At 40.6% G+C, this 72,089-nt stretch overlaps 4 protein-coding genes across 4 annotated transcripts; 3 read left to right on the forward strand and 1 right to left on the reverse strand.

The window, feature by feature from the left end:
- The first annotated feature begins 248 nt into the window (after positions 1-248).
- NLRP10 (NLR family pyrin domain containing 10) lies at positions 249-3,644 on the forward strand. Its single transcript, XM_028116836.2, has 2 exons — positions 249-764; positions 1,943-3,644. Exons 1-2 carry the CDS (start codon positions 482-484, stop codon positions 3,583-3,585), a joined length of 1,926 nt encoding a protein of 641 aa, XP_027972637.2. The 5' UTR covers positions 249-481; the 3' UTR covers positions 3,586-3,644.
- Positions 3,645-15,183: 11,539 nt separating this feature from the next.
- Positions 15,184-16,190, forward strand: LOC114219238 (olfactory receptor 10A6-like). Its single transcript, XM_028116734.2, is given in 1 exon segment — positions 15,184-16,190. A coding segment is annotated over 1 exon segment (945 nt). The 5' UTR covers positions 15,184-15,245.
- Positions 16,191-31,177: 14,987 nt separating this feature from the next.
- LOC114219239 (olfactory receptor 10A6) lies at positions 31,178-32,122 on the forward strand. The gene has a single exon (XM_028116735.2). It carries the CDS (start codon positions 31,178-31,180, stop codon positions 32,120-32,122), a length of 945 nt encoding a protein of 314 aa, XP_027972536.2.
- A 34,113-nt stretch (positions 32,123-66,235) lies between these two features.
- LOC114219257 (olfactory receptor 5M5-like) lies at positions 66,236-67,177 on the reverse strand. The gene has a single exon (XM_028116754.2). It carries the CDS (start codon positions 67,169-67,171, stop codon positions 66,236-66,238), a length of 936 nt encoding a protein of 311 aa, XP_027972555.1. The 5' UTR covers positions 67,172-67,177.
- Between the last annotated feature and the right edge of the window lie 4,912 nt (positions 67,178-72,089).

A 72,089-nucleotide genomic window follows, 5' to 3' on the forward strand; every position in this document is an offset into this window, starting at 1 on the left:
CCTCAGCAGTCCCAGCAAATACGCTCCAACTCTGTATAGGTTCACAAAGTCAGGGAGGGGGTCACTTGTAAAACTTAAAAAAAGCATATATTTTTAACCCAAACTGACTTATGCAGGCATTTAGTAAACAGTGTGCTTGAGAGGGAGGAGGCAGGAGGAGAGAGATGGAGAGATAGAGAGAACTTACACACCCACATGCCTTCCTTCCTATTTGCTGGCACAGATACACGTCAGCTCACAAAGAGGCACAGTGCAGAATGAGGAAGAAAATTCCCTGCTGTCCCACCTGCTCGCCTGTCTTGGAACTTGGCACACATCTCTCTCATCTCTCCTTGGCCTGCACTCAGCAGCTTGCTAAGCACCCAGAAAGCTAAGTGGCTGAGGTGCCTGCAGGCTGCTCTTCCCTCAGCGCCCGCCTCTCTTCCCCTCTCTCCTGCTTCTCCTGGTCACTGGTCTGAACTCAACCATTCACCCCAACACCATGGCCCAGACCCACAACCCCCAGGAGGCATTGCTCTGGGCCTTGAGTGACCTTGATGAGAAAAGCTTCAAGCTCTTCAAGTTCCACTTACGGGACAGGAACCTGCTTGAGGGGAAGCTGCCGCTAGCACGAGGGGAGCTGGAAGGACTGAGCCCTGTGGACCTGGCTTCTCGGCTGATTTCCCTGTATGGAGCATGGGAGGCCGTGAAGGTGGTGCTCAGCGTCCTGAGGGTCATGAATCTGTTGGAACCCGCGGACTGGCTCAGCCCCATTTGTCTGAACGGTGAGTGCAGCAGGAAACAAGGGGAGCTCAGGGTGCCACCAGGACTCCCCCACCCCCATGACATTTCCAGAGACTCCCCCAGCCTGTAGTTTATGTTGTCTCTCACTCTTGCCCTCGGTCTGTGCCGAGGAGCTCCAGTGCCCAGGGTCCTGGTGGTCTCCAGCTGAAGGCTCTGATGTTGTTGGGGTAGGGCCTGAGCTGAGGGTGGGGTCTTAGAGAAAGACTAGTTATCTTGTGGCCATAATGCCCCATATCCTACCTCTAGTTGTAGTGCCAGAGAAGAGGAGGGTAGAGGAGATGGGCTTAGAGATTGAGCGTGGTGTTGGTGAAGGGGTTTCCACTAACCAGCAGAAATGGCATCGGGGTGCGGGGGGGGGTCAGATCTTTCCTTAGCTGCTGTCCCAGCAGGCAGCTCAGGCCGCTTCCCACAGAGGACAGCCTGCTCCTGCGTCCTGCTCTCTCAAGGATCTCGTAGATCGATGCTGCCCTAGAGAACAAGGTGGGCATGGAACCCAGAAGGTCTCCTATCCCTTCTTGTGGGTGCTGGGGGGGGCCTGTGCTCCCTCCATAAGCCCCTGTCACCCCGAGAACTCTTCTGACATACTGTCAGGGCTTCTGCTCAGGAGCTGGTTTATCTTGAGCACCAGGCTTGATCATTGCCAAGAACAGGCTTCTATCACTTACTTCACCGTCCTCCAGCTTCCCTTTCCTTTCTCCACCCTGTCCTCACCATTTCAAATGGGGATGTTTCATAGAAACACTCCGACGTTCACACACACAGAGACTTTTGCGCACATACATATTCTTACAAATGCCCACTTGGCTGATGCACACCGACACGCCTTCCTCACACAAAAATACACAAGCTTGCATAAATGTGCTCTCATGAGCCTGTGTGGATACAAACACTCACTCATCCCCCACCGATATGCACACACACAAAACACACACTTGCATACTCATACGAATGTGCAAATGCACACCATGCATGTGTTTGTGTGCAGGTACACACACATCCAGGGGTCCCTCCCCTTGAAGCTTGAAGTATAAACTTCAGGAAGATACAAGTTAGAGAGCATGCAAGATGAAACTAGAGAGCAGAGTCCAGAGTTTGAAGGGCCCTCTTTATCTTTCTTTATTCCCGTCTGACCTGCTGACACCCCATGTGTCTGGCTCAGATTACAGAGAAAAATACCGAGAGCATGTGCGCTGCCTAGAGGAGAGGCAAGAGGGAGGAATCTGCGGCAGCTACAATCAACTGCTCCTTGTGGCCAAGTCTAGCCCAGGGAGCCCAGAATCGTCTGCCTGCCCCCTCCCGGAGCAGGAGTTGGACTCTGTCTCAGTAGAGACTCTGTTTGATCCAGGAGAAAAGCCCTACCAAGCCCCACCCACAGTGGTGTTACAGGGGTCCGCCGGCACTGGAAAGACAACACTGGCCAGAAAAATGGTGCTGGACTGGGCCACTGGCACCCTGTACCCAGGCCGGTTTGATTATGTCTTTTATGTCAGCTGCAGAGAAGTGGTCCTGTTGCAGGAGGGCAAACCGGACCAGCTCCTCTTCTGGTGTTGTGGGGACGACCAGGCGCCCGTCAAAGAGATGCTGAGGGAGGAGGAGCGGCTGCTGTTCATCCTGGATGGCTTTGATGAACTGCAGAGGCCCTTTGCAAAGGGCTTGAAGAGGCTGAGTCCGAACCCCATGGAGAACGTGCTGCACCGTCTAATTAGGAGAGAGGTGTTTCCCAGGTGTTCACTCCTTATCACCACCCGGCCCGTGGCTTTGGGGAATCTGGAGCCCTTGCTGAAGCAATCGCATCATATTCACATCCTAGGCTTCTCTGAGGATGAGAGGAGGAGGTATTTCAGCTCGTATTTCACTGATGAGGAGCAAGCCAGAAATGCCTTTGACATTGTACAAGGAAATGACGTTCTATACAAATCATGTCAAATTCCAGGCATTTGCTGGGTGATCTGCTCCTGGCTCAAAGAACAGATGGAGAGGGGCAGAGAGATCTCCGAGACTCCCAGTAATGGCACGGACATCTTCATGGCCTATGTCTCCACCTTCCTGCCGCCCAGTGACAATGCAGGCTGCTTCGAGCTTACCGGGCACAGGGTCCTGAGCGGTCTGTGCTCCTTAGCAGCTGAGGGGATCCAGCACCAGAGGTTCATGTTTGAAGAAGCTGACCTCAGGAAGCATAATTTAGATGTGACCAGGCTTGATGCTTTCCTGAGCAGCATGTGTTACCAAGAGGGACGTGACATCAAGACATTCTATACCTTCCGCCACATTAGCTTCCAGGAGTTTTTTCATGCCATGTCTTACCTGGTGTTAGAGGACCAGAGTCAGCTGGGGAAAGAGTCCCGCAGAGAACTGAATAGGCTTCTGGATGAAGAGGGGAAGGCAGAGAATGAGGAGATGACCCTCAGTATGCAGTTTTTATTGGACATATTAAAAAAAGAAACCTCCTCAAACTTTGAGCTAAAGTTCTCCCTCAAAATTTCTCCCTTGGTAAAGCAGGAGTGGATGCATCTTAAAGAACAAATGAAATCTATAAAGCATAAAGGGGCCTGGGATTTGGAATTCTCCCTGAATCCATCTAAAATAAGGAATCTAGTAAAGGGTGTTCAGATAAGCGATGTATCGTTTAAGATGGGACAGTCGAATAAAAAGAAATCCCAAGATAGGAACTCATTTTCTGTCAAAACCATCTTGAGTAATGGACAGAAAGAGAAGCAGAAATGTCCCGTTGTGGGCAAAGATAATATAGCAAAGACACAGAAGGAGGCTTCTAATGGAAAAGGCAGAGATACGGAGAAATGAGAGATGCAGAGGGTAGGAGCAGTAGGATGGGAAGCAGATAAATGAGACGGTAGAGCTGAAGGGTCAGGAGGGTGGTGGGGGGAGGGGCAAGAGTGGGGGGAGAAGACAGTGTAAAAAGGAATAGAGATGAGAGATTGAATTAAGAGGTACTGGAAGGAGTGGAAGGGCAGGGGAGCAAATAGAAAAGAAAATTAGATAATACAGGATCAGAAAACTTGGAACACAGGCCATGGGGAAAGGCCATGTGGACTGAGTCCCTAGGAACAACCACATTTACCATCAATGGCTCAAATTCAGTTATTTAGCATCCCCTCTTCCTAGAGAAGCTGTTTACAACCTCCTCTCCTGTGGAATTTAATGTTAATTTCAGTGAGCAAACATGTGATAGGGCTCTTTTCTATAGAATAAACCTTCAAATACAATAAACTGTGGACTGTGCTCATTCTATAAGATTGGATGATATGAAGCATATCAATATCAACATTTAAAGGAAATATGTACTGTGTCATAATGGAATATCCCGTTGACTCTGCATTTGTGATCAATTGCTGCTTAAGTAAATAGTAGCTTCGCATCTTTCTAGAAACTTCTAGAATTTGTGTTGGAAATGAACCATATCTTGTCACAGACCTCTTGTCTTAGAAACTCTACTGTGACTTGACCTAGCTCTGTACTAATACCATGTTACTTGTCCCCAGTGATGCCATTACCGCCCCTTTCTTTTTGGAGAGACCAGTCAGTTCCCACAGATAACTCATAATCTCTTTTACTGCTCCAGCTCCCTCTGTATAGAAAAAAAGAAGAATTCAAAGGAATTCTAGATGTAGGTGGGGTCAATTCCTGACTCTTATATCATAACCTGAAGTTCATTTAGGAGTCCCATCCATTTCTGGGGTTCCTCAGAGAAATATCTTAGTTCCTGCCCCTCAGCCAACAGGTTAGAGGCCCTTGAGGACCTGGTGCAGGCACCGAAAACCTACCCCCGCCCCAGCTGTTGCTGCTGCCTTGGACCCTCAGCGCCCCATAGGAAGGTTACAGACACTCCTCATTTTGCTTTTCATACATTTTTATTCCTGTCATGGCTCCTCACAAGTTGATTCCATGTGTCCCAATTCCAGCAATCTGCTGGACATAGCCAGATGTCTGAATCCAAGGGAACTTATCTTTGGGTAGTCAACTTGGGGTATCATAACATGATTATTAACTCTTTTTTCACACATGAAGTTTGGTGCCTCCACATTTGATAATTATATGCATAGCATATTGAACACACAGATGGTGTTTGTATCCAGAATATGTGTAACAAACAGTATGTGTGTGCATGTACTTATTTAAAGAGTAATTTGTATTGCATTACTACAGAGGCTGGCTGGCATCCAGTGAGTGAGGTTGTATTGCCGCCCAAGAGCTTAGATGTTCACAGCAGACCAGCTCCTGATTGTCATGGAGAATTTGGGAACAATGGAACAGGTGCCCAGCCACACTGCTGGATTTTTGTGGGGCCAAGGAGGCCTAGTTTTTTTTTTTTTTTTAATTTTATGTTATTATGTTATGTTAGTCACCATACAATACGTCATTAGTTTTTGATGTAGTGATCCATGATTCATTGTTTTCGTATAACACCCAGTGCTCCATGCGATATGTACCCTCCTTAATACCCATTACTGGGCTAACACATCCCCCAAACCCCCTCCCCTCTAAAACCCTGAGTTTGTTTCTCAGAGTCCATAGTCTCTCATGGTTCATCTCCCTCTCTGGTTTCCCCTCCTTCGCTTTTCCCTTTCTTCTCCTAATGTCCTCCATACTATTCCTTATGTTCCACAAATAAGGAAACCATATGATAATTGACTTTCTCTGCTTGACTTATTTCACTTAGCATAATCTCCTCCAGTCCTATCCATGTTGATGTAAAAGTTGGGTAGTCATCCTTTCTGATGGCTGAGTCATATTCCATTGTATATATGGACCACATCTTCTTTATCCATTCGTCTATTGAAGGGCATCTCGGCTCTTTCCACAGTTTGGCTCTTGCGGACATTGCTGCTATGAACACGGGGTGGGGGCACATGGCCTTTCTTTTCACTACATCTGTGTCTTTGGGGTAAATGCCCAGCAGTGCAATTGCTGGGTCATAGGGTAGCTCTATTTTTAATTTTTTGAGGCACCTCCACACTGTTTTCCAAAGTGGCTGTACCAACTTGCATTCCCACCAACAGTGTAAGAGGGTTCCCCTTTCTCCACAACCTCTCCAACATTTGTTGCTTCTTGCCTTGTCAATCTTTGCCATTCTAACTGGTGTAAGGTGGTATCTCAATGTGGTTTAGATTTGAATTTCCCTGTTGGCTAATGATGATGAACATTTTTTCATATGTCTGTTAGCCATTTGTATGTCTTCTTTGGAGCAGTGTCTGTTCATGCCTTCTGCCCATTTTTTGACCTATTTGTTTTTTGGGTGTTGAGTTTGAGAAGTTCTTTATAGATCTTGGAAATCAGCACTTTGTTTGTAGTGTCATTTGCAAATATCTTCTTTCATCCTGTGGGTTGCCTCTTTGTTTTGTTGACTGTTTCCTTTGCTGTGCAGAGGCTTTTTGTCTTGGTGAAGTCCCAAAAGTTCATTTTCGCTTTCGTTTCACTAGCCTTTGGAGATCTATCTTGAAAGAAGTTGCTGTGGCCGATGTCAAAGAGGTTACTGCCTATGTTCTCCTCTAGGATTTTGATGGATTCCTGTCTCACATTGAGGTCTTTCATCCATTTTGAGTTTATCTTTGTGTAGGGTGTTAGAGAATGGTCGAGTTTCATTCTTCTGTATATAGCTGTCCAATTTTCCCAGCACCATTTATTGAAGAGACTGTCTTTTTTCCATTGCATATTTTTTCCTGCTTTGTCAAGGATTATTTGACCATAGAGTTGAGGGTCCATTTCTGGGCTCTGTAATCTGTTCCATTGGTCTATATGTCTGTTTTTGTGCCAGTACCATGCTGTCTTGGTGATCACTGCTTTGTAATATAGCTTGAAATCAGGCAACGTGATGCCCCAGCTTTGTTTTTCTTTTTCAACATTTCCTTGGTGATTCGGGATCTTTTCTCATTCCATACAAATTTTAGGATTGTTTGTTCCAGCACTTTGAAAAATGTCATTGGAATTTTGATCGGGATGGCATTGAAGGTATAGATTGCTCTGGGCAGCATAGACATTTTAACAATGTTTATTCTTCCGACCCATGAGCATGGAATGTTTTTCCATCTTTTTGTGTCTTCTTCAATTTGTTTCTTGAGTGTTCTGTAGTTCCGAGAGTATAGATCCTTTACCTCTTCGATTAGGTTTATTCCGAGGTATCTTATGGTTTTTGGTGCTATTGTAAATGGAATTGATTCTCTAATTTCTCTTTCTACAGTTACATTGTTGGTGTATAAGAAAGCAACAGATTTCTGTGTGTTGATTTTGTATCCTGCCACATTACTGAATTGCTGTATGAGTTCTAGTAATTTGGGGGTGGAGTCTTTTGGGTTTTCCACATAAAGTATCATGTCATTCACCGAGAGAGAGTTTGACTTCTTCTTTGCCAATTTGAATACCTTTTATTTCTTTTTGTTGTCTGATTGTTGTTGCTAGGACTTCTAGTACTATGTTGAACAATAGTGGCGAGAGTAGGCATCCTTGTCATGTTCCTAATCTTAAGGGACAGGCTCTCAGTTTTTCCCCATTGAGGATGATATTTGCTGTGGGTTTTTCATATATGGATTTTATGAAATGGAGGAATGTTCCCTCTATCCCTATACCCTGGAGAGTTTTAATCAGGAAAGGATGCTGTATTTTGTCAAATGCCTTTTCTGCATCAATTGAGAGGACCATATGGTTCTTCTCTCTCCTCTTATTAATGTGTTCTATCACACTGATTGGTTTGTGAATGTTGAACCATGCTAGCAGTCCCGGGGATACTGCAAAGGTGGTCCTAAGGGGGAAATACATAGCCACCAAGCCTCACTCAAAAAAATAGAAATATCCCGAATTCACCAACTAATTTTACACCTTAAAAAACTGGAGAAGAAGCAACAAATGATGCCTAAGCCACGCAATAGAAGAGAAATAATTAAGATTAGAGCAGAGATCAATGAAATAGAAACCAGAAATACAGTAGATCAGATCAACGAAACTAGAAGCTTGTTCTTTGAAAGAATTAATACGATCGATAAACCACTGGCCAGACTTATCCAAAAGAAAAGAGAAAGGACCCAAAATAATAAAATTATGAATGAAAGGGGAGAGATCATGACTAACACCAAGGAAATAGGAACAATTATTAGAAATTACTATCAACAACCATATACCAATAAATTGAGCAACCTGGAAGAAATGGATGCCTTCCTGGAAACCTATAAACTCCCAAGCCTGAAACAGGAAGAAATTGACAACCTGAATAGGCCAATAATCAGTAACGAGATTGAAGCAGTGATGAGAAACCTCCCAAAAAACAAGAGTCCAGGGCCTGATGGATTCCCTGGGGAATTCTACCAAATATTCAAAAAAGAAATAATACCTATTCTCCTGAAGCTGTTTCAAAAAATGGGAACAGAAGGAAAGCTTCCAGACTCATTCTATGAGGCCAGCATTACCTTGATCCCCAAACCAGGCAAAGACCCCATAAAAAAGGAGAATTTCAGGGCGCCTGGGTGGCTCAGTTGGTTAAGGGACTGCCTTCAGCTCAGGTCATGATCCTGGAGTCCTGGGATCAAGTCCTGCATCAGGCTCCCTGCTCAGCGGGGAGTCTGCTTCTCCCTTTGACCTCTCCCCCTCTCGTGCTCTCTCTTATTCTCTCTCTCAAATAAATTGATAAAATCTTTAAAAAAAGGAAAAAAGGAGAATTTTAGACCAATATCCCTGACGAACATGGATTCCAAAATTCTCACCAAAATCCTAGCTAATAGGATCCAACAATACATTAAAAGGATCATCCACCACGACCAAGGAGGCCTGTTTAAAAAAAAAAAAGTGGATCTAACAACCATTTGAGGTTTAGACATGTTATTTTGCTTAGGGTTCACATTCAGTTCAAACTAGCTGAAGCAAAAATTAAATGACCCACTGTATTTATTTTTTAAAGATAACTGATTTCTAGTTTCAGCTATGTCTGGCTCTTTTTAACAGTGACATCAAGGCTTTCACTCTCTCTCCCTTCTGTTGCTCTTTTTATAGTTGCCCTTTCTTCTTATTTCAGAGAGTGACTCTTAATGTATTAAAGAGGATGTCCATAAGGGGTGTCAACTTCAACCACCCTTACAGTCAACAACCTGAAAGGAACAGAATCGTCTTTACCTATAGGTCTAGCAGAGAAGTTGGGAGAAGCTTCTGACCTGACCCTGGGTATGTGTCAAGCTTTGAACAACTACTGTGGTCTGAAAGAAGAACTTCTCTGATTAGACAGGCCTAAGTCTGATGGCCCAGGTCACACCCCCAGGACTAAGTAAGAAAGGATCAACACCTCTTGAAATGCATGGAATGGGAGAGTGGCTCCCCAAAAGGAAAGGATCCTGAGCAGACAGAATAATATGTCACACAGACATTACACAAATACAAGTGTGTCTGATGGTCTGGGGCTCCCTGAGGGGGCTGGGTAAAAGGAAGAGGCCATGAGACCCCTGTGTGTAGACCCATTCTGAAAGAATGGGTCCAGCTGGGCTCCAGGGCTTGGTGGTCAAAGGGAGCAGTGACCCAGGGGCAGAGAGATGCTGGGTTTACCTGGTGCTGACTTAGCCTCCCTCTGGGGAGTGGGGGGTACAAACCATGGGAAAGAGAAGGCTGTGGTCAAGGGGAGGAGCTCTGTCCCTAGGGAACAGCCATGGGGACCCCCTCTGAAAGAGTGGGGTTTGAGAATGGCAGGTGAAGGAAGGCTGTGAGACAAAATACAAGATGTCCAGTTACATTTGAATTTCAGATAAACTATATTTTTTTTTGCATGGGACACACTTATACTAAAAGATTACTTGTTTATCTGAAATTCAAATGTAACTGAACATTCTATATTTTTATTTGCTCAATCTGGCAATCCTAAGTAGAGGAGGGTGGTGGGGGAGCAGGCAGCAGCCAAGAGCCACATGGAGGAACATATCAGCTGCTATAGCTCCAATTAGTCCTGACATTTTTCCCATCTCTCCTCCCCTTCTCTGGACTCTTAAAATGAAAGTGGCCTTTTGTATAACCTGCAAACTGGTGGGGCTCCTAAGCAGGTTAAAAATGTGAGTATTCTTGGAAATATGTGGAGAACATTTGCCAGGAAAAGACTGAATTTATGTTAGTAAATTTGTGGCAATTTTGAGATTGGATTGGTGTGCAGATCCATTTTTGTCATGGTTGTCACTGACTATGATTTCTCTCAGACAAGTTAGAGTTTCCTCTTCCCTTTTCAGAACATTGGCAAAAATGTAACTCCCTTCTCACCCAAACAAAACAAAACAAAACGAAATGAAACAACCAACCCCCAAAAACCCCACAAAAAAACCCCCACAAAAAACCCCCACACAAAACAAAACAAAATATGCTTCTCAGGAAGATGATAATCTCTATGTTTCACAACATTCATATTGTGCTCTTAGCAATGCTCTTTACAGTCAGACTCAGCCTGAGTGGAAGGATGGTCAATTTCAAGAAGGTGCCTTCGTTAGTAGGATGTGTAACTATTCACCCTTTGACTTCTTTTATAATCTTTCCCCCTCACTCCTGGACTTGAGAACCAGACCCAAAAGTGTGTAAAGTCCTTGAAGTGATTCATTTACAGACTTCCCTTGTCCTGTTTCTCTTTATTCTCCGTCCTTCCTTCACCAAGACTTGAAATCCTGTCTTCTTCACCCACTACATCCATGTCTTTCAGGACAATCAATGTACCTTCTGCAATATTTATTGTTTTACTCACCCATTCCATCCTATTTATACTTCCTTCCAGTCTGTCTTGCAAAAACAAAACTAATGAAATTTGTTTGATTTCTTTATATTCATGCAATAATTAAAAGTAGACAATGTGCCTTTTCATATATATATAGGGGCATTCGAGTGTTGACTCATCATTACTCATTAGTCTCCTTCCTTTGCCAACAATACCTTTATTTCCCCCAGGGAATTTTTACATTAAATTTTTTCAGGTATGCACAGTTGGTGTAGATGCTATCCTCAGTTATGGAGTAGATACCATAAAGTGCATATTTGGCAGCATTTTCCATCCTTATCAGTCACATTGTCTGGTTCATGGTTTCTCATGTACTTCTACCACAGAAAATGATATGGGAGGTGTCCTTGAATAGATTTTTGTGAGTAAACACCTTTTCCCCATGGAATAACTGGTATGTTTCCCGCTGGACACAGATTAGAGAGGATGTATCTCTAAGTGTTGGCAGCCTTATTGTCTCTAGGAGGGGAGAGCTTTCTTGAGAATGGAACCTACTCTAGGAAAGCAGAGATGAAAAACAGGAAAGGGAACCCAGATCCTGTTCGCCTCATCTGAGTTTAGGATACAGCCAAGCCTGCAGATTCATTCATCCCTACAATCTGCTGGGACTGAGCCAATGGTCTCATTGATTGTTCAAGTCAATATAAGCTAAACTATGAGTCCCTTGGTTCTTACACATACCTTGTGAGATTAATAATATTATTTTAGCAGAAAAGTAACAGAGCCAGAGAAGTTACGTTTGCTCAGTCATACACTAGTCTAGATGTTTTCTCTTCAAGTTAACAAGCACCAACTATAAAATCACCCGAATGACTAATGCCCCTCCACCACCACCAAATTTTCAGTGTTTCCATATTTCTACTGGAAAATATTTAAAAATTTGGTAATACATCTAGGCTTTCCCAAAGTAACTTCAACCTGCTTGTCTTAACATGTTTCCTATCACTGCAGAAACTGTCTATCCCATGCAATCAATCTAGATAAACCTTCTTTTGCTCATGCCCCCAACCCTTCCTCTTCTTCCTCTGTTTACTAACATTCACTCAGTCTCTGTTTTCATTCCTTAATGGGGGCAGGGGGAGTTGTCATGGTGGAATTGAGTCTCTTGAGTGAAGAGATATTTATCCCTATAGAAACCTGAAAGAGTGTTGTTTCAAGTTTGTGCAGTTGAGTTTTCTTATGTCCATAGGATTTTGAGTGTAATTTCTCCAGAGAAAAATTCTCCAAGGGCAAACATTCAATGCCATATAATGGTATAAAATCAGCACATTGAATCACTGAGTTGTATTTATGGGAGAGGTTTTTTTTTTTTTTTAACTAAAGAGGTGAAACAGCTGATTAAATGGGATGAAAGTCGGAGGTAGGGAACTGACGGTAAGGACCTGAAGATTCTGCTTATGTACCCGTTAGCAGGTTTTCCATTTATAGTTCTTCTCACTGATAACTGAAGATGCTTATCAGTGCTCAGGTGCGAATGTCAAGTACTCTGCCTTTTACAGTCACATAAAACTTTGGACAATAATTAGAGCTTTAAGTAGTTTGCTTGGACTAATCAGCAATTCATAGAGCTTTGTAGCTGGGGTGGGAGGTGGTCAGAAATAAGGCCAATCATGCACAAAGATGAAATGCAGAGGAAGAAAAGATTTGTCCAAGGTCATACAGAAAGTTAACAGTAGAGCTGGAAGGACATGTCATTGAATCAGTCAGGTCAGCATTAGGGTAACTCATTCAAAAGGGAAAAGATGGAGCACTCAGGTTCAGTTTTTCTTTTCTTTTCTTTTTCTTCTTTCTTTCTTTCTTTCTTTCTTTCTTTCTTTCTTTCTTCTTTCTTTCTTTTTTCTTTCTTTCTTCTTTCTTTCTTTCTTTCTTTCTTTCTTTCTTTCTTTCTTTCTTTCTTTCTTTCTTTCTTTCTTTCTTTCATGATTTTATTTATTTATTTGAGAGAGAGAGAGAGTAAGAGAGCGCAAGTGTAGTGAGGGACAGGGGGAGAAGCAGGCTCCCGGCTGAGCAGGGAGCCTGATGCAGGGCTCCATCCCAGGACTCTGGGATCATGACCTGCACTGAAGGCAGATGCTTAACCAACTGAGCCACCCAGGCACCTCCATCTTTCTTTCTTTCTTTTCTTTTCTTTTTTTTTATCATTCATGAAGGCAATGATTTAGATTTGTTCCAAAACTTATCAGCCCCCTGAAGTTCATCTATTTTTGATAAGATGCTCTAAAGTTTCATATTTTTAAAACTTATTGGTTTTGTATATTTGAAACTTAATACATATTTTTATATACTACAAATGGTACTTAATTTTTTTTTTCAGCAGAGCCCACCTTACTCATTTTAGGAGATATTTTTGATATCCAAAATGCAATTATTAAAGTTAATACAGACATTTACTTTATCACCATGGTTAAACTCTGTAAATCAACTTGCCTTTTACTATCTGTCAATGTCCTAATAATCTGAGCTCAAGACAACAATACATATCCTTAGCTTGCTTGTCCTTTTGTCTGTCTGACTTCTTCATGTCCCACAGGAAATTCTGCCCGTTTTCAAAACACCGTCCAAAGGCCAGGAGACACCCATTCTAGTACTAAGATGTCATCAAGCACCTTTGATTTGAACAAGCCAGCTTGCCTCCTTCTGCCTTCCTCCTTCTACTTCCTGGCCCTTCCACCCATGACATCCTGTGATTATGGTTGTTTACTTCCCCTCTCCATTCAGAAGTAATTTTTCCCTTTTAAAATTTCTAAAGCATTTTTTCCCATCTAGTTTCCCTTAAATGCCAACCTGAGAAGTGGGCATTTTATTTTACCAATAAGAGGAGACCCTGAAAGTTCTGGGAGGGAGGATGATATTATTTTGGCAGAGGTATGAAGGATACATTGGAAGAGAAGTTACAAAACACAGAGAAGCCAGTTATGAGACCACTGAATGATGAGGGTGGGGCGGGGAGGAAAAGGAGGAAGAAAAGAGGCCATGACTCCAGATTTTAAAGACCCGTGGGCCTGACAGTGACTAGGATGCTGGGGCCAGAGGAGAGTTGGTCTGGGTGACTGGGGAGGAGAAGGGGGAGAAGTGAGGTGCTCTGCCTAGAGAGGGGCTCAGAAGAGCAGCTAGACTGGGAGGAAGATGGTCAGCTGTGCTTGGAACTGGCAGGCCCCAAGGACTCATACAGCATGTGTGCCTCCTATGTGCCCACCCCCCACTTTTCTACCTTCCCTTCAGCCTCACCCTCATCTGAATGGAGGGGAAGCCTGCAGTTTTCTATGAACAAATCAGAGAAACACCCATGTCAGGTCCAGAAGGAATGCCCTGCTCCCAACCACACAGGGGAACCTGAGTACAGGAGGAGTCAGAAACGCATCTTGGAGGTAGTAGCAGAGTCAGGATTGTGGCCCAACACTCTAATCCAGTGGTATTTCCAACCCTATAGGGGCTGCAAACATCTACAAAGCCATGGATTAATTCTGGGGCTCTCTATTCCCTTGATTTATTTTTCCTTCAGACACTGGATTCCTTAAGGTCAGAGCCCAGGCTTCCAAATTTTAATATTTATTCTTCCATCTATTCAACAAATATTGGTTTAGCATCTGTTATATCAGTTATTTGTTCCAGGCACAAAGAACAGAACCAAGTTCCTGTCCTCCTGGAGCTTACATTCCGGAAGGGGGAATTAGATAATAAGCATAAAACCCAAATAAATATGTGTGATTTCAGTTGGTGACAAGTGTTATGACAAACTATAAACCAGGGAGATGGGAGTCACGGGGTGCTGGAGTAGGGGGTAGGGGTTGCCCTTTTATGCTGTGCTGTCAAACTTATGTCACAAATGTATCTTTGAGGGTACACAGGCTCCACATGGTAGGTGCACAATCAGTGCTTATTGAATTATTACTAGTTAAATGAACTTGCTAATAATGTGTGTGGGCGGGGGGAGAGGGAGAGAGAGAGAGAGTTTAAATCACAGGACCAGAATAGCTATAAATGGAATTTTGTATAGCCCAAAATCCATTTTATGGTCACAAGGATGGGCGATGGAGAACTGACCTCTAAAGTTTTCCATTCAGGAAAATTTCAGTATAATTAGTCAGACCCACTCTAACCAAAAGTCCATATGCTTGGAACAATTTACTTACGTTCATCTGAGATGAATGCATTTACATTTCAACCCCTTTTGAGTGTTTCTCTATTTGTTTGGGTATATTATTCATGTATTTCATTTTAAACAAAGAAATATAAATGCATTTTGAACTTTGGCATTTATAATACATATTCATCAAAATTTGTTTTAATTTTGAATTCATAGTTATAGATTTTTGTCTTTTTTGCTGTTTGTTTATTTCAAAATCTTTATTGGAAAACTCACATATGAAATACAATTAAAAAGAACAGAGATGCATACATCAATGTGATGGACAATGGATTCTATGTTTTAAAAATAGGATTTATTTTCAACCTAGCAAAAAAGTTCCCAGAGAACACCTGCTATTTTCATACCTCAAATGCAGGATTTCTGAGCCCAAATTCCTCATTTCATTTGTATTTGAAAGATTCACTCTTACAATATATTGGCAATTCTCAAGATTTGCTAACTTGAAGATTTGTCAAAATGAACTCACTATGACATCTTCTGCCGAGAATTTCTGACTTGAACTCTCAGCTACTGGTCTGTGACTTCATAATTTGTATACAATGTCCCTAAAAACAAAATACTCTCCACCACGAAATGAAAAGGCAAAATCAAAGCTCTGTGGTTGAATTCATCCTCTTGGGCTTTTCTAACTTTCCGAAACTCCAAGAGCAGCTCTTTGGGGTTTTCTTGGTTGTCTACCTGGTGACTCTGTTGGGAAATGCCATCATTATAGTCAGCATCTCCTTGGAACAGAGCCTCCACGTTCCCATGTACCTCTTCCTCCAGAACTTGTCTGTGGTGGACGTGAGTTTCAGTGCAGTCATTATGCCTGAAATGCTGGTGGTCCTCTCCACTGAGAAAATGTCAATTACTTTTGCAGGCTGTTTTGCACAGATGTATTTCATCCTTTTTTTTGGTGGCACTGAATGTTTTCTCCTGGGGGCGATGGCTTATGACCGCTTTGCTGCAATCTGTCATCCTCTGAGCTACCCAATGATTATGAACAAGAGGGTTTTCATGAAATTACTTATAATGTCATGGACCTTAGGTTTCATGTTAGGTACTGTGCAGACCACATGGGTTTTCAGTTTTCCCTTCTGTGGCCCCAACGAAATCAATCATATCTCCTGTGAAACCCCAGCAGTGCTAGAACTCGCATGTGCAGATAGCTTTCTGTTTGAAATCTACGCATTCACTGGCACCATTTTGATTGTCATGGTTCCTTTTGTGTTGATTCTCTTGTCTTACATTCGGATTCTCTTTGCCATCCTGAAGATGCCATCAGCCACTGGGAGGCAAAAGGTCTTTTCCACCTGTGCCTCCTATCTCACGTCTGTGACCCTCTTCTATGGCACGGCCAGTATGACCTATTTACAACCCAAATCTGGCTACTCTCCAGACACCAAGAAGCTGATGTCATTGTCTTACTCACTTCTTACACCTTTGCTGAATCCACTGATCTACAGCTTGAGAAACAGTGAGATGAAAAAAGCTTTGATGAAATAGTGGCGAAGAATAGTGGATTCACACCCATTCTGATTGTGCTGAGAAGCCATGCGATATTTGGTCACTGTTTGACTGAACTCTAAATAAATTTTATAAGTGTCCAAACATTTTATATTTCTCTGTATGAACATGTTTAATTTGCTATTTTCCCACTTTCAATAGTAGGGATCCCTATTTTCGGTAGCGTACTGTTGTCATTCATTTTTTATAGAACATAGAATTCAAGAGTTGATCCATTCCTGTAGTATGACATCCAGGGCATTAGTGGATTGTATCATTAAAACGAAGTGTCAATAAACATCTTGGGCCCTACATTCATATGTACTGATGTTTTACTTCTGATACATTCTTCAAAGTGATTCTGATGGGACAAAAACTATGTGTCACATTAACATGACAGTAACATTCTTTCTAAACCTGTGACCTGTTATTGGCCAGACACAAGGGCTCCATGTGGAATGTAAAAATGTAGACTCTCAAGTCCCACCCAAGACTTAATGAACTCTAATCTGCATATTAAAAGGATCACAAAGTGACCTGGATATACTTTAAAGTTGGAGAAGCATTCGTGTACAGCACGGCTTATATCTTTATAATAAAGATGAGTTTGTTGTTCCTTTACTACTCCTCTGCCATCAGATCATCGGAGCTTATATTGCCCCATAGTGTCCTCCAGACAGACAGTTTCCCAAAACTGTGGTGTATTTGTGTGATCCTCTGATCATCCACACCTACTTGCTTTTCCCTTGTGTCGGAGCAGGTTCAGGAAGGCCTTTGAAAACCGTAAGTTCTAGAGAACTCTTCTAGCTTTGTCCAAACTACCCCTGTGGAATCCCCTCTGATTCTTCATGCATCATGTATTGACCCTCACTGCTTTTTGGCAACCCTTTCACATATTGCAGTTTAGGTTAAGATATGTACCGGTGTTTTGAATATGAAAATTAGGTTTATGTTCTCATTGGTATTGTCATTTGGGGAAAATTTCTAGGATGCTAATACCATCTCTACCCCAACCTTTATGCTGCTGCATTTCATTTTGTATTTTTAAATAAAAACCTTGCTTTTAATTTTTTACAAAAGTAATGACTTTTTAAAATTCAAAAAGTACACAGTTATATAAAATAATGCAAAAGCCTCTCAAAAACTCCGACTCTCATTCCTGATTCCATTGTTAGAGCTAATCACTCTAAATTGTTTATGTCCAGGCTCTTGATTTTTCCTATGTATGTCCAAGGACTGGGTATGTGTACATATATTTCTTTTTATCAGAATAGGAGGAGAAGAGTTTATAGTCTATTTTCCAACTTTTCCATTTCATGTAATATGTCAAGGATATCATTTTGTGTCTGTATATAGATTGCTTTGTTCTTTTTAATAAGTATATCACATTCTAAATGAGTAAACATAGTATTGTGACCAATTTCCTCAAATGAATATTTTACTTCCAACTTTTCACTATTATGCAACTGTTGTAATGAACATCCTTCTACACATCCTGTTGTGCATTTACTATGTATCCAGTTTTAGGAAATAGAATTGCCAGATCAAAGAATGTCATGCTAGATTACTAATGTGGTAATATCTTAGATTTTTCTGCCGTAGTGTTTAACCAACCACATCCTCCAACAGAGTATGAGTGTCCCTTTGCAAGTTCTTGCCAATTCTAGGTATTCTGTCCCACAATGCTTTGTTCATCTGACTTGCATGTTTAATTACTAGTAAGACACAAACATTATTCAAAAACAAAATCAGATACCAACCACTCTGATAATCACACTTGGAGCTTGTCATCTTTCAGAGCTACTCTATGCAAACTTTAATTCACATATTTCATTACGGACTTTTTCTCAGAATAGACTTTATGAAGCTCTTTTAAGATATATTCACAAGTCCTTGATTCTTAGATGTGTTGTTAAATTTTCATTTTCAAATATATTTGGAAACAAAAGCAAAAGTAAACCATGCGGACTACACCAAAAGAAATAGCTTCTGCACAATGAAGGAAACAATCAACAAAACTAGATGGCAACCTACTGAATGGGAGGATATTTGCAAATGACAAATCCAGTAAAGGGGTTAGTATTGGGGGCGCCTGGGTGGCTCAGTTGGTTAAGCGACTGCCTTCGGCTCAGGTCATGATCCTGGAGTCCCGGGATTGAGTCCCACATCGGACTCCCTGCTCAGCAGGGAGTCTGCTTCTCCCTCTAACCCTCTTCCCTCTCATGCTCTCTATCTCTCATTCTCTCTCTCTCAAATAAATAAATAAAATCTTTTTAAAAAAAAGGGGGGGTTAGTATTCAAGATATTTAAAGAACTTATACAACTCAACCCCCCCAAAAAAAATCCAATGAAAAATGGGCAGAAGACACAAATGGACATTTTTCCAAAGAAGATGTACAGATGGCCAACAGAGACATGAAAAGATGCTCAACATCACTCATCATCAGGGAAATACAACTCAAAACTATAATAAGCTATCACCTCACTCCAGTCATAAAGGCTAAAATTAACAACAAGAAAAAACAGGTGTTGGCGAGGATATGGAGAAAGGGGAACGTTCTTGTATTGTTTGTAGGAATGTCACCTGGTGCAGACACAGTGAGGAGGTTCCTCAAAAAGTTAAAAATAGAGGTGCCTGTCTGGCTCAGTTGTTAAGCGTCTGCCTTTGGCTCAGGTCATGGTCCCAGGGTCCTGGGATCGAGCCCCACATAGGGCTCCCTGCTCCACGGGAAGCCTGCTTCTCCCTCTCCCTCTCCCCCTGCTTGTGTTTCCTCTCTCACTGTGTGTCTCTCTGTCAAATAAATGAATAAATAAAATATTTAAAAAAGAGTTAAAAATAAAACTACCCACTGATCCAGTAACTGCACTACAGGATATTTACCCCCAAGATACAAAACACTAATTCAAAGGGATACATGGACCCTTATGTTTATTTCAGCATTAATTACGATAGCCAAATTATGGAAAGAGCCCAAGTGTCCATCGATACATGAATGGATAAATATGAAGTGGCATATGCATACAATGGAATATTACTCAGCCACAAAAAAGAATGTAAGCTTGCCATTTGCAACACCATGGATGGAGCTAGAGGATATAATGCTAAGTCAGACAAGTCAGAGAAAAATAAATACCATATGGGTTCACTCATATATGTAGAATTTAAGAAACAAAACAAAGGAGCAAAGAGAAAAGGAGACAAACTAAGAAACCAGACTCTTAACTCTAGAGAACAAATGGGTGGTTAGCAGAGGGGAGGTGGGTGGGGGTAGTATGGGTGGAATAAGTGAAGGGGATTAAGAGGACCCTTGTCGTGATGAGCACTGAGGAAATACTAGAATTGTTGAATCACTCTATTGTACTCCTGAAACTAACCTAGCACTTTATGTTAATTATACTGGAATTAAAATGTTAAAAATTCATAAGGGAGAGAAAAAAAGAATCTTTTGGACCTTTAAGTACATCAATTATGCAGGCATTGGATCTTTTTTGTTAGCTTTACAAGTTTATGTTTACTCTGATCATTTTCAATTGTGCTCATTTCGTTTCATTTTGCTTGGTTAATCTTCTCTCAATTAATCTTCTCTCTACCACTACATTTGAGCAGTGTCTATTCTCTTTTTCAATACTTCCACTATGGACATCATACTTGTGATTTAAAAAAAAAAAAAAATCAACATCTTTTCTGAACACTGCCAGCTAAGGTTTCATCAGTTTCTGTTGTTTTGCTGGGTTTTCCCTGAGCATGTGTATTTTTTGCTTTGTGCCCTTCATTACAGAAGTAGTAACTTCCCTAAATGATAAATATTCCTGGCAATATTTTTGCTGAAAAATTTTATCTACTCTATGGCCACACTGTTCTAGTGAGTGTTTTATTCATCATTTGCTTTTCCTGTTCCATTCCTCCTTTTATCCTTTAGTTTCTGTGTATTACTCTGGTTCAAGATCTCTCGGATATCCCACAATTGGAACAAAGTGTACTCTCTCTGGACCAGCCATGTGCAGAATGTTTGTTGGGGCCAGGCCATATTTCACAAGTCCCCAGGAATTAGCCATGGTGAACAGTAGCACTCCTTCTAAACCTGTTCCTCAGTTATAGGCCAGACACAAAGGCTCCGTGTGGGATGTAAAAGTGTAGACTCTCAGCTCACACCCAAGACTTAGTGAATTTCAATCTGCAAATTAAAAGGACCTCCAGGGCCCGTGGGTGGCTCAGTCTGTTAAGCCTCCAACTCTTGGTTTCAGCTCAGGCCCTCACCTCCAGGTTGTGGGATGGAGCCCAGGGCCCTGGGTTGGGCTCTATGCTCAGGGTGGAGTAGGCTTCCGATTCTCTGCCTCTGCCCCTCCCCCCACTTGCCCACATACTTGCTCTCTCTCTTGCTATCTCTCTCACAAATAAATAAAATCTTTAAAATAAATAAAATAAAATAAAATAAAAGGATCCCTGGGTGACTTGGATGCACTTTGAAGTTGGAGAAGCACTGGTGTACAGCACGGCTTATATCTTCAGAATAAAGATGAGTTTGTTGTTCCTTTACCTCTGCCATCAGATCATCAGAGCTCACATTGCCCCATATCATCCTCCTGACAGACAGCTTCCCGAAACTGTGGTGTGTTTGTGTGATCCTCTGATCATCCACGCCTATCTGCTTTTCCCTTGTTTCAGAGCAGGTCCAGGGAGGCCTTTACCACCAGCATATCCACTCAACTCTCCTTGTTGCAAACAGCAGGATGATTGTCCTGCCCTCTGGGTGTGCCCTTTGCGCTGATTCTCAGGTGTGGTTATGGTGCATCAGAGTCACCGGGATGGAGATAAAGACACAGATTGCTGGCCCCACACAGAGTATCTGTTTCAGTAGGTCTGTGGTGGTACCTGCTAATTTGCATGTAGAATAAGTTCCCTGGTGGTTCTGAAACTGTTGGTCCAGGGACTATGCTCTGAGAACCCTAAGTTCTAGAGAACTCTTCTAGCTTTGTCCAAACTACCCCTGTGGAATCCCCCCTGATTTTTCATGCATCATGTTTTGACCCTCACTGTTTTTGACAACGCCTTTCACATATTGCAGTTTAGGTTAAGATATATGCCAGTTTCTTTGAATATGAAATCTAGGTTTATGTTCTTATTAGTATTGTCGTTTTGGGGAAATTTCTAGGATGCTAATGCCATCTCTACCCCGACCTTTATGCTGCTGCATTTCATTTTGTATTTTTAAATAAAAAGCTTGCTTTTAATTTTTTACAAAAGTAATGACTTTTTAAAATTCAAAGAGTACGTAGATATATAAAATAATCCAAAAGTCTCTCAAAAACACCTCGACTCTCATTCCTGATTCCATTGTTAGAGCTAATCACTCTAAATTATTTATGTCCAGGCTCTTGATTTTTCCTATGTATGTCCAAGGACTGGGTATGTGTACATATATTTCTTTTTATCAGGATAGGAGAAGAGTTTACAGTCTGTTTTCCAACTTTTCCATTTCATGTAATATTTCAAGGATATCATTTTGTGTCTGTATGTAGATTGCTTTGTTCTTTTTAATAAGTGTATCACATTCTAAATGAGTAAACATAGTATTGTGACCAATTTCCTCAAATGAATATTTTACTTCCAACTTTTCACTATTATGCAACTGTTGTAATGAACATCCTTCTACACATCCTGTTGTGCATTTACTATGTATCCAGTTTTAGGAAATAGAATTGCCAGATCAAAAAATGTCATGCTAGGGCGCCTGGGTGGCTCAGTTGTTAAGTGGCTGCCTTTGGCTCAGGTCATGTGGGATCGAGCCCCACGTCAGGCTTCCTGCTCAGCTGGGGAGTCTGCTTCTCCCTCTCCCACTCCCCCTGCTTGTGTTCCCTCTCTTGCTGTCTCTCTCTGTCTGTCAAATAAATAAATAAAATCTTTAAAAAAAAGTCATGCTAGATTACTTATGTGGTGATATCTTAGATTTTTCTGCAGTAGTGTTTAACCAACCACATCCTCCAACAGTGTCCCTTTGCAAAGTTCTTACCAATTCTAGATATTCTGTCCCGTAATGCTTTGTTCATCTGATTTGCATGTTTAATTACTAGTAAGACACAAACATTATTCAAAACCAAAATCGGATGCCAACCACTCTGATAATCACACTTGGAGCTTGTCTTCTTTCAGAGCTACTCTATGCAAACTTTATTTATTTATTTTAATATTTTTACTGTTTTTTTTTAAGATTTTATTTATTTATTTGAGAGACAGAGCATGGGGGGGGGAGGGTGAGAGGGAGAAGCAGACTCCCCACTGAGCAGGGAGCCTTGATCCCGGGACTCCAGGATCATGACCTGAGCCGAAGGCAGTTGCTTAACCAACTGAGCCACCCAGGCGCCCTCTATGTAACCTTTAATTCACATATTTCATTATGGACTTTTTCTTAGGATAGACTTTAGACAGCCTCTTTTTTTTAAGATATATTCACAAGTCCTTGATTCTTAGATATATTTTTAAATTTTCATTTTCTAATATTTTTCTTTGTGTATGAACAACATTTTTGTAATAGTGATCTTGTCCTTTTTGGTTAGATTTATTAGTAACTTGATACTTCAGAAAAATTTAAAAAAATTTTTTATTGTTATGTTAATCACCATACATTACATCATTAGTTTTTGATGTAGTGTTCCATGATTCATTGTTTGTGCATAATACCCAGTGCTCCATGCAGAAAGTGCCCTCTTTAATACCCATCACCAGGCTAACCCATCCCCCCACCCCCCTCCCCTCTAGAACCCTCAGTTTGTTTTTCAGAGTCCATCGTCTCTCATGGTTCGTCTCCCCCTCCGACTTACTCCCCTTCATTCTTCCCCTCCTGCTATCTTCTTCTTTTTCTTTTTTCTTAACATATGTTGCATTATTTGTTTCAGAAGTACAGATCTGTGATTCAACAGACTTGCACAATTCACAGCACTCACCGTAGCACATACCCTCCCCACTGTCTATCACCCAGCCACCCCGTCCCTCCCACCCCCCACCACTCCAGTAACACTCCGTTTGTTTCCTGAGATTAAGAACGCCTCAAATCAGTGAGGTCATATGATACATGTCTTTCTCTGATTGACTTATTTCACTCAGCAAAACACCCTCCAGTTCCATCCACGTCCTTGCAAATGGCAAGATCTCATTCCTTTTGATGGCTGCATTATATTCCATTGTGTATATATACCACATCTTCTTTATCCATTCATCTGTCGGTGGACATCTTGGCTCTTTCCACAGTTTGGCTATTGTGGACATTGCTGCTATAAACATTGGGGTGCACGTACCCCTTCGGATCCCTACATTTGTATCCTTGGGGTAAATACCCAGTAGTGCAATTGCTGGATCGTATGGTAGCTCTATTTTCAACTGTTGATACTTCAGAAATTTTTAGATTCAACTTTATACCATTTGCTGCTGGTCTTAGATATAAATTTACTTCTGTTGTTGATTCCTTATCTAGAACACTTGTTAAGCTCTGTTGTTGATGGCAATACATCATTCCAGGATCATTAAGGTGTTCTGTGCACATAATCACATCATATGTGAAAATGAGCAGTTTTATCTCCTCATTTCTAATCCTTTTTTTTTTTAAAGATTTGATTTATTTATTCATGAGAGACAGACAGAGAGAGAGAGAGAGAGAGAGGCAGAGGGAGAAGCAGGCTCCCAAGGAGCAGGGAGCCCGATGCGGGACCCGATCCCAGGACCCTGGGATCATGACCTGAGCCGAAGGCAGACGCTTAACCATCTGAGCCACCCAGGCGCCCTCATTTCTAATCCTTATACTTTTAATTTTTCCCTTTGCCTTATAGGCTACAAGTTCTAGGGCAATACTGAGCAGAGACAGAGAGTGGTTATCTTTTTTGTGTTCAGCATCTCAAAGGGAACAAATTTTTACTTTTTCCTTATTAAATGCCATTTTTGCTATAGTTTGTGGATATCCATCATCAGATTGAGGGACTTTTCTCACATTCCTAGTTTACCAAGAGTTTTCGTCAGGGATGGATGTTCAGATTTTCAAAATCTTTTCTGTACCAATTGTAATGGTTAGGAGATTTTTCTCCTTTTATCCATAATGTGGTGAATTTGCTGATTGGTTTTCTTATATTTAACTAACTTTGCATTCCTGGGATTAAGCAAACTTGGTCACAGTGTATTACCAATTTATATGTATTCCAGGATTTAATTCACTAATGTTTCACTTAGGATTTCTGTACTCACATTTGCAAAGAAGGTTAGCCTGTGATTTTCCAATCATGTAACTGTTCTTGTTCTGTTTTGATTTTACAGTTATACTGGCTTCCAAAAGTAGCTGGGAACTCTATCCTCTTTTTGATTTGCTGACAGATTTATGTGAGGTTGAATTTATTTCTTCCTTAAATGTTTTGCAACATCTACTAACAAATCTATTAAGCATGGAGTTTTCCTTTTTAACCTGTAAGTCTTAATTACCCATTTGTATCTTGAGTACTTTTGGGCCTACAGGTTTTCTATTCTTGTTTCAATTTGGGTAAGTTCTATATTTCTAAGAAGTCACATGATCTAAATTTCATATTTATGGGGAAAGATTTTTCATAATGTCTTCATGTTCTGTGGTGATACCCTGTTTTAAAACGCCTGATAATGGTTATATGTCTTTTCGATCTTTTCTTAAGCCAACCAAGGGTTTATGATTTATTTGACTCTTCAAAGAACCACGTTTGACTTTTTTTTTAAAGATTTTTATTTATTTATTTGAGAAAGAGAAAAAGAGAGAGAGGGAGCATGAGTGGGAGAGGGGCGGACGGAGAGGGAGAAGCAGACTCCCTGCTGAGCAGGGAGCCTGACAAGGGGCTTGATCCCTGGACCCCGGGATCTTTTTTTTTTCTTTAAATTTTTTATTGTTATGTTAATCACCATACATTACATCATTAGTTTTTGATGTAGTGTTCCATGATTCATTGTTTGCGCATAACACCCAGTGCTCCATGCAGAATGTGCCCTCCCTAATACCCATCACCAGGCTAACCCATCCCCCCACCCCCTCCCTGGATCCCGGGATCTTAACCTGAGCCAAAGGCAGACGCTTAACTGACGGAGCCACTCAGGTGCCCCATGTTTGGCTTTTTTGATCCTCCCTCTATGTATGCTTACTTTCTATTCATTAAGAGATGCTTCTTCACTAATAATCTTACAGGCCCATTCCCTACGCTTTGTTGTTTTTATCGAACATCTGCAAGTGCACACTTAGTTGGTTGTTTTTCATGTTGACTTTAGCACAACAGATGCATTCTGTGCTTCATTCTTGTTTTGTGCAGCATACTTTCTAATTTTCTTTCCTTTTCTTCCTTTCTCACATGTTATTTAGACAAGTATTTCTCAGGTTTAAACATGTGGTTATTTCCCAGTTATATTTAATTATAGAGTCCCAGTGGAAGAGTACTGTGATCGCACAACCTCCTGTATAGCATGAATCCATTAACAGTTGTTGATCATTTCTTTGTGGCCCAGGGTCCTGTCAGATTTTTGAATACTGTGTGTGATTGAAAACTACGTGCTTTCTTCCCAGGGCTGGATACAGAGTTCTCTGTATGTGTACTAGACTAAGGTACGATGTATTTTCTTATGGGTTTTTATTTATTTCTTCTAAGAATTATGTAAAGAGGCGTGTTACAGTCTCCTACTATGACTGACAGTCCTTTAAGTTTCCTTGTGATTCTGTCAATATTTGCTTAATATGTTTTGCAGCTATATTATTGCTTACTTGCAGGTTTCGAATTGTTATATCTTCTTGGAGAGAGTTGCACCTTTGCTCATTACCAAGTGACTCTCCTTATCCCTAGTAACGTTTCTTGCTCTGAAGTCAGCCTCTTCTGATAATAATATAGTTACAAAAATTTCCCTTGATTAGCATCTTGGGCTATCTTTCTCCATCTTTTTATTTTTAACCTTCCTATGTCCTGATTTAGATACATCTCCACTGAGGAATGCTGTGGAGAAAAAGAAGTCAGGATAGTAGAGTTGGGGTTGGAGTTGATTTTCACAAGCTTTGACTTGGGAGGAGCTCCTGGAGAAGTTGTCCCTGGGGCCAAGGGACGTAAGGGAGTTGGCATTTTGGAGAATAATAGTCCAGGTTCAGGGAAAAGCTATGGACAGTAGCTCTGAGATGGGACCATAGCCGTTGGAGTCATGAACTAGCAAGGAGGCTAGTGTGGCTGGACGAGAATGGCCAGCAGGATGTAGTGGAGGTGAGCTCAGAGAATAATAGGGGACTAGATCTTTAATATATAAATTTGGCTTCTAACCAGAAGGGGATAGGGTGCTATTGGAGGGTTTTGAGCAGAGGCAAGGGAGGAAGAAGGGAGAAGTTGAGAGGCCATGGCAATTATCCAGTTGAGAGGCAACAGTAGCTTGGACCAGGGTGTTAGCTCAAGGAAAGGTAGAATGTTCAGATTTGATACGCTGTACTTTGAAGACAGAGCCACAGGTAGGTTATCGAGTTGACCTGGGTTGGGAGGAAAAATGACTCCTTGATTTTCAGCCTATGGAACTCAAAGCTTTGAGCTGCTGTTCCCTGAGCTGGGGCATGCTGATGGTGGAGCAGGTTTAGGAGAAGACTGGGAGTACAGTTTTGGACACATTATCACATGAAAATACAACAACTTTATTTGAAACTGTTATCTTAGTAGTCTGAATTTCATTTTCAACTTCCTGTTAGCTAAAGGGATACCTTCAGAGTGTTTTGAAATTTCCAAGGCTCTAGTTTCTTTTATGCATTTGGCTGTTGTTCTGTTGTTTTATTTCACAGTATGTTATGTGTATTAACCCCAAATATTTGGATTTATTGATATATCCTTCTTACAGGTATATAATGACTTTTTGTAAATATTCCATAAATATTTTGGAAGGAAAACATAAAGTTAGCAGCATAAAAAGTGTTGTTTCTCTCTCATATTTACTCTGTTATTATCATCTGTTAAAGAAACATTTTATTACTATAACCTTCTCATTTTTATATTTTCTGGTCTACTTTATCTGTCAATCATTGAGGGAGGTGTGTTAATATTTCTACATTTTGATTCTTCTTTTATCTATTTAGTACTATTGGCTATGAAATTATAGTTTTATACTAATATAACTTCCTTTTTTACCCTCTTTTGCATGTATCTGAATTGTTTCTACACACTTTCATCCCTGTCTAATATACATATATGAAGTGCACAAATCCTGACTCTACATTTTGATGACCTCTCACAAACTGTACATCACCTGCATTACCACCACTGACACAAGAAATATAGCACGGATTAAAAAAAAAAAAAGAAAGATAGCACGGATGACAGAAGACCCCATGGAAACTATGGGGTATGATTCATACAGAATACATATTAGGCAGCATTTCCCAGCCTGGTGCATGGGGCTGGCTCATGCCTGGGGTGTAATTCCACCATGGCAAATGACATGGGAGGGATCCCTGGATTGGAATGTGGGAATGAAAATCCCTTTACCTCAGAAAAACCGCTATATTTCCCACTGGACACAGAGTAGATAGAATGAATCCCTAGGTGTTGTTGGCAGCCTTATTGCTGCCAGGAGAGGTGAGCTTCCTTGAGAATGCAACCTGCTTTAGGAAAGTGCGGCAAGAAGTAGACAAAAGTTACAAGCATTCAGTCACATTGTCCAGTTCATGACAGGAGCCAAATCTGCAGAGTGATTCATCTCTTCACTCTGTGGGGACTGAGCCAAATGGTCTCCTTGATTGTTCACTCAGTGTAGACTGATCCCTGAATCCCTTGATTTTAACGTATATTCAATGAGATTAATCACATTATATTTATTTTATAGAGAAAGTTACAGAATCAGTGAAGATAAATGATTTGCTCAAATCTCTAGTCCAGATCATTTGAGTCATAGTTGAAAAGCTCTTTCAATAAAATCAATTGTTATGATATTTTTCTCAAAAATTTTCAGTGGCTCTATATTTCTTCTACAAATGACCAGAAGTTCTTTGATGGTGGGAGTAAGCATTCAGGTTTCTACAACTAGGCTTCAGTCGACTTGCCTCAACTAGTTTCCCACCATTGCCCAAACTGTGCATTCCACCCAGTCATCCTCTACCTCTAGCTCACCTGCCTTTGCTCACGCTCTCATGCCACCAATCTCTTCTTTCCCAGTTTACAACTGCTAGTCAGCCTCTGTTTTCACCTCCTATTGGAGATGTCATCGTGAACTGAGTCTCTTGCATGAAGAGGCACTTATTCCCCATAGGAATATGAAGGAGTGATGGTCCAAGGGTGTGCTCTTGAGGGTTCGCACCTGGGGGGCCAAGATCAAGCCTCTTTAGTCATCATGCAAAAATATGAGAAGGTGTTTATGACATGATTCCAAGTTCTCCAGGGAGGGATTCTACGGGGCATACGATTCAATGTCATATAATGTTCTGGAATCAGTGCCCTGAAGCACTGAATTGTATGTAGGAGCAGGTGGCTTTGGAGTAGAGGTAAAATTTCTGATAAAGCACTGAGAAATGTAAAAAGACAGAGCCAATAAGTGAGAAAGGGAGGATTCTGCTGTGTGTGTGTGTGTGTGTTGGTGGGTTTTCCATTTTTAGTTCCTCTCCAACTGGTCGTTGGAGATGCTGTTGAAGTGACGTCTCCATGCTCAGGAATCACTGGATGCAACTGGCACATCGGAATCAGTAGACTCCTTGGTTTTGATGCTGGTGAATTTCTTTTTCTCTTTTTTTTCAGAGAAAAGTTGGGGCAATAATTAGAGGTATAAGTAATTTGCACACATCAGTCATCAAATCTTAGAATTTTGCAGCTGGAAGGGAACTTGGTAAATAATAAGTGCAACTCCTACCTCTTCATCTGGAAGGATGAAACCTCTTTAGGGAGTGCTCTGCCTAAATCTTTCTTTCCAGGAGCTCTGTAAGACAGCACGGGGTCTCTAAGTTCCAGAGAAAAAGGTGCAGCCACTGCAGTCAGTGGCTCGTTACCAGTCACGAATGTTTGTTTTTTTTTTTCCATAAGATGCTTACAATCCATTCTACAACATTTTTCTATTTTATTTACATTACACTCTAAATTTTCCAATTTTCAAATCTATTCACTTCTAAATATTTGGAACTAAATACACTTTATTCTGTGTTCTCATCAGAAATGGGTTTTAAGTGTTTGATCCTGTGACCATATTTTACTGATTTCAGGTGACTTTTGATAGGCAAACTATAATTAGCAGGGTTAGTATGGACACTTACTTTTAATGGATGATATGGTCAAACTCAGAAATAAGTCAAGTTGCCTTCCACTGTCTGCTAATGTCCTACTGGTCTTTACTCAAGATGACATGAATGTCTTCAGCTTGCTGTGTCCTTCTGTTCTCCTGAGTTCTTCAACTCCCACAGTGTATTGCTGCTGGTTTTCAAAACATCACACTAAAGCCAGTAGGTGTCCGTTGTAATGCTAGGGTGCCATCAATACCTTTGATCTGAGCAAGTCATCCTCCCTCCCTATGCTTTCTTCCCCTGCCTACTGTATCTTCCACTGGTGACATGCTATTTGGTTATTTACACTCCCTCCCCATTCAGAAGTATTGAATCCCTCATAGAAATGTCTCATAGCCCTTTGTTATTACCTCTGCTTGCCAACAGTGTTGTGTGTGTGTTGGCTTCACTCTTCTTTTTGACACTCTATTCCTTAAAGATATCATGGATTTCCTCATTATTTTATCCCATTATTCACCAAACATTGGTATAGTATCAATTATGGGCCAGGGACTATTGTAGACATTGTGAATGTAGCAAAGAAACAAACAAATTCTTGGATTCCTGGAGTTTATGTTCTAGTGATGGAGTTAGATTTTGCTCATATATAATCTGCAAATATTATAAACATATAATATGTACATGTGTATACATAAATTCTAACCCCCTTATTTGTATATATACATACAATGTCACTTGCTGATAATGGAACAACACAGAGCAATGTATAATAGATAGGAACTGAAGTACTGGGGTAACAGTGGAATGCTATTTTATGTATTGTTTCCCACTTTCTGTTGAGCTGAGGATCCAATGTGTGCCTGTGATTACTGAACCTAGGAAATGGTACTTGCTCAATCAGTGTTTGCTGAATTATTAGTGATTAAATGAACTCCTGATAAGAAAGAAAATCGGAGAGAGAGAAAAGACAGACAGAGAGGAAACATTTAAATCAGTTTTAGAATGATCAGAATTGGATGATTCTTAAATATCATGGTCACAAGGATTTGCCATAGAGAACTGGCTCTTAAAATTTCCCATGCAGGCCAATCTGAGTATCTAATTTGGCCATGACCAGCATTTGCAAAAATCAATAATCCTGAAGCAATTCACACTATTTACAGATCACCTAAGATTTTGAAATATGAAATATGAAAACTCTGCAGGAACCCACAACTCGGGTGAACTTAGATGTATTTTTCGTATTTAATAAGTTTCATACAGGTGTTTTGAAATGATAAATATTTATAATAAATATAAATCAACTGCGCTGTAACTTTGAATCATTAGGTTGTCTTAAAAATTTTTGTGGATATCTTTTTCCCTTTGTCTACTTTTTAACACTTTATTTTTGGTAGTTTTAAAAATATCCATTTATATAAAATTGAGAAAAACAGACGATTCTGATAGCAATGTCATGGGAATGGAACCTCAGTTATAAAATATCTACGTTTGTTTAAGGCTAGGTTTAAAATCAAACTATATAATGTATAAGTTACAAGAGCATTTTGATAATATCTTGTACTTTTCAGACAAGACTTCTGAGCTGGCATTCTTCACTTCCTGTTTTTTACTTGAAAGGTTTATTAATCCGAGTAGTTGGCCATATCTAAAATCGCCAAACTGAATTTAGTCAGGATGTCTTCTTTTTTACATCTCAGCCAAGAATATCTGGGGTGAATTGCAGACGCAGACTCTCAACTACTGGACAATGACTTCATAATTTGTATACAATGTCCCTAAAAACAAAATACTCTCCACCACGAAATGAAAAGGCAAAATCAAAGCTCTGTGGTTGAATTCATCCTCTTGGGCTTTTCTAACTTTCCGGAACTCCAAGAGCAGCTCTTTGGGGTTTTCTTGGTTGTCTACCTGGTGACTCTGTTGGGAAATGCCATCATTATAGTCAGCATCTCCTTGGAACAGAGCCTCCACGTTCCCATGTACCTCTTCCTCCAGAACTTGTCTGTGGTGGACGTGAGTTTCAGTGCAGTCATTATGCCTGAAATGCTGGTGGTCCTCTCCACTGAGAAAATGTCAATTACTTTTGCAGGCTGTTTTGCACAGATGTATTTCATCCTTTTTTTTGGTGGCACTGAATGTTTTCTCCTGGGGGCGATGGCTTATGACCGCTTTGCTGCAATCTGTCATCCTCTGAGCTACCCAATGATTATGAACAAGAGGGTTTTCATGAAATTACTTATAATGTCATGGACCTTAGGTTTCATGTTAGGTACTGTGCAGACCACATGGGTTTTCAGTTTTCCCTTCTGTGGCCCCAACGAAATCAATCATATCTCCTGTGAAACCCCAGCAGTGCTAGAACTCGCATGTGCAGATAGCTTTCTGTTTGAAATCTATGCATTCACTGGCACCATTTTGATTGTCATGGTTCCTTTTGTGTTGATTCTCTTGTCTTACATTCGGATTCTCTTTGCCATCCTGAAGATGCCATCAGCCAGTGGGAGGCAAAAGGTCTTTTCCACCTGTGCCTCCCATCTCACGTCTGTGACCCTCTTCTATGGCACGGCCAGTATGACCTATTTACAACCCAAATCTGGCTACTCCCCAGACACCAAGAAGCTGATGTCATTGTCTTACTCACTTCTTACACCTTTGCTGAATCCACTGATCTACAGCTTGAGAAACAGTGAGATGAAAAAAGCTTTGATGAAATTGTGGCGAAGAATAGTGGATTCACACCCATTCTGACTGTGCTGAGAAGCCATGTGATATTTGGTCACTGTTTGAACTCTCTCTAATAAATGGTGGCAACCATTTGCCTTTCTTGGTATGAGTATGCTTAACCTCTTTATTTCCACATATTTGTTAATACATTAGAGGTATCTTCATATATTAATGTTTTATTCTTTTTTCAGAAATGTATAATGTTCATTAATATTGGGTATAAAAGAGTTTTTAAAATTTGTTGATTGGTGGCCACATAGGTGTTTATGTTAGGTTTTGCCCCTTGCACTATGCTAAATAAGTTAGTTTTATACACATACAAATAATGGGGCTTTAATTTCTGTAGAGGAGGTTTCACAACATGGGTTTAATGGGTCAAAGCAACGGTGAATTTGCAAACTTTTATAAATATCATCAAATTACTTTTTTTAAAAAGATTTATTTATTTTAGAGACAGTGAGAGAGCATGGTGCAGGGGGAACAGAGGGACAGAGAGAATCCTGAAGCAGGCTCCCCACTGAGCACAGAGCCCAAGGCAGGGCTCCATCCCAGGACCCTGAGATCATGACCGGAGCCGAAATCAAGAGTTGGCCGCTTAACTGACTGCACCACCTGTGTACACCCCAAATTACTTTTTTAAAATGTAATTCAGATTGGCTTTGAAGGCCCACTCTACCCCACTGACTGGACTGAGCCCTAAGAAAACAATAAAGAGATGGGCTTTTTTTTTTTTTTTTGAGTGAAAATCTGTTCCATGTATGAGTTGAAAAGAACAGTTCTTTACTGAAAGGATCACACTGGCTCTATTCTGGGACCTATAGAAGTTATAGATCATATCTAGCTTTCATCAGGTTATCTTAGAGTATATTCACCTAGGGTGCCTGGGTGGCGCAGTTGTTAAGCGTCTGCCTTCGGCTCAGGTCATGATCCCAGGGTCCTGGGATCGAGCCCCACATCGGGCTCCCTGCTCAGCGGGGAGCCTGCTTCTCCCTCTGCCTCTGCCTGCTGCTCCCCTTGCTTGTGCTCTCTGTCAAATAAATATTTTTTTTAAAAAAGGAATATATTCACCCAGTGTGTGATAGAGAGCAGCATGGGATTGTTTTGGAAGATCATTTATTTATTTAACAATATTTGTTGAATGACTTCTATATATCCGAAACTGTGCTAGGTCCTAAGAGCACAAAGTTTAGCAAGATAGTCTAATGAGAGAGATAACTATTAAACAAATAACCACACACTAAAAACACAATTACAGTTGTGATAACTGTTAAACAGGAGTAGCACAAGATACCCTGGGATCTTCACAGGAAGACCTTATCTGATGTGGAGGGGGTGTGGGGGAGAGCATTGGCATTGGGAAGGACTTTCTCAGGAACCTCCCTGAGAAAGTGACATTGAAACTGAGCCTCAAAGACAGGTAGGAGTTATCCAGGCTCAACTCCAGCGTGAGGGGGTGGGGAGTGGAGTCATCCATGTGGAAAGAAGGATGTGTGTGATGGTCTGGATGGGAAGGAACTTAATGTCATTCCAGTAAAGGGAGGAGACTGTAAGCGAGGGAGGAATGAGATAATGAGATGAAGAGGGAGGCAGAAGTCAGGCCAAGTAAAATCTTGTTGGTACAAGAACTCTGAACTCACCTGCCAATGATAGGTGGCCAGTGAGATAAGCAAAGCAGTAACATGGACACGTTTGTAGTTTTAAAATGTCTTTCTGGCTTATTATTGATGGAAAGGGTTCAAGAGTGGAAATAGGCAGGAGACGACAATTGCTACAGCCCAAGTGAGAGCAATGTGCTCGGGCTGGGGTGGTAGCAGTGAAGGTGAGCAGCGCGGATGATTCCACCCACACTGAAGAAATAAAATTGACAGGACTTCGTAATGGATTGTGTGGGTGGGGCGAAGGTAGGAGAGAGGAGTGAGGAATGAACCCATATTTCTGGTTGGACCAGAGAGTGGATGGGGTTTCCATTTGTTGAGATGGGAAACACTGGAAAGGAAGAATGTGGGGGGAGAAATCCAATTTTGGATGAGTAAAGGTTGGGATGTCAGTGTGAAATCACAGTCAAGGAGATCGCTGGGATGTAGAGGTCTGGCTCAGAATGGAGGTTCTCAGTTAGGGCAACAGGACTCGGGGCAATACCTAGAGAGGGATGCATGATCCAGGGAAGGTCTGCTTAAGATGGAGAGACTCCAGAACGTCTGAAGTTCCATGGAAAGAATCCAAAAGAGAAGGAGAGGTGCTGAATCAATGGGGCTCAGGCCTGGTGCTGAGACGTTTCTACCTGAGGAAGAGAGAGATACAAATGGACAGAGTGTTGCATGGATCACAGAGGGAGGAAGACAGAGCTGTGAAGTTGTAGGGATTCCATGGACTAAAGAGCTAATATTAGGAGGCTGGGGCAAGTGTATCAGGAATAAAGGAAGTGGATCTGGAAAGAAGCTTCAGGATGGTGCCTCTAAGCCCTAAATAAATGAAAGCTCCAGGAGGGATTTAGTGAACTATGCCAAAAGATGGACTAAATCCTCACTGCCATCTAGTGGCTCAAACATATAATTGCTTTAATCACACCGCGGAAAGCTCCGGGAGCTAAACTTGTTCTTGGTTCACCAATACCATCTCTGGTGAACTCACAGAAAGTAGTAGAAGCAATCACATCAGCCCTGGAATCAAAGAATTTGAGCAAATGACAAATGCAGTGGCAAGTTTCATGTCATTAATAGGTGTAGATGTATCTCTTTGTTAGGCTTAGGAGCAGAAAGGCTGAGGGACATCTTCGTTCTTCCCCCTTTCCCATCTCCTTTCTTTTGCCACCACCACCATGAGCACCATCACCACCACCATCACCTTCACCATCACTTCACCACCACCATCTCCACCAGTGTCTCAAGCATATCATCACCATCACCATAATCATTACCTCACACTCACACATTACACATTCACAATAGTGGGTTATGTCAGCAATTTCATTTGAATATCCATTCATAAATTCAAAACCATTTATTGGATACCTAACATGTGCCAGTTGCTGTGTGGGATGTTAGGCAAAACTTCTAGGAGATTACTTTGAGTGACTGAAGCAAATAAATGAACTCTTAACAACACTGTGTGGTGAGTGTTAGAACTGTGGTTAACACTGTGCTGTGAGACTTCACTGGGTAAGACTCTTAAGACTAGGAGTCCAGGAAGGCTTCCTGGAGGAGATGATTGGGGTCACAGTTTGTAAAGACTGCTAAGAGTTAGCGATATGGCAAAAACAAGAAAGAAGACTCTACATCTAGAGAAAAGCTGGTCTGAAAAGCATGATGAATTTTAAGATCTCGAGTGGAATGATGTGACAGCTGCAGAGAACACTTGAAGAATGACAGAAAATAAATTCAGACTATGAATGACTTTATGAGCTAAATAAAGGAGTTTGAACTCAGTGTTGAGAGGTATGGGAGAGTCACTAAAGGATGTTCCATAGGTGAGAAACAAAATCAAACTTGCATTTTAAAAATAGCTAGAATTTATTGGACATTTACTATATATCTGGCTAAGCCCCTTACATGGTTGAGCTCGTTTTATTCTTCACAACAATACCATTTAACAGAGGAGCTGAGAGATACTAAGTAATTTGTTCAAGGATTCAAGATAATTTTGTGGCTGTGTGGGATTAGAACACATGTTTCTTGGATGTCAGAGTTCAAGCTTTTGGCCCATAGGCTGCTTTACTGCATCTTACATGATGGATGCAAAGGAACTGAAAACACTCTCAAGTTGGGCTTACGTGCCCCAAGCATTTCTCCAATGGCCATGCCCTGAGCTGTTGTGCCAGAGTACATCCCAGGCTGGAGCACCCTCCTACAGGTGGCCACATTGGCTAGCACTGTAGTCCCAGAGTAGGTCACCAGCAGAAATTGTGGGCAGAATTGTTCAGATCAAACACGGACCGTTCTTGCAGGAGAGACAAGACCTAGGATCACCACGTGTCCTTGTGCAACTCTCCTGACACCCCACATGAGCAATTTGAGCATAAGAAACAATTGCTTTGGGCGTAGACAAAGGCAATTCTTTTTAGAAAGTTCACATCTCCCCTAATTTTCGGCTTTTCCACGAGACCTTGAGAGGGGGGAGCAGGCATCCATTGCGCATGAAACTTCTTTCTATCTCTGTTATTACTGTTTCCAAGTATGACCTCCTTTTATTTTGCTAACATTTTAGCCTTTGCTAATAAATTTTGTAGACTCGTGACATTTGGCAATTTACAGAATATCAAGTCCATGTTTCAAAATAAAAACATAGCAAACTTGGTTTCCATGTTAGGGCCTCTAGATGGGCTATTTCTCTGTTTTTCTGATTATCGTCAAGAAACAGGAGCCGGCCATCCCTGATGTCCTTGTAACAATATCCCCAGCAGCAGGCCAGAACTCTTTCTAGGTTGCCATGGTCAAAAGCAGTGGAAATATCAAGAGTAGGGCACAGACACTTCCATCTTAATAACTGCAACCTTTTTTCTCGGTCTATTTCTTTATGTTTCATTTAGAAATAAAAGCTATTCAGTGACCATCTTTTACTGCAGTTTTGTTTAGAGTAGTGGTTCTCAAACTTGGTTTGGGGACCCCTGACAGACACTGAGGCCCTTTTAGGGGTTCTGCGAGGTCAAAGTTACTTTTAAGATATGATTTGCCTTTTATCTCTCATTCTCTCAGAAATGTACAGTAGAGTTTGCCAGAAGCTACATGACGCATTATATCACAACAGATTGCATTCAGACTGAATACGAATTCACCTATGTCCTATTAAGCCAGACATTAGAGAGATTTGCAAAATTGCAAAACAATGCCCCTCTTCTAAATGTTTTTTGAAAATACAATTATTTTCCATCAAAATATGTTATTTCTGTTTATGTGTAATGGGTCACTATTGTTATTTTTAAAGGAGTTAATAAGCAGATATTTTTAAAATGTCTTAGTTTTGATTTCTAATATCGTAAATATCAATTACTATAATCTGTAGAAATAAAAGCTCTTTGAGGTTCTCTACAAATTGTCAGAGTATAAAGAGGTCCTGAGACTACAAAGTTTGAGAATGGTGGTCCAGAGAATTCACTGTAGACAATTTCTCAGTGATTTCAGAGGAGGATGTATGCCCTGATTTACTTGGCATCCTCCTTGGGCTAAAAGAAAACAAGAGGCAGCAGAAATACACATGCTTACAACTCCCTGGTCTCCCCGTGTCAAACATGGCTCTCTGAAGTACAGTTGATCAGTTTCCTTGGTAACTAAAGTGTAGCTGCCATGTGTGGCCTATTAACAACCTCCCTGGGCTGGCTGGATTCCACAGGGTGATGGCTGTCTGGGAATAATTAGGGAACTTGGTAAGGAAGTTTCCTCAAGCAGGAAATTGGTTCCTGTGGAACTTGTTAAACATTAACTCCACAGTGAAATCATGAAAACATTTACTGAAATCAGTAGTAGCGTTCAGGTCCTCTGAGAACACTTACCAAGGGTGAACAGTGTCAGGAACCAGGGACTATGAGTTTATTCTTAAAGGTTTAGGTGTCAGTTTTAAGCTGTGATGAAGAGCAATCAGGTTAAAATGACTCCTGTATTTCTAATGAAGCCACACTTTGAAGCCTCTTCCCAGAGTTAAAACACCGGTCTAGAGTAGGGATGTGCAATGTAATTAAAGTCTACTTAAATCCAAATGTTCCCCTTCACTGAGCCCCTTCGGCCACCACTGACAAGTAAGAGTAACAAATGCTTGTCGATCCTGGAGAAGTTGGCCAAACTTCAGATAGTTTCAGTCAATTGTGAATTTCTGACACCTTGGCCAATCTCAACCCCGAGGAGAAAGCAGGACGGTTTTCCCTAGCTAACTCTTCCGGGCTTTAAGACTTGTTTAACATAAGCACATGAATCTAAGGTAAAAACAAAACAAGTCTATGAGCAAAACACAACTCTATTTTCCCTGAAAACAAAACAAAACAAAACAAAACAAAAAACACTGAGAATGCAACACAAGTGGAAAGAAAAAAGAGCAGAGAGTGACACATCCTGTGAGACCCCTGAAGGAGTCCGGGCTGCACCCCAGCTCTGCTAGTGCATTCATCTCCTCTCCCTGTGTGTCGGTCAGATGCTTTATACATGGCCTGAGATGGAGGTTTCAGGAGCACTTGAAAGATCAGCAAATCACATTGAAAAGAGTATGCGCAGACAAGGAGAACATTTCGACATGAAGATTTTGCAACAATAGAAGAAGAAAAATAAAGAAGTATGAAAATATAATAAATCACACTTTGGAGTGCCTGCTAGGAGCTGGGTGTGTGCTGAGTGCTTTTGAGCTCTCTCAGTTAATGCTCTTAACAGTCCTGTCGCTTGGGCCCTACTGTGACTTTCATTTTACACAGGAGGACACCTAGCTGTGGAGAGCTTACATACGTTGTCCAAGGCTAAGCGGCAAAAGTGGAAATAGAGTATCTTTCCCTCTAATCCCAAGTTTCAAGTTTTTGACCACCACCTATACTCATCAGGTCCCATTTACTTCTTTGTTCAACTACTATGTACTCAGGCGTCCCTCCGTGCCAGACTCTAAAATGTGGAGCCAAAATAGACAGTGTTCCTGCCCACGTGGAGCTCGTGGTAATACAAAAGATGTAAATCAAATAATCACACAAATCAGCATATCGTTACAAGTCAACATGTGTTTGAAGGAATATATAAATGCAAACCAATGACCACACACACACACACACACACGCACACACACACGTGCACGCACACACACACACACACACACACAAAAGCACATTTCTCCTTGTCTGAAGAGGTCAAGAAAGACATCTCTAAGAAAGCGATATTTGCATTAATATCTGAAGTTTAAGTAGGAAATCACAAGAAAATTGGTAGAGGGCAGGAGTAGCAAGTGTTGTGAGCAGAAACAACAAAGGCTCTGCAGCAGCAAGAAGCAAATCCCAAGGGGCGCCTGGGTGGCTCAGATGGTTGATCATCCACCTTCGGCTCAGGTCATGATCCCGGGGTCCCGGGTTCGAGCCCCGCATCAGGCTCCTGGCTCAGCAGGAAGCCTGCTTCTCCCTCTCCCTCTGCCTCTCCCCCTGCTCATGCTCTCTCTCTCTGTATCTCTGTGTCTCAAATGAATAAATAAAATCTTTAAAAAGAAAAAAAGAAGCAAATCCCAAGAAAAGAACCCAAAGAAGTCGAGTTTGTGATTCATGACTAGAGAGGTAGCAGGAGTCAGACTTGTAGGCCCCTAATGCTGTGTTAAAGAAGCTACTGAAAAAGTTCTGCTGCTTTGTTTTGATTCTGAGTTTGGTTTGGTTTGAGATTTCTTTGGCTGTTTCTCTTCTGTGAGAAATATTTCATGTATGGAATACAGAGAAGAAGGTAAAGCTATTCATGGAACCACTACCAAATTAAGTGAAGCATTATCATTAGAGGATGCTTTAGAATAATATGACCTCAACTAAAATTGAAGTCTCTTGTATACCCCAATGACACTGAAAAATTTTAAGCCAAGGGCAGGCATGAAGAGATTGCGTTTTGAAAATGTCTTTGGGTAGTTGTGGAGTAGAGAGTGAGTTAAAAGGGCACCAGGGTGGACACAGAGATTCCCGTCAGCTGACTAATGAGGCTGTCCTAGTGAGTGGGGTGCTGGCAGAAGGGACAGGGGTCACAGACTGCGGGGGGAGATTAGGATCATATTGGCATGACTGTAATTGAGGGATTGGTGGAGAGGAGTAACGGACCGGAATGGAGCTGAAGAGAACTTCTGAAATGCTCTCTCATGAAATAAAGGGATATTTCTAGGGGGAAAAGTACCTGTTCTTAATGATGATCTCCAGAATTAAGGAAAAAAAGTACAACCGAATTAAAATAAACACAGAACAAATAAGATGATTGTTGAAAGCCTACAGTTAGATTATTCATATTTTCGACTTTTCTAGGTAATGGTAAACTGTATCCCAAAGTGGTTGTACTAATTTGCATCCCAATGTAAACTTAAGTTTTTGAATGAGTTAAATTCTTAAAATTTTCAATTTATGTCTTAGATTGACATATCATTCACCGATATCTCTATCTACCATATCTGTCTCCTTCAATAAGATTAAAACCTTAGTACGCTCTTATTTCCTTCCTCCCCAAACCCACTCGCTCCCCCTGTATTATCTGTCATGTTGAGATTGTTTGCAGCAATGGATTACTTGGGTTTAGTTATATGGTTTACTTGTTTCTTATTTATCACTTTGGTGTGTGTGTGAGAGAGAGGTGGGGGGAGGGAGGGAAGGAGAGAGAGAGCTTCCTTTAGCCAGGTATACCTGGATTGTATCTTCGAGGAGTCCTTTCAGGAAGATTCTGAGAACAGTAAACTTTCTGAGTTCTGTCATGTTTGAAAATGCTCTATTTTGTATCTCCACTATGTGCTATTTGGATGTAGGATTTTAGGTTCAAAATGAGCTTTCCTCAGATTTTTGAGCATACTACTCTGTTGCGTTCTTGAAACAAATGGGTTGCTGAAGAGAAATGTGGAACTTTTATTTTAGTTCTTCAAAGTGAAATTATATTTTTTCTCAAGAAAAATTTGTAGCGTTCCCCTTTATTCTTGGTGCTCTGGACTTCATCACGAGATCTGCATTTGAGCCTCCATACATCACGCTTACCATTCAGTGGGACTGTGTAATCTGTAGACTCTTCAGCTGTACGGGATTTTCTTAAAGTTTGTTTCACCTCCTCCATTGTCTTTATTTGCTTTTTCTTGGAACTCCTCTCAAAGAGGCCTTGGGTTTCTGGGTATATCTTTCATATATTGACTTTTCTCATATGTTTTCCAAATCTTTTCTTTTTTTTTTTTTAAGTTTATTTAAGTAATCTCTGCACCAAAGTAGGGCTTGAACTCACAACCCAAGATCAAGAGCTGCACACTCTGCTGATGGAACCAGGCAGGCACCCCCCCCAAATCTTGTCTCTCTGTGTTGCTTTTGGGGGAGAATAACTTGACTTACTTTTCTAGGCCACCCACGCCTTCCTCGACGTTACTCACTTCTGTATCCAGACCATTCTCTTTCTTATCTAATAAGTTTTCCAATATTTTTTCAATGGTCATAATTTAAAGTATTTCTCATTAATGGAAACATTATTTTGTAAAACATGTATGATTAATTGAAATAACCTTTTCACATCTTTTTGTTTTGTGATGTTATTAGGTATCATCTCTTCTGTTTATAAAATTGGGTTCCTCTTTTTCAAAGCAAAGGCTTTCCTTCAATGCTTGGTGTTTCTTGATTTTCATCTCACCTTGCGATTGAAAATGCCAATTTATTTATCTATGGATGTGGTGTCTGATGAACTTCCTTTCATTTGTTTGGAGGAACAGAACATGCTGCCATGCAGAGTTGTGTCAATGGTTTTAAAATTTGTTTTGATTGTTACTGCCTCCATCCATCGTGGTTTTCCCATCCTAACTGGACAACCATCCTGAGTCTCTTGTCCTACTACCCACACTCACTGCTTTAGTTTCACAGAAAATGAGATTTTGGCCTACTGTTCAGCATAAGCAGAGGAAAAGGGATTGACTAGCCATCGGTAATTCCTCATTAACCATTTTGATAATTAGCTCCAATGCCTCCTCCTCTTGCTTGCATGTGTTGATTCTGAATTTAGAGTTCCCCTGAATAAACCCCAACCCTCCTGCTTCTGGTTCTTTCTTGGGGTGTTCCCCATATTTTTCTCTACCAACTTAGATAATAATTTCTGAAAAATACGGTAATTTTGGTCATTTTGTTTCCTTCTTTCTACATTTCCTTCCTTATTGTCTCCCCTTACTCTTACCTTGGCATGGTGCATTGACCAGGACTTCTAGAAGAGAGTTTCCAACCAGCTGACCATAAATACAGAGGTGCTGGGATGGCCAGAGTCGTAATGCCTGTTGTGTCCAGGCACAAATAAAATCTTTTTTTTACAGCATTATGACATTAACATTATCATTTCCAAATATGCTATAATGTGAAAAAGATTGGAAAGGACTGCTCTAGAATGGTGTAGACAATAACCCCCTTCATTTATATTTTTTAAATTATATGTTCCAAAATGGTACATGGCATCATATTGAACCTAGCAAATTATTTTTACCTGTGGTGATATATTTTTCCTCATTTAGAGTTTGCATTTTTTTCTCTCTTTTCCTACATATTCTTCTTTTCTTTTTTAAAAAAAAAAACAAAAAAACTTCTCCAGGGGCGTGTGGGTAGCTCAGTCATTAAGTGTCTGCCTTCAGCTCAGGTCATGATCCCAGGGTCCTGGGATCGAGCCCCGCATCCGGCTCCCTGCTCCGTGGGAAGCCTGCTTCTCCCTCTCCCACTCCCCCTGCTTGTGTTCCCTCTCTCTCTGTGTCTCTCTCTGTCAAATAAATAAATAAAATCTTAAAAAAAAAAACTTGTTTGGACAGACTTGCCCAGGAGGTGCCAATTATTGGTCATTTCAAAGAAGTATTTTTTTCCCCTTTAAATCAAGTATACTGATTTTCTGTAATGTATCTAATTCGTACCTTTATATATATCAGTTTATTCTTTTTATTATATTAGCAGTAGTATTTTTCTAGCACTTTGAGTAAATGTTTCATTTTATAAGTCATTCTCATTTTTAAATAGTGTTAAGGCTAAAAAATATCTTCCGTTTACCACTTTGGATGAAGAGTGATACGCATTGCTTTCTTCTGAGGAAAATGACTCATTTTAATTATGCCATAAAATGGAAGCTATTTTTAAAAACTCAAGTCATTTATAAGAGGGGTATTTATTTCCCAGGGCTTAGAAACCTTTTTTTTTTTTCTGTTTTCTATTATCAATTTTCAGGTTTAATTTGTTTTGGTGAAACACTACTCACCCTATGTGATTTCTATCTTTTGAAATTTATTGAGATTGTCTTTGTAGCCTCATATGTGATCAGTTTATATAAGTGTGTCATTGAAATTTTGAAAAGCACATGTTTTCCTACTGGGATCTCAAGTTAAACACACATATTCATACACATGCATTCATATGTACATCTCACGTTTCCCGCCAACCAGTTCCCTTGATCATTTGCCTGCTGCCCCCTGCTGGCCCCGCAGGAGCTCAGATGCCTTTGTGCTGCTGTTAACCTTGACAGCATCATGGTCTTAGCTGCCCCGCAGTGCCTCATCCAGGGTCACCGCCATCGTAGAGAGGCCTTGATTGCTGCTAGAACCTGGATAGTTTGGACAGTTCAAGACAAAAATGGAGTCTGTTGGAGAGATTCAGGTAATGTTCACTAAAATTGCTAAAATTAGTATTTTATAGGTCTTGGGACATTAGGAAGAGGAAAGAATTGATAATGATACATGATTTATGGCTATTATGGAACGAGGAAGCCTACATAGTTTTCGTTTTAGTTGATAATCTTGGGCTTCACAGGAATATAATGATAATTTGGTCTGTTTCTCTTCACTATTTATAGACTTACAAGTCTGACAGTGGCTAAACTATCAGAGACTTTTCTCAGTCCCAAGGAGTAAGAAAAGCCCAGCTGAGATCTGGGTTATAATGGCAAGCCCTATCTGACTCCTGGTGCTTCCCGTGAGTGGGCATCAGGGAGAATTAGAACAATAGTTGAGTGCTATCCAGGTAGAGCCAGAGTTCAATGACTCACTTCTTCTGAGTTCACTTGAAATTAATACGGTTAGGGAGACAGGTCACCTCCAACAAGGATCGTTCTGATTAAGAAGAATTTCTCATCAAGCCAACTCAGAGGAGATTGCAGACCCTATATGTTGGAGGAGGTCACAGAGAGGACATGACCACCAGTTGACCCAAGAGCTGGATCCCAGGCAATCAGGGGCTCCTCACCCCCTTTCTTGTCCTTGGAATGTGCATTCTGCCTACAGTTCCCACAATAATAGCCAGTTTCGAGGACACAGCCTTGAAAGAGTAAGGTATTGTTGCGACCATCTGGGATGGCATAAACCCAGTTTAGGCCTCTACGTAAACTTTAAGATTCTGGTGGGTGGGGTGCCTGGGTGGCTCAGTTGGTTAGGCGACTGCCTTCGGCTCAGGTCATGATCCTGGAGTCCCGGGATCGAGTCCCACATCGGGCTTCCCGCTCAGCTGGGAGTCTGCTTCTCCCTCTGACCCTCTTCCCTCTCGTGCTTTCTATCTGTCGTTCTCTCTCTCTCAAATAAATAAATAAAATCTTAAAAAAAAAAGATTCTGGTGGGTGGGTGCCGACATCTACTCTTCTCAGCTGCCAAAGACAAGCCTTGAATGTAAGTTCCTGCGAGTATTAAGCCTGCCACCTACCAATGTAGAGTGGTCTGCTTCTTTCTTTGGTCTTTCTCCATGTACAAGAGCAAATTTGCAAACCAAGACTATATCTTGTCAATTTTCCATAACCTTGGGTTCATAACACTCTCTTAGGGGTTGCGGAAAGAGAAGGCACATTCGTGGGGATTTGGAAGCGAATTTAATGACGGTACTATTTACCAAGGTAGAGGCAGGCTTAAGGGACCCATGAAGGATGGTGAGATACCCTGAAACTAGTAAAGGCATTATGCCTCTAGGCAGGAAATGGTAAAAAGGAATGAAAGCTACCAGAGACCAGTGAAGGTGGGAGCCAAGAGCTGTGCCAGAGGGTTGCCTAACAGGAGAGCTGGTTGTAGTGGGAACAGGCACGGCCAGAGCCATGGTACCAGGGCAGAGACAGAGCCCGAGAATACGTATCCTGACCTCCCCCCACCACCCTCTAATCTGCAGGGGCCTGAGATGGGCTGGCTCCAGCTAGAAGGCAGAGGCTCAGGTGCCTGAGTGATGCAGGGGCATGGGTATGCGTATGTGTTTGTGTCACCCAGTCAAGCTGACACATAAAATTAACCATCACACACTTGTAGGACTTTTTCCCTTAGGATAAATTCTTCGAAGTGCAATTTTTATGTACAAGAAAATTAAATTTGTTAAATAGTGCCAGATTACTCGCCAGAAAATAAAAAAAAAAAATGCCTTTTCCTCCAAAGCCTCACCAGCACTGGGGGTTTTTATTTAAAATTTTTAAAAATTGGCCAACCTGGTGGGTGGAGAATTCATATCTCACCGTTATTTTGTTGGCATTGTTTTGGTCTCAAATAAAGTTGAGCTTCTTATCCTACATGTATTTTGTTTCTTTATGTCATGTCTGTGTGTGTAGATATATGCATTTATATACATATAAATTTTGTGGTGGCCAGTGGAAGTACTAAAGGGAGCCCGCTGCTTTTCAATTTTCTTCTGCTCTACTGTACTTCTGGAACTTTTAAAATCATATGTATGTTTTGCTTTTTGAATTAAAATATGAAACAATACACACAAATGAAAGTATATTTGCTCGGTTACTGTGCAATTCTACTTTTAGGACTGCTATTCTGGAAACATTTGTTAGCCAACGGTTGACTGCAGCAATATTTGTAGTAATGAAAAGTTATCCGTCAATAGGAAGCAATTAAATAAATTGTGGTCCTCCCATATTATGTCCTATGCCCTGTGTGGTTGGAATTATTCAGCCCTTCTCCCCACCTTCCTGCATAGCCCAGGGAACAGGAATATTCATTCTTTAAGTATGGGAAAATAGGTTTCATATTTCCCTCCATTTCTTAATGACAAGTGGAGATAAGAGAGGAGGGTGACTTATCCGGTGAGACCAGAAGAGACTGGATGAATGGGTCCTTAATTTGTTCTTTCTTTGATCTGTATGTGTTCTTTTGTGTCCCCTGCAGTAAATCTTTGAGGGGAAGCTCCTCCACTGCTGGGATACCTGTAGAAGTGTAGCTGGCTGGGTAAACACACATATTTATAAATTATATTAGATCCCATATGTTTAGTAAGGATAATATTTGCATCTCAAATACATATATATTCCATGCAGAAGACTCGGAAGTATGCATATCAAATTGCTAACTTTTGTTAAGAGTAACCCTTGCAAGTAATGGTAGAAGGGAGTAAGAAGGACTTATTTTTTTTAAAGATATTTGTTTATTTATTTAGAGAGTTGGGGGAGGGGCAGGGAGCGAGAATGCCAAGCAGGCTCAATGCTCAGCCTGGAGTCCCATGTGGGGCTCAAACCCAGGACCCTGAGATCATGACCTGAGCCAAAATCAAGAGTCGGACGCTCAACCAACTGTGCCCCAAGGACTTCTACTTTTAGTCTCAATGTATTGTTAGAAAATTTTAGTTTTTACAACAATGTATTTATTAATATAATTAAAAGAAATTGAAGGAGAAAAAAGCCCTGGAGGAAAACACATGAAGTTTTAGTAGCGGTTAGTCTCTAAGAAATGAGATTGTGGGAGGCTACATTATTTATTTAAGTTTAATATTTTAAAACAATAACCCTGTGTTACTCTTGTTATGATTTATAAACTATAGCAAAAATGCATTAATACTTTTTTTTCTCATCTTAGGCAATAGGTAGCCTCTCCTGAATTGTTTTGTTTCTTACATTTTGGGAACACTTTTAGTGTTTCAATGATAATTAACATGTTGCTATTGTTTTTTTCTCCCTTAGCATAGTTAATTATATTAACATAGTTTTTATTCACATTTGACCTCCTGAAATTAAACCTTAGCTGATCATGGTGTTGACTGTTTAATACATTCTTGAATTCAAATGTCACATATTGGATTTAGGACTTAGGCTCCGTGTTCATCACAGATTGACATAAAAGTTTCATTTTTTTGTGTGCCTGGTAAAACCAGCAAGGTCATGCTAGCTTCAAAGAATGAATTTGGAAACTATGTAAATAAAACTTCCACACTTCTCACACTTCTATTTTTTTTCCCCTAGGCAAAGAACTTTATTAACCTTGTTTCAAACTTTATTCCGGGGCTTCTTCAGCTTAATTTGCTGCAAAGAATGAATTGTGTATAAGCAAAAACTGAAAAGAGCTGCAGTGTCCAAGGGGCTTGGTCTTAAAAATATTAGAGATCTAGATTTTATCAGATCCAGGAACAAAATTTTAAAAAGCAATCATAATTTAAAATAGCAGCTCCCAGTAACTTCTTCAAGTTTTATTTTCCTCAAAAGTTGACTCAGTTCAGTTTGCTTCATTCTTGGAAGCTTCATCAAAATTCTCCACAAGATCTGGAATTTCATCATCATCCTCTCTGGTAGCAAGTGGCGCTTTTCCAGCCACAGATTGGGCAGAGAGCTTCAGCCAGTCTCCTTAAACTAGTCAGACAGCCTGCACGGAGTTGGTTTAAGATACTGGGTAGCACTTCTGTCAGCTGCTTTGTCTCAGCATGGCCTGAATGGTGAAAGCGTTCGTGGCCAGCGATGCCTGAACTTCGGGGTTGTTAAAGTGGATCACTGGTCCTTGGTTTGTGAATCTATTCACTTCTTCAATACCACAGATACTGTTTACCCCTAACTTTTTAAAGAGAACTGAAGTTTTTTATCATCTGCTGTAGCGTTCTATGAACCACCTTCTTCTTTCGGCGAGCAGTTCTTTTCCCACCAATGCGCACTTGTGCTTGCAGTTTGGCGAGTTTCTCCTGGTTCATGATAGTTTCTTTCATCTTGTTGGAGCGGAAATGGGACCGCGCGGGGGAACAGGGTTGGCGCTCAGGGGGTCTGGGGCGAACCAGCTGAGACTGGGTGCACACATGCGGGGACGCAAGATGGCAGCTACTTCTGCTATTTTTAATAGTGGAATATGTTTATGTACAGGTCAAGTGTTAAGTTCTGTGTTCTCATATTCTTGTTAGACTCTTGGTACCTATTGAACTGTCTCTTAATATGTAATATTGTCTTTCAATTTTAACTCTCTCCTTGATTAGATTTTTCTAGAGGCATTCCTATTTACTGAATTTTTAAATAAAAGAAGTAACTTTAAAAGTTTTTTATTTATTATTTTCCTGTTTCCAAACCGTAGTTGACCCTTCAACAACGTGGGGGGTTAGGATTACCAACCCCGCGCACAGTTGAAAATCCCCATGTAATGTTAGACTCCCCCAAAACTGAACTACTGATAGCCTACTGTTACCCAGAAGCCTTACTGATAGCATGGTCCACTAACACATATTTTGTATGCTACATGTATTATACACAGTATTCTTACAATAAAGTAGTCTAGAGAAAAGAAAATGTTAAGAAAATCATAAAGAAGAGAAAATAGGGACGCCTGGGTGGCTCCGTTGATTAAGTATCCGACTCTTGATTTCAGCTCAGGTCATGATCTCAGGGTCCTGAGATCAAGCCCCATGTCAGGCTCCATGCTGGGTGTGGAGCCTGCTTAAGACTCTTTTTCTCCCCCTCCCTCTGCCCCGGCCCCTCCTCATGCTCTCTTTCTCTTTCTCTGTCCCTTCTCAAAAAAAAAAAAAAGAAAATACATTTATGAGACAATACTGTAGTTGTTTTCTTCTTTGATCATAACTCTTTACTTTTTATACTTATATATTTTATTCCTTTTTTAATGTTTTGAGTTGAATGTGCAGTTAATTTTTAGTAATAATTTTATAGTAATAGTTTTAATAATAATAGCTTTCATAATTATGCAGATTTTTAAAGTACGGCTCTGATCTGAGGGAGCCCTTATTTCCTTACCTGTCTCTGTGATTCAACCTTGACTTCATCCCGGTAGAGGGGGCAGGACTAAAGTGTAAGTTTGAGGTACAACTTGTTTGACTTTTATGTTTATGGTTGAATTATTTAAATATTGCTTTTTCTCTATTCTCCATATTGGGATTCTATTTTATTTTATTTTATTTTATTTTATTTATTTTAGATTCTATTTTATTTTCTTCATATTGCACTGAATCTCTGAGATGAGACACACAAAAAATCCTATCATTCCTTGACATGATATTGTACAGAGAAAACCCTAAAGACTCCACCAAAAACTATTAGAAGTAATAAATGAATTCAGAAAAGTTGCAGGATACAAAGTTAATATCCAGAAATTGGTAGTGTTTCTATACACTAATAACAAAGTAACAGAAAGAGAAATTAAGAAAACAATACCATTTACAATTGCACGGAAAAGATAAAAATACCTAGGAATAAATGTAGCCAAAGAGGTGAAAGACCTGTACTCTGTAAACTATTAACACACTGATGAAAAAAACTGAAGAGGATACAAAGAAATGGAAAGACATTCCATGCTCATGGAGTGGAAGAATTAATATTGTTAAAATATCCATATTACCCAAAGCAATCTACAGATTCGATGCAATCCCTATCAAAATACCAATTGCACTTCTCACAAAGCTAGAACAAATGATACTAAAATTTATGTGGAACCACAGAGGACCCCAAGTAGCTAAAGCAATCTTGAGAAAGAAAAACAAAGATGGAGGTTTCACAATCCCAGATTTCAAGATAAACTACAAAGCTGTAGTAATCAAAACAGTATGGTACTGGAACAACAATAGTCACAGATCAATGGAACAGAATAGAGAGTCCAGAAATAAAACCATGATTATATGATCAACTAATCTATGATAAAGGAGGCAAGAATATACAATGGGGAAAAGACAGTCACTTCAATAAATGGTGCTGGTAAAACTGGACAGCTACGCGCAAAAGAACAAAACTAGATCACTTTCTAACACCACACACAAAAGTAAACCAAAATGGGTTAAAGACCTAAAGGTGAGACCTGAAACCATAAAACATCCTAAAAGAGAGCACAGGCAGTAACTTCTTTGACATTGGCTATAGAAACATTTTTATAGGTATGTCTCCTGAGGCAAGGGAAATAAAAGCAAAAATAATCTATTGGGACTACATAAAAATAAAAAGCTTCTGCACAGCGAAGAAAACCATCAACAAAACAAAAAGGCAACCTAGTGAATGGGAGAAGATATTTGCAAATGATATATCTGGTAAGGGGCTAATATCCAAAATATACAAACACATTTATACAACGCTAAAAAATCAAACAATCCAATTAAAAAAATGGGCAGAGGACCTGAATAGACATTTTTCCAAAGAAGACATATAGATGGCCAACAGACACATGAAGAGATGCTCAACATCGCTCATTATCAGGGACATGCAAACAAAACCATAATGAGCTATCACCTCACACCTGTCAGAATGGCTAAAGTCAAAAACACAAGAAACCAGCGTTGGTGAGGTTGTGGAGAAAGGGGAACCCTCCTGCACCGTTGGTGGGAATGCAAGCTGGTGCAGACACTGTGGAAAACAGTATGGAGGTTCCTCAAAAAGTTGAAAATAGAGCTACCCTATGATCCAATAATTCCGCTACTAGGTATTTACCCAGAGAAAACAAAAACACTAGTTCAAAAGATAAAGGCACTCCTGCGTTTACTGCAGAATTATTACAATAGCCAAGGTGTGGAGGCAGCTGTATCTATCCATAGATGAATGGATCGGGAAGATGTGGTACACACACACACAGTAGAATACCGTGCCAACAAAGGATGAGATTGTGCCATTTGAGACAACATGGATGGACCTAGAGGGTATTCTGCTAAGTGAAATAAGGCAGACTGAGGAAGACAAATACCATATGATTTCATGAATATGTGGAATCTAAAACATAACATGAATAGACAAAAAGCAGGACCAGACCTATGAATACAGAGAACAAGCTGATAGTTTCCAGAGGGGAGGCGTGTGGGGAGTGGGCAAAACAGGTGAAGGGGAAGGGGAGATAGAGGTTTCCAGTTATGGAATGAGTAAGTCACAGGAATAAAAGGCACAGCATAAGGAATATAGTCCATGATATTGTAATAGCACTGTGTGGTGACAGACGGTGGCTCCACTTGTGGCGAACACAGAATAACGTATAGAGAAGTTGAATCACTATGTTGTACACCTGAAACTAATGTAACAGTGTGTTTCAGCTATACTAAACACTGCTGTCATTCCTGTCTGTGTCTGTCTGGAGTACTTTATATGCATGGTGGTGGCCATCATTATTATGACACTACTAGCCCCACTTTTTGCTTGCTTGTGTTCAGGGATTTTTAAATGAAGTCAGGATTGGAGAATGGTATTCAGCATAACTCACAGCGCAGCGCTGCGGAAAGAGAAGCAGATGGACATATCCTATTTTCTGGTTGCATCGGCCAGTAAGACTAATTATTGAAGATGGAATAATATAAATACCGAATTTTGTGATAAGAAAATGAAAAGCTACCAGAAAGCACACGCCTTTAATTCTCAAATATTCAAAAGACATACTAACTGAGATTTATCCCCCGCTCATAAATGAATACATACATGTTTTCTCTGCATTTCCCAAATAAACAGTGTGCACTTATCCTTATCTTAGGGTCTGCTTCTGAGGGCACCCAACATTTACTATAGGCAGACTAATGAAACAAAATTGAGTGAAGATGTAAAAGCCATTAGTATTGTTTTATTTTTATTATAGAAAAGTTGACACAGATCCAAAAGGAGACAGAATGTGGTAAAGTACTGCTATGTACCCAGCACCCAGCTTCAACAATTATCAAGGCAATAGCATGATACCTGTGGGCCAAAATACACAGAACCAAAGTATATAAAGCAAAATATAAAAAAATGGGAAAGATATCCAAATAATGGTGGGAGATTTTAATATAACTTTCTCAATATTTGACTCACAAAAAGCCAAAGTCAAGTAAAGTATAAGTAACTTTGACTAATTTAGTATTTATTCTTTTAATACTTTTTTTTAAAGATTTATTTATTTATTTTGAGAGAGTGAGAATGAGAGAGAGAGAGAGAGAGCACATGAGAAGGGGGAGAGTTAGAGGGAGAAGCAGGCTCCTCGCTGAGCAGGGAGACTGATGCGGGCCTTGATCCTGGGACCCCAGGATCATGACCTGAGCCGAAGGCAGTCGCCTAACCAACTGAGCCACCCAGGCGCCCCTAGTCTTGTAATACTTTGATAAAAATATCTGCCATTCAAAGTGATAATACTCCTTTTTAAGTGTTTTTCTAAAAATTGGTAACATTATAGCCATATAGCAGGTTTAATTAATTCTAAGAAGTAGAAGTTTGGCACATGCCACATTCTCTGATCAGAATTCAATAAAGCTAGATTTATTAATAAAATCTTAGTGAAAAACAACATAGCTACTTGGAAATTGAAAAAAGTTTCTTCTCATTTATTCTTCAGTCAAAAGGAAAATGAGATTTCTGTAAAGTACTTTGAAATTATCATCAATGACAGAAATAGAAATCAAAACTTATTGGCTGAGGCCAAAGATACACTCAGAAAGGCCTCGGAGCCATATTTAATAGACATTGGTTATTCTCTTTTGGCCTTTCAGCATCTAAATCCCCTTCCAGTGCTTTGGAAATTCTAGTCTTTTGCATTGCAGTGGGACGAAGAATACATTTTCCACGACCGAGGTGGAAATGCCAGGTGTTTCTGTAACCTGCGTCCTAGTGGCCTTCAGACTCTGAATCTGCAGCTCCTAATGTAAAGAGCAGGGAGGGCAGCCAAGGATTCACTCATGGCCAGTGACAATAATTGTAGCAAGATCAAGTGGACAGAACAAGCTTCAGGGGGGATCTGTGCTACTTTAGGATGACCCCACAACCCTTTGTGAATCTCCCTTCACCTCTTTTCCTGGAACAAGGGGTTGGATTTGGTGGACCCTTGAGCCAAGGTCATCCCTCCAACAGGCTGGCTTATAACGTGGCCTGTGGCTTGATGAAACGAGCTCGCCCAGATGACCTGAGCCAGACAGCACTAGGAACTTAAGTTAAACCAGTGAGACAGAGAAGGAGTCATGGGGCTTCACGGCCACCAGTCATCACGAAGATGTAGAAATTATTAATCTAACGATGGTGAAAGAGTAGAAATCCTGAAATATGGGACAGATATGTAAAGCAGGTGGAAAAATAAGTGAGTCAGTGGTGGAAGGAGGTGGGGTGAGTGTGTACCAAGTAGCTGAGTCATGTCAGTGGCACCCACATGCCCACATACTGGGCACCCCTTTGCTCAGAACTTTCCAGTGCTTTCCTGGCTCACTCAGAATCATCCCCAAGTCTACAAGGCCTTCCATGCCCTGCCCACCTGCTGGGTCTAGATCTCATTTCCTGTCCCTCTCTTTCTTGCTAACTCCATTTAACTGCATCTACCCATCTTGCTGCTCGTCTAGTATGCCAGCACCCTGCTGCCTCTGGGCCCGTGCACCTTCTGTTCTCCCCACTGCTTGGAGAACTCTTTCTTCTGCTATTGTCGTGACTCACTTCCTTCAGAGTTCTCTTCAAATGCCCCCTCTTCAGAAAGGCCTTCCCTAATCCATCATCCAATTTGAGATAGCTGCTTCCTCTCTGTCACATTACAAACGTGCCCTGCTAATTTGCGGAGAATCCTTTCAGCTCCTTGTATCTAAGGCCGGAACCAGAGACATCAATTTAATTCTCTGTTATTTACACACCTTAGGGGAAAAAAAATGGAAGGAATTATCCGATATATTTACAGTGGATACTTCTGGGCTGATGAGATTATAGGTCATTTATATCATTTAAAATACTTCCTGATATTTTCAAGTATTTTCTAAGGAGCATGGGTAACTGTTCCAATATGAAGTAGAACTTTGAGAAGCACAGACAGGAAAGGAACGCAGAGTAACTGAGGCCCGTGGGTGTGGTGAAGACGCAGGCGTTTCTGCAGCCCAGCTGACCACGCAGCTCCTTCCCTGTCACTTTTAGCCCCTCTCAGAATGAGTTTGGGTTCATTTGCACCTTTCCTTTCTGTCTTGATGTTTCTCACTGTCTCTTCGATTTTCTTTTTCTTTGTTTGATTTTTTTTTTCCACTTGCACCCTAGTCCTTTCTTTTCATGCCATTTTCCCCCTCTTCATTTCATTTTCTGACTGTAAAGAGTCCCAGGGGGTGATATGGCAAGAAACCTATGCGTTAAATCGATTGATCTTGTGTTCTGTAATCTGCAAGGTTGCGGAGGCCAGGGGCCACTCTTCTGTGTAGAGTGGGCATTGACCAAGAGCTTACCGTGTGCCAGGCTCTGCCCTAAGTACATTACACATGTACACGTGTTCTCTCACTGAATCCCCCGGACACCCATGCAGCTGGTACTATTGTTGGCCCCATTTTATGAAGTTGAATCAGAGAGATTATGTGAGAGGTGGCCCCCAGATTCAAACTCAGGCCACCTGACTCTAGAGCCTTTAACCACTCTGTAACCCAGTCCCTTATTCTGGCCAGGGGCCTTCTGATTCCTGGCCCCAGGCCTGACCAAGTGTTGTGGCTTTCTTCTGCATTAGGGGAAAGAATTCTACATTCTTATTTTGCTGGGTCCCCCATTCACTTAATAAAGGAGGCACTTCAAAATATAAAGGCATTTGGAGACCCCAGAAATGTATTTACTATACACAAACCCTCTAAATACTTTCTGAGGTTACTTAAAGCATTTACGTTCAATCAGTCAGCCTTGTAAAAACATTATTTAGTCAATAAAACCAGTCAACCTCAATGTTCCCTGATAATTTCAGTGGTTCCCTCTGTTTTCTCTAGTGCTTCCTCCCTGTTGTCTTCTAATGAATGTCGTCCTCATCCTGGAGGATGTGTATGGGAAACACACCTTTCTCCCAGAATGCAGTTGGCTCCTCTCCTACACCCGGATAGAACAGATGGTTCCCTTCTTTTGCTCCCACTGTGTCCATACAATCTTCTACCAGAGCACACAGCATATATTTCCTCCACTTTTCATTCAAGAGACTCTCGCAGTCTGGGATCATGTCCAATTCAGCCTGTCCACTCAGCACTGAGCATGGGGCTGGAGACATGCAAGAGAGAATGCTTTCAGAGGTAGATGTGCCATCCAGAAGGGGCCAACTTGCAAATTCACCATCACCCCTGCATAGAAACTCTTTGTCCCGGATTTGATCTGATTCAGGGACCCTGAGTCACCCTAACAAGGCTCCCAAAAGACTTATGGATATGGCCAAATGCCACCTTACTCAATTACAATAAGAAAAATTAGAAATCTAAGTTCAAGTGGCCTGGAAACCTTCCCCTCCCCTAAGCCTGGAATCAGAGTAGGAGAGTTCTGCTATGATGTAGCATCAATGGCAAGAGGTTCTGGTGTCTTGATGCAGCCATTCTCCAAGTCAGGAGGACCAGATATTTGGGTTGGATCCACAGGGCTCCTCTCCCATGGATGGCTTTTAGATGGTACTTCTCTTGGTTGCTCTGACAACTTTCTTGCTTCCATTGCTGACACATTCTCCTTTTACATGGCACATTGTTCTGAAGTATGAAGAATCCTGTGTAGTATTCATTAAGGAGCGGGACCATCATATGTGAATGGAGGATGAAGTGAACACCAACACAGATGAGAGAATTTGAGCATCCAGATGAGATTATGATGCATTTAGCATCCTCAAGGAGCTCACAGTCCAGTGGGACCAACAGACATATCAACAACCACTTTCATCCTAGGTGGTGGGTGCAGTGGAGGAAGCCTGTGTAGGAGAGAGCGGGCAGTTTTCTTTTGGCCTGGCCTCATTTTTCGTTTTTGCATTATTTCTACTGGACTGGTTTAGGCTGTTACCGCCTTTGTAACAAAGAAAGACACACAAATAAAACCATTATCAAAAGCAGAAATAACATTCGACTTGATGTTGAGTTCGCAAAGGTGATAAACACTGGGCTGCACGGCAGCCACGATGTTCCTGTTTTTCAAGAGGGTACAAGTGTTGTAACTTTCCTAATAATATCCTCATAATTTTCTCAATAGCAGGATTAGTACTAAGTCCCAGGGGAAAGTTGCAAGAGCCCATTTTCTCAAGTTATTTAAAAGTCAGACTTGACAGACCCTCCCCCATTTATACCACAGTATGAACCTGAGGACCAGACATTCAAGGTAGCGAGGACATGCGTGTTTGTGGCTGCTGACGGCAATGCCTCAGATGCGTTTTGAAAAGTTAATGTAAAATTAGAACTCATAGGCGGTCTATCTGGCTTAAAGAGGTTTAAAAAATTAGACGTGAATGCATCAGAAGGCATGTGTAATATATCTGACAGTTCAGTTCAACTCGAATTTTAAATCAACATTTTTAAAATACTTTTATTATACTGTGCTTGAATTCTGCAAAGTTTTTAAGGTATGCTAACTTGGGACATTATTTTTAAAAAGTGCTTTAAAGACTCTTAATTAAAATGTTCCTTTTTAGCTATTATTTATTTGTTTTGCAGGGGCTTATGAATTATTTGTTGCTGCTTTGCTAAACAAGCAAAGATTTGTAATGTTTTAGAGGCTGTTCCTTTCTTTTATTCTTATTACAGAATTTTAGGAATTGCTAGGTGCTCATATATCACATCTCAAAATTTGGTTTTCACTACAAAACCAAGAGATTTAAATGGGATTTAAATTGTCAAAAAATTGGGTCCACTCTAATGCTTTTTGAATCATGCCAGTAATTTGATCCTGTAGCTTAAGAATATAGAGAATATGGAAGTATAAGAAAAAATAGAGCTCGGACATCTACTCTGAGGCCAGTGATTTACCAGAATGGCCCACGAGAGGAGACCCACCTCTTGCCATAAAGAGCCTGAAGTGAGCGTTCTTTGGAAGAGAATATGTAAAGCCTTCAAAAAGCCTCCAGATGTGTTTTATTCACATCCTTGTTATATTTTTGTCCCCGAGAACACTTTGGACAAAACCAAGCTAGGCTTCTGGAGCAGACGGGAAGCTGTGCTGTTCGAGGGTAGCCGCTGAGAATGGCCTGCAGCCGGCTCGGCTCTCCTGTGTCCCCCAGTGCTGGGCCTTCCCACCTGAGAGCGGTGGGGACCAGGTCAAGCCCACTGCTGGGCACAGAAACAAGAGGTCACAGCCCGTTCCTGCACTCCCCAGAAGCAGTTTGGGGCCCAAACCAAGCCCCATCTTTCAGCTTTTGTGCTATGTTCAGCCACCCCTCCAATAACGTGCCTGCCACGTCACTATATTTCTTTTTTCTCAAAAGTGAAAAAATTTAGTAAATAAAGCTGTAAAACCTCTCAGGAGGGCCTCCGACCTTGAGCCTCTGTAAGTAACAGCAGGTGAGCAATCCTCTCCCCACGTTTGAATCCGACCTCCATCATTTGCACACTATGTGATCCAGGGTATGTCCCTTAGCTTCTGCAAGTTCTGCTTTAGTTACATCTGCTAGCGGCATGAGGATGAAGGGAGATAGAATCCCGTTTGCAGAGTGCTCAGCGCCACCAGCAGGGCATGGAGAGCCCAGGGCATGGTAAGAGCAGGGATTAAGACCCCTGAGAATGGGCCACCTCTTTGGGGCTGATATCCCGGGTAATCTGAGTAGTCTCCTCGGTGCATTCTTTATGTTAGTTAAGTCCAACATGCAATAAGGAAACTAAATATGTCAGTGGCAAGTCCAGACAAGAAGGGCAGAGATTTGTGATTTCCTAGGTCTCCTCTGAATTTTGATAACTAGACAAGTGAGAACAGGATGAAGGGGCTTCCTTCTTTTTCTCGAGACCTGGAAGTCAGGGAAGACCACTCTGAAAAAGTGGAATTGAAGTCCCAGCACAGAACAAGAGGACCTGTAGGTGGAGGAGGAAAGGGTGAGGTGACAGCTAGCTAGTTGGTGGGTAAAACAGATCTCTCGATTCCCATTTCAGTGTTTTCTTTATTGCATCAAACTCCCTCTCTCGGTCTTTTCTTGGAATCTCCAGAAAATATTGCCGATAGAGGACTGACACATCAAACTATAATAAGGATCACAGGGAGCCATGTTCTTTCATTAAAGAAATGTTGAATTACCGCTACGTGCAAGGCCCTGTGTTGCATGTCTAAATACCCAGCATCTTCCGGGCTAAACCATGTCCCCTTTGGGCCAAGGGCCGCCCTGTCAGATCTGAAACCCCAGCATCATCTGTTACCCCTGTCTCATTTCCCCTCTTCCTATTATCCTTCCTCACTGTATATTAGACTGTGGTAGCATCCTTTAACTTGGCTCCCTGCCTCTGGGCTTGACACTGGGCAGGAGGAAGGTGATTGGAATTAAAAATATAGGATAGAATCTTGGCTAAGTGTTTAAGACTCTATCCTGAATTATTATTTCTTATTTCTTTTTTTTTTTAGATTTTCTAAAAATTTATTTGAGAGAGAATGAGAGAGAGCACGAGCAGGGGGGAGAGGGAGAAGCAGACTCCCTGCTGAGCTGGGAGCCTGATGCGGGGCTTGATCCCAGCACCCTGGGATCACGACCTGAGCCAAAGGCAGACACTTAACCGACTGAGCCACTCAGGTGCCCTTTTTATTTCTAAATATCAGTAAAATGCACCTGGGATTCTATCACATAGAAATAACCAATACCAACCACTATTAGCAATTTGTGTATCTCTATATGCTTCACATAATTTTAAAAAATGAAATGATGTCATATGCATAGTTTAAAATCCTTTATACACATACCGTGAGCATTTTCATGAAAATAAGGTATATCCACATTATTTTAATGGATGTGTTATTATATATATATTATTGTATCACTATTGCTTTATTTAGTCATTCTTTCATTGATTTATCTTTATATTGCTACTAATGTTTTACTGTTATAAACATTATTATAGTAAATTATAAAATGCACAGATTTTGTACATTTTTTGGAGTGTTTTCATCAAATAAAGTCTCATATAGGAAGTTGCTGGATCGAAAACGTATTCAAGGCTTTTGGTGAATATTGTCAGCTTGCCCTCTGGAAATTTCATACCAATTTACACTCCCCAAAGTAGCCTATAAGCATGGCTCTCTTCCTACATTATCACCTGCTTATTGATATTCTTTAATATCATTGCCAACCTGCTAGGTGATAAATGATCTCATTATTGTATTAATTTGTCTTTCCTTGAATACTAATGAAATTGAACATCTTTTGCAGATTTTAGGCTATTTATATTTCTTATTTTTTGAGTTGTCCACTCATATCCTATAACTATTCTTTATAGATTTACCTTATTTGTCTGTATCAATTCTGTCATATATACATCATGAATATTTTCCCACCCTATTTACAATTTCTGACCTTAGTTCTTTTCCCAGAAAGGCTTTTCCTATTTCCAGACTAGCAAATATTCATCTATATTTTATTCCAGTATTTTCCAAGTTCCATTTATTATATTAAAATCAGATTGATATTGAATTTATGTTGATATAAGGCATAAGACAAAAAAGTGTGTGTATGGCTTAATTTGCTCTCATTGGTTGATAAATCCATCATTTCTCCACTGGTCTGAAATGCTGATATTATCACTCACTAAACTCACGCACATGTAATCTACTGAGGATCTTTGAGGTGGGGCGATTAGAAGTAAAGACACAGGGAGGTCCAGGTATGAAGTAATGATAAGGACAGTAAGTAATAGGAATGAAAAGAAACCTTGCATTAATGCATAAATAAATACAGGATAAATCTTGTCTCCTCTTTGAAATATAAAGATAATAAGGAGAAGTTGGGAGAGTAACAATTTTTTTTGAGCCAGGTAACTGGGGGAAAGTGCCATGCACAAAACTGTGAAAAGCAAAAGTTGGCTATGAATTAGGAGATGATGATTATTTGATCATTAAGATTTTGAGCTTGTGGTCCCCATGGAACACCTATGTGTTGATGATGATGGTGGTGGCGGCGGTGGTGGTGGTGTGTGTGAGAGAGCGAGAAGGAGAGGAAGAAGGTGAGGGAAAGAGAGTAGATTAAACCAAGATTCAGCTAACTTTTAGTGAGCATCTACTGAAATTCATAGGCAATATGGCAATTTCCTGGACAGTTAATCAGCACTTGAAAGATTTTGCTCTCTTCCTCAGAGAAGTAAAGCAATAACCTGCATCGCCATGGAGGCTGAGAAATGGCATCTCAGTTGCTCCCTAGATTTCCCTCCTGCTCAGCCTTAGAGCCTCACTGTCTCAGGTCCCTAATCACCCTCCACCTGGTGTGAGAGAAGAGGTGAAATCCCCATCCCAGCAGCCTGCAGGGAAGGTAGAGAGCACTGGAGTGAAAACAGTAGGGGAAGAGGCTTCCGCATGACGGGAACTCTGGGGCTGTTCCCTCGAAACTTCTTCCAGGCCTACTGCTAGTCCAAGCAGGGGCTGAGGGAAAGGAGCAGGAGAAAGTGGGTGAGAACTCCAACACTGCCCCACCACACAGCCTGGCCTTCATCCCACAGCTTACCTCTAGCTGCTCTTTCAGAGGCTGGGATGCAGCCAGAGGAGCTCAGGGCAGTCACAGTCATGACTGAGATGAGAATGCTGCCTTCCACAAAGGTGGCTGTCACAAGTAGAAGAGGAGTTCCTAGTGGCCCAATTTGGAACATCAGACCTCCGCCCTATGGGAACACATGAGCTGGAGTGGTGCGGGGTCAAAGAAATGTCAGTGGAGATTCATTATGAATTAAGAAGACTTTCATGGTCTGTTCCCACATGCAATTGTGTTTCCATGGACAGGGTGTCCATGTTCCAAGTCACTGACTTGAGAACAGACATTAGGACTGAGGCTTTCCAATCAAGTAGATGAATTAAAAAAAAAGAATCCATTATTGGAGACATTGCAAACTCCCATGCTTTGCAGAGACATTTTTTTCAGGTAAGAATTTTCTAAATACTTGCTTCAAATCAAAGACTCTTAAAGTTGAACACTAGTCAGAAGTGGGAGTCTGGTTATTAAAGATAAAAGCTTTATACTTTTAAATGTTTAAAATATACCTTAGCATACCCTATACTATTTGATCCCAGAGTAACCCTGCAAGAGATGATTTTCCCCATTTTCTAGACGAAAGCTAAGAGTGGGGTGGACCAACACACTTGACTGACACTATGGTTCAGAGCAGACCTGGGACCCAAGTGAGGACCTTGCATTCCGTCTCCATTCTCTTCTTTCTACCCCACTAGTGGGGTAGCTTTGCTTTTTGAGACCACATTTTTAAGAAAGATTTTACTTATTTATTTGAGAAATGGAGTGAGCAAGAGAGAGAGAGAGAGCACATGAGCAGGGTCAGAGGGACAGGGAGAAGCAAGCTCCCCGTGAGCTCGATCCCAGGACCCTGAGATTATGACCGGAGTCAAAGGCAGACACTTAACCAACCGAGCCACCCAGGTGCCCCAGGACCACACTTTTTTTTTGAGAGGCATATATTTTTTTCAGGACTCAGCGTGATTTATTTTGCTTATTTGACATTCAGGCATGGGTCACATATTCCCAAATGTGAATTTACCGGGGTGATCAGAAGTCCGTTCTGGGTTTAGTGAAGTGATCACACAGGCACAGCCTCCTTTTGATAAATTTAACAATTTAATGTCCTGGGAACATGAATAGGCTGGGATGGCAAAGCTTAGCAGACAGTGTTTTCACACTCAGTTAAAGCAGAACAGAGTACTGTACTCTTAGACTAAAGCCCATAGTATTATTTTGTGCCTGTGGACACTTTAGGAACTATGTGTGATTTGTGATAAATACAAGAAGGAAAGATAGTCCAATGCTTGTGGAAGATATTTTCACATTTTTTATAAAAACGACTCCCCTCAACATAAATAGCATTAGAGTTTCTTTTCAAGTTGCTATATTACAATTACATTAATTTTACATTACTACATTAGTAATTTTACCATTACTATATTACCCTTACCATTAATTTAAACTCTGCCTCTGAAATATGTTTAAGGAAAGCTACTCGCTAGTTCTGCTAAGGCAGATGATAAGTAAAGATACTATTTATGATACCAGCTTTCAGATGAAATAGGAGATGATAGGGATAAGAAGAGTTAAAACTGGGCTTAAGAGGAAAGACACTAACGATGGAATAAAAACCTGTGGGAAATCCAGAGAGGAAACTAGGAGCTCTCCCTACTCTTGGCTCCGTGTGAGAACCCGATAGCGCTGCAGCCTGCCGATCTGAGGGCCGCAGAGCGGGGCTGGAGGGTGCAAGCCTGGCTGGCTCCTTGTTTTCCTTCTCCTTGTACCGTGTGCCCTGCAGCTGGCAAACAGGACTGACTGAAAGGAGGGGCAGAAGCTGCAGCTTGGTAGGGGTCCAGGTACCAGAGTGGTTAACCCAGCCAAGCAAAGAGAGTGAGCTTGTAGGAATAAAACATTCTCTTGCAGGACACAGAATCTAATTTTCTGGGAACCGTCTATTAGGACAGGTCGGCTGTGGCAATGGTGTAAGACATAATTATTTATTTTTTAAAAATAAAGATTACCTTCTCCCTGCTGAAATTTGCATGCTCTTACGAGAGATGGAAGTTCTAGTTCTTTTTAAAATGTGTGTATTTTTAAGGCAAAAAAAGAAGAGCTTGAAAGAATAGGGCTAAATCTGTCACCTTCCCAGGAGCCTAAACTCCCCAAGTTCTGACATCAGTGGACTGGCCACTTAATTGTAGGCAGGCAGGAACCCCTCTTGAGCACTGAATCAACATCTTCCCATTCTACCTTACTCTCCAAAGAATGCTAGAATCATACATCCAGGACAGAGTTGAATATTTGGTGGCACACTTTTGAGATTTTAAAAATTCTTAAGTTTTTGAAATCCTATACATCAAAGAATACAAAAGAAAATGAATAGTATTTGCCTTCTCATGTTTCTTTTTCCTTTCTCATGACCAACATCAAAAACATGCTTTCGGCCTATTTCTAAGTATGACAAATCAGGAGCGTTCCAAATGAGGAGAAATAAGACATTTAAATGGAAGCCAATTAAAAATTCAGCATTTATATGCAAACGAGTATAAATTTATATTTATACATTTTATTTATGTTTTAGTTACATATTACGTTTGTTAATGGAAACTGTCTATGTGGTGAATGTGGCCAAAGAACACCCATTTTTTAGGATTACCATGAGGAAAATGGATTTACATTTTATTTGTATGTGAGAACAGTTTTATTATTTTCACTTTAATGAAATGTTAGACTCTGAAAATCCAGTAAAGGTAAAACATTTTTATTTTGGTAATATTACATATTAAGATATTTGTTTATTTGGGGCTGAAAATTTCATATAATTAATGAGTATTGATTGAAAGAGCCTGACTTTATAAACGAACAAAGATGCATATTCATGTTGGTTTCTCATATGGCTTGAATATTGTCTTTTTAATACTACACACGTGTATAGCATGCTATATATATATTTTTTAATGTCAGTAATTGATTGGATTCTGCACCTGAGACTTTTCTTACCATAAGGCCCAAATGAGGGAGATAAACTTATAAGACTAAGGAGCCCCAATGGGAAAGGAAGTAGAAAATATTATCTCACATTCAGCTAATTCAGACCCTTCCTCATAACTAACTCTTTGTTTTTTAGGTCTTTGGGAAATTTATGAAAACATACACTTAAATCCTTCATAATCTATGAATACAATATTCTTAATTTTCTACTTTGTTTTATAGAAAATCAAGGACGCACATTGAACAAAGTCCACAAATTCAACATCTGGGAAGCAATTATGGAGAAAGCATTATGACGTATTGTCTTCAGTTTTCGCTAAAAAGGACCAAAGAACTGATGACATTTACTCTTAGACCAAGTATTCCTTTAAAGACACAAGTATAATTCATTTGTCAAGAGACATGTATTAAAACATGTATCTACTTACTATTTTTTTCTCTTTCTAAACTGAACTGACCATGGAAGCAGTTCCAAAAATATTTAAGAAATGGGTGTGGTGTGGGGGTGCCTGGGTGGCTCATTTGGTTAAGTGTCCTCTTGATTTCAGCTCAGGTCATGATCTCCGGGTTCTGCAATGGAGCCCTGCCTCAGGCTCTGGCTGAGTATGGAGCCTGTCTAGGATTCTCTCTCTCCTTCTCCCTCTGCCCCTGCCCCAACACCGCCCCCCACCCCCGCACCACTCGTAGTGTGGGTATGGCTTTTTACTGAAAACATAACTTTCTCATCTGAGTGTTGTTCATTTTCTTTATCTCAACTAATAGTAACCTCTTCCTAGAGTAACAGTCCCTTGCCTGTCACAGTCCGTTGTCAACTCTAGCTATTACCATCTTCCCAATAGACCAACTTCCCCAATGCGTCTCCTTCCTGGCCAGGTTGTGTTGCATTCATATATCTTCCTGCCTTAAAGATGTTAGCCTCCCTTGTGGTGCTTGGGTGGTACAGAGAGTAGAGCCACCGATTCCTGGTTTTGGCTCAGGTTGTGATCTCTGGGTCATGAGATGGGGTCCTAAGTTGGGCTCCATGCTCAGCTCGGAGTCTGCTTGGGACTCTCTCTCTCTCTCTGCTTCTCTGCCCCAACCCCCTCCCCGCTCTCTCTCTCTCTCTCAAATAAATAAATAAATCTTAAAAAAGAAAAAGAAAAAAAGATGTTAGCCCCCCTGGGTGGGGGTGGGGTGGAGGATATTGAAAAATGGTTTTCCTGCCGTGACTGCAGTAACTTCTTTCCCAACCACAAGGCCATTGCTGGGCACCATGTCCACCCATCCACTGGAATCAGGAATAAATGTAGAAGAGTTCAGTTTGGTTCAGCAGACAGAGCTGTGGTAGGTGCTGGGGTGCAAAGTGAACAGATAATCTTTTTAGTCTCAAGGAGCTCATGCTTCAATAATCTGAAGCACATTATCCTTCAAATTATCCTTTAGCATTATCCCCCCCACTGGGCTTGCTCCTCTCTTGTTCGTTATCTGTGCAAGCTCTCATACATCCTGGCCTTGCTTCACAGTGTCTTCACTTTGTTCTTTAATCCTAGCAATCTTTCTTTTTAGTCGTGGCCAACACCCCATCCCCAAGTGTTTCGGTGTAGAGCCTACGATTTAACTCTCCAGAAAGGCTTTCTGAGCTAAGTAAAAGATGTTATAAATATTTAACTATTTTTATTTTTCTAAATTACTAGATCAGGAGCAGCAATAAAATAAAAGATGGCCCCATAGTATCTGAAGTGTTAATCTGGGGGCAACAGGAGCCCCTTAGCTTCTTGATTAATTTTAAATTTCTATGGAATTGGTTGGTGATATATGTTTTTAGCTATTTTTTAAAAAATTCAAAACAATAGTCACATTTGAAAACAACTTTCAAATCACATTTGAAAACAAACAAAAACCTAATGGTTTGTGGCCGATTTGTACATCTTAAGAATTATTTTGGAGGAAATATTAAAACAGAGGCTTGGAAAGACCACAGAATGCTCATATTCTTGCCTAAATAAAAAAGTTAAAAGAGATTTTTCTTGCTCCTATCCTCAACAACAGCAAGAACTTATAGATTTAGACAGATTTCTAAGAAAAGTGGGACAGTCAGATCTGTGAAAATAGAAATAAAGAACATGGAAAATGTTGCAAAACTAAAGTATTTCTCTAGATCATTCAGATTATTTAAGACAATAATTTCATTTTTCAGAAATATGCATACTCTGACCTGGTGATCTTAGGAGACTCTCCCTCTTTCCCTTTGTTGAGGTCAGGTAGGACTCCTCCCTCCCCCCTTCCCACTACACTGCATGGTAGCTGTGCTTTCCAGAACCTAGAGAAAATAAACCCTGGTGGTTGAATAAATGACCACTTTTAGCATCTCTGAAAGTAGCCTAAACCTTATCACTTCTAATTAAACAAACAAATCCCCCCCATTTCACTGATTCATAGTTTTTCTGTTCTTTCCTCCCCTCATTCTTGCTATAATACTATTTCATCTATTGTTCATTTTAAACATGCAGTATTTCAACTACATTTAGATTAAATAAGCTTTTCACGATCTGGTCTTGAAACTTAACTACCGTCTATTGTAATATGTTATGAAGAAATATGTTTCAAGACTAACAAGTGATTTGCTATAATATAGGCTGTTTTATGCTGGAAAATGTTTCTAATAACAGATATTCGTGTGTGGGGTTTTGTACTCAGGTTCAATAATTTATAGTTTCACCCAGAATGTTGCTTTTTAGGATCTTTTAAAACGTAGAACCCATATTGTTACCTAATTGGTAGTAAGCCACTTCATTTTCAACATATGAAGGATGTAGCTCTTAACTATGTAGCTTGTAAATCGATTCTGATTAGTCCATGATAATTGGTTGGATTCAATATTACCACGTCAAGCAAGTGGTCCGGTACTTTTGGTCTTTAAAAAAAATCCAACCTGGCTGGACCGCATGGCAACGGGCCTGCTAAATTTCAATCATGTTGGTTATACTGTGTCAGCATATCCTACTTTCCCAAAGCTACATCCTGACAACTCATTCACTATGGCTCTTTGCCCTCTAGCATCTTTTTCAGGGTGTCCTTTACTTCCATGTTCCTCAGGGTATAGATCAAGGGGTTGAGCAAGGGAATTACAAGACTATAAAACACAGAGACCACTTTGTTGTACTTCCACGAATCCCCTGCTTTTGGTAGCTGCAGGTACATGAAAAACAGCGTCCCATAGAAGATGACGACCACGGTGAGGTGGGAGGCACAGGTGGAAACGGCTTTGCACTTGCCTTCGGAAGACTGGATTTTTAGAATGGAAAAGAGGATGCACATGTAGGAGATGAGGACCGTCAGGAGGGATCCAGTGAGATTCACTGCTGAGAAGATCAAGAGCTGCTTTTCTTTGTTGCCAGTGTCAGAGCAGGAGAGGGCAAGGAGAGGGGGGTCAGCACAGTAGAAGTGGTGAATGATGTTGGAGTCGCAGAAGGACAACTGGAACGTCAGAACTGTTTGTATTACAGAGTTTAGGAAGCCGTAGGTGTAGACCCCTATCACCAACTCCTTGCAGACCCGCTGAGTCATAATGGCTGCGTAGATCAGGGGGTTGCAGATAGCCAAGTAGCGGTCATAGGCCATTGTGGCCAAGAGGAAGCATTCGGTGGTGGCAAAAGCACTGGTGAAGTACAGCTGGGCAAAGCAGCCTAAAAAGGAGATGGTTTTTTCCTTCACCAGTAAATTTTGCAGCATCTTGGGCCCAATGGAAGATGAATAACAAACATCGATGAATGCCAGGTGGCTGAGGAAATAGTACATGGGGGTGTGAAGCTTCAAATCCACCTTGATGAGCAGGATCATGCCAAGGTTTCCTACCAAGGTGATGAGATAAATTACCAGAAACACCACAAAGAGGGGAAGCTGGAGCTCTGGACGGTCTGTGAATCCCATAAGGACAAATTCTGTCACTGTGGTCTGATTGCCTCTTGCCATTTTGTTCTCTCTCTTGTTGGAAAAAGAAGAAACATGGCTTCAAAATGATTAGACTTAAAAATACAAACTTCTTACCTCTTTGTTCCAGGACCAGATGACAGAAATTTGGCTCCCCAATCCCAACGGTAAAAGACTGTCATTAGCCATGGGGCTTTATTCTGCCAAAACAGACTCAGAGAAGTCAGAGTCCGTTCATTCTCTCTTGTGATGGAAACTGACCAATTGACCTCCAAGTAAGTTGCACTGGGTTACACGCCCAACAATACTGTATGAGAACGCTGGTTTTCCCACAAACCCAAAATCTTATCAAATTTTAAACCTTTGCCGTCATAATGGTGAATACTGGGCAACTCATGTTGTCTTGATTTTTAAAAATGATGAGTAGGGGTTATTAGCATTTTTTCAAACAATTATTCGCATGTGTATTTCTTTTTCATGACTGCTCAGTTCAGTCTCTTTGCTAATTTTCCTATTAGGTTGTTAGTCTTCTAAGCATTTTATTTACAGGGCCTCTTTGCTCATTAAGGAAATCAACCATTTGTTTGATACCTGTATTGCAAGTTATTTCTTAGTCTGTCACTCAGCAGATTGGTCTGGTATTTTTTTCTTTGTGCTACACAGTAAATTTTAAAGGGTTTGGTGTCAACTTTATCAATCTTCCTTTTGAATTCTGATCCTTGTGACATACTTAGATAAACTTTCCTTGATTTAAAATTATTTTTAAAATTATCTCTTGCTCTATTCTAGGTCTTTACCGGATTTCATTTTTACATTACAATCTTTGCTCTCTCTGGAGTTTAATTTTGATATAAAGAATGAGGTAATCAACTCTTTTCATTTATTTATCCAAATAGTTAACCAGGTGTTCTAAAGCCATTTGTTGGTGAAACAATTTTCCAGCTGATTTTGTTGATTTAAAACTCCAGCCTTATCATATAGTAAAACAGTCATAAGTACTTGGGTCAATTTCTGATTCATTTTCTTTGTAGTTTCCTTCTAGAACAAGGACCAAACATTTAAATACAGTACTATAGAATTGGTTTTAGTATCTAGTAACAAAATTTGTGGCTATTTTCACATGTATATTTTCCAGATGAACTTTGACATTATTTTATCAAGTTCCAAAAAAATAAAAATAATCCTGTTTTCACTTAGAATGCTATTGCATTGAATTGGTATGTTAATTTGCTGAGAATTGACAGCTTTACAATCAAAACTTCTGTAAGTAAAGTATGTATGTCATTTATCAATGACTTTCTTAAACAGAGTTTTAAAGTTTTCTTTAAACTTTACAGATAGGGGTGCCTAGGTGGCTCAGTCGGTAAAGCGTCTGCCTTCGGCTCAGGTTATGATCCCAGGGTCCTGGGATTGAGCCCCACATCGGGATCCCTGCTCAGTGGGGAGCCTGCTTCTCCCTCTCCTCCCTGCTCATTCACTATCTTGCTATCTCTCTCTTTCTTTCAAATAAATAAATAAAATATTTTAAACATATAAACTTTACAGATAAACGTCCTATATATTTCTTTGAAGTCTATTTACAAATGTATCTTTTTATAACTATTGTAAAGGAAGCTTTTTTTTATTTTGTGGTTTATTTAAGGACTTTTTATATATAGAAAAGCTACGGATTTTTGTAAATTAATTTTATAATTATCTTCTTTACTATAGTTTCCTATCATTTAAAAATCGTTGTTAGTCGATTCTTTTGGGTTTTTCAAATACAGATTCATATACTATGAAAAGGATATGAACTTCTTCCCTCATTTCTGTATAGGATCTTTCATTCTTTTCTCTTTTCAACTTGCATTGGCTAGTCCTTCTTGATTAATATTAAAAATAGTGACAAAGTTGGCATTTTTTACCTTTTTTAAATATTTTATTTATTTACTTGACAGAGAGAGCAAGAGAGTAAGAGCAGGGGGAGCAGTAGAGGGAGAGGGAGAAGCAGGCTCCCCACAGAGCAGGGAGCCTGATGCGGGGCTCGATCCCAGGACCCTAGGATCAAATTTTTACCTTTCAACCTCTTAAAGTGTGCTCCAAAAGCACAAGGGGACTCTCAGGCATATAGACAGACAGAATAGCCTGTGCAATATAACTGATGTTTGAGAAAAACAAGGCTTTAAAGAACTGCACATATTTGGTGTAGTTAAAATACAAGCTCCCTGGAAGCAAGCCTGCCTTTGACACTGGCAGGGCCCAGGGCAAGAATAACAAATGCGGGCCTACATATCTATGCCTTAATAAATAAAAGTTAAAAGTAAAGATAACAAATTAATAAAATATGTTCTAGCTCTCTCCTCAACAAATGTACCTTTATAATAACCTGGAAGGCAGAATCCTTGGAGGTCCATGCTGGAATGAGGTGGCATGAGAACCCGCCTCTAACCCACATCTGTGGCTGGAACATGTATGCATCTTTTCACACTCCTGCAAAGAGCCATCCCTTGGCTTCTCTTAAGCCCTAAGTATGTGAACATTAGCGTTGTGGTTTACTCTTGTAAGGGTGATCTGGGAGAGAGACTCTTGTAAACTCTGAGGGCCATCTGGGCGAGGAATTTTAGGGTCTTGGTACCTGGAAGATGGTCTAGAAGGGAAGGATAGGATGAATGGAGGTTGGGGGGGGCATCTTTTGGCCTTGTCCCATGGAGTGTGGTGCAGTAGGAAGAGGCCCAGAATTGCCCTGAAGAATGTGGCCAAGGCAGTGTCCCTTTTGTTTGACTCTAAGGGTAGTACTGCCTACAAGTAAATGCACATCTGGGCTAGAAAACTGAGGGCCTCATCCATTTTGAGGAGTTTGGTCTGTATCCTATAGGGGGTAGGCAGCCTTTGGAATGTACAGGGATGGTCATAGAAAATGGAAAGAACCTCAAAAAGTGAAAGATGGATTCAAGGAGAACATTTTAGTAAGGGATAGTTGAGCAAAGACTTAAGTCAGAGCAGCTCAGAGCATGTTTGGGGGACTGTGAGCATCCTTTCTGTTAAGAGCAAGCACATCTGAAGGAGATGAGTGAGAAACAAACTGGATGGCAGTGGGGGGCCGCTATATTTTGTAGAATTTCACATGTCAGGGAGATTTTAATAGCTAGATCAGTAGTGAACGTGGACCCATTAAACATCAGAGCAGTAGAATGACTTGACCAGAGTTAAGCTTTCAGGGAGTTACTCTGGGAGCATGTGCAGGGTGCATTGAAGGGAGGGAGACAGCCATCAGTAGGCATACCGGCTAGGATGTTAGGATGGAGAGATACCCCAAAGGCAGAGTCTGTGTCACTTGGCAATGGACTGAGATCCAAGTTTTAAGTCTGAGAGACCAGGATAATGGTCACCTGAGAATTGGTAGTTCAATTAAATTTTACTTTGTCTCTTTCTCTTTCCTGAGGATCTGACACAATTTAAATATACACACACACACACACACACACACGCGTGTGCGCGTGCACACCCATAAAGTTGAGGACATAATGGGGGGAAGAAAAAGAAGCAGATTTCCCACTGTATTTATAACAAGTCACTGTGAGGTAGTGCTTTTAGTAGAAACAGAAAGTCTGGGCTAGGAGTGAAGTAAAAGTGAAGGGTGTTGAGTTCAGTCTGAGGGGATGGTGGGTGGCTACCGCATGGGCACAGCTAGCAATATTGATTTGGGAGCCTTTAATGGACAGAAGACGGTAAAAGCTGTAAGAATCCATGAGACGAAACAGGGACAGAGAAATAGGTAACAGCAAGGGTTCAAGGATAGATCTTTGGGAAAATTATATCTTGAAGGTCTGGGGAGAGCAGTCGCCTGAGTTGCCCTGGTATGTCCAGGCCTACTCATATCAGGAAATGGTAAGGATCCTTTTAAGTATGGGCCTTTCTAATACTCCCGGTTTATTTATGATAGACATGGCCTATTTTGCTGTGGTCTTATTTCTCTCAATAATAGCTTAAAGCAAAACCAAACTTTGAGAGCTTCAGGAGTTGTACATAAGCAATCTTACTCAGTAAAATGTTTGTTGTTCTGGATTCTGTGCCATCCAAAGGCAAGAAGACATGCTTTCGTATTTATTTCTAGAATAGGTCAAGGCCCCCTGCCTCCATTCAAAGTATAATGGTTCTCATTTTAACTGTGACGCAGAACAAGTTAGTAACTCTAGAAGCACCCAAAAAGCCAGTGGACTGACGCTAACTTGTATTTATCAGCTCTTCATGACAGAATATTTTTCCTATGTTAGCAATTATTTACATAATTGCACATTTGCCTATTCAGTTTCTAAGACATGGTTAATGCATTCTAATTTCTAGATTTTTTAAAACTTCTTTTTGAATAGCAGAATATTTATTCATCATTTATCCTATGGAAATGCTTTTTTTTGCATTCAAAAATCTTCTAATTGAATGCTCTTTCTTAACAGTTTTCAGTCCAGTATGTACTCTGATTTTCTTCATGGGCAATTAAGTTTGAGGCTTACTGATAATATTAATGTTATCTATTAGTTCTTAGAATATAACTAGATCTGATGATAAATTCCAGGAAAAACAAAATAATAAATTTCTCATAATAAATATTTGACTTTTAATTTTCTACCTAAGAGAAAACTTATGATCCCTTTAAAAGATAAAATACTGAGCATTCTGATTAATGACTCCCAAACTTAGTGATAATAACCAGTGATTATTTAAATACTTTTGATGTGCCAAGATTCATTCACTTTTATACATTATTTTATTTAATACATAATTATCATTTCCCCCATTTTCTTAATGAGAAAACTGAGACAGAAATATTCAGCAGTTTTTTCCAAATTCACAAAGTAGAGAAAGTAGATGAGCCAGGATTTGAAACCAGGTAGGATGATTCTAGAATCCTCAGCCTAAACTATACTGCCTCCCCATTATGATTCCTTTATGATATGATTTATGTATATATATTAATATCCAT

This window comes from Eumetopias jubatus, unplaced genomic scaffold (assembly GCF_037043125.1).
Source record: "Eumetopias jubatus isolate StellerSeaLion01/CBP00866 unplaced genomic scaffold, mEumJub1_p1.0 scaffold_13, whole genome shotgun sequence".
Lineage (NCBI taxonomy): Eukaryota > Metazoa > Chordata > Mammalia > Carnivora > Otariidae > Eumetopias > Eumetopias jubatus.

Coding starts and splice junctions, on each gene's coding strand:
- LOC114219257 (XM_028116754.2), bottom strand. CDS start 67,171: ATGGCAAGAGGCAATCAGACCACAGTGACAGAATTTGTCCTTATGGGA.
- LOC114219239 (XM_028116735.2), top strand. CDS start 31,178: ATGAAAAGGCAAAATCAAAGCTCTGTGGTTGAATTCATCCTCTTGGGC.
- NLRP10 (XM_028116836.2), top strand. CDS start 482: ATGGCCCAGACCCACAACCCCCAGGAGGCATTGCTCTGGGCCTTGAGT. Junction 765..1,942: donor CAGCCCCATTTGTCTGAACG/GTGAGTGCAGCA, acceptor TGTCTGGCTCAG/ATTACAGAGAAAAATACCGA.